This window comes from Oncorhynchus nerka, linkage group LG13, assembly GCF_034236695.1.
Source record: "Oncorhynchus nerka isolate Pitt River linkage group LG13, Oner_Uvic_2.0, whole genome shotgun sequence".
Classification (NCBI taxonomy): Eukaryota; Metazoa; Chordata; class Actinopteri; order Salmoniformes; family Salmonidae; genus Oncorhynchus; species Oncorhynchus nerka.
Window position 1 is genome coordinate 81523791 of NC_088408.1, and position 61851 is coordinate 81585641.

The 61851-nt window shown below is 44.1% G+C and overlaps 1 protein-coding gene across 1 annotated transcript; it reads right to left on the reverse strand.

Moving 5' to 3' along the window:
* Positions 1 to 691: 691 nt before the first annotated feature.
* On the reverse strand, positions 692 to 54047 carry LOC115140599 (substance-P receptor-like). The gene is made up of 5 exons (XM_029678949.2): positions 53551 to 54047; positions 36472 to 36666; positions 17193 to 17343; positions 13338 to 13534; positions 692 to 7345 (listed from the first exon to the last, which is right to left on the reverse strand). Exons 1-5 carry the CDS (start codon positions 53958 to 53960, stop codon positions 6967 to 6969), a joined length of 1332 nt encoding a protein of 443 aa, XP_029534809.1. The 5' UTR covers positions 53961 to 54047; the 3' UTR covers positions 692 to 6966.
* Positions 54048 to 61851: the final 7804 nt, after the last annotated feature.

Below are 61851 nucleotides of genomic sequence, written 5' to 3' on the forward strand. Positions count from 1 at the left end.
CACACTGATACATCGAGACGATTGAAATACTGAACATTTTCCTAGAAAACTGCCCTTTACTTCCTCATGCTAGCTAGCAGTAGCCACCGCAGCAATTTTGGAATGGCAGTGTCAGCCAACTCTTTTGTTGTTCAACGCGATGTGCCATTCCATAATGGCTCCTGTGGCTACTGCTAGCTAGCATGAGGCCGAAAGGGCCATTTTCCAGGAAAACAAGCAGTATTTCAATCTTCTCAATGGAGCAGTGTGGATAAAGGTCAAATTTGGAGTACAGTGCCATATCCCTCCCTGCATTGAGGTACGTTTTCCGAACCATATCTCATGCTGGCTCCACGGTGTGTTAATGTAACCATGATTGGTTCCGACCTCTGTGCAGCTCAGTGTAAACAACCGGAACGGTAGTATCGGTATCTTTTGGCAAGTAACAGTCATGTAGTGGAGTGAAACAAAGTCTCAGTGGAGAGCAGCTTCTCACAATCCCCTTACTGCTCTCCTACCACCTGCCACTCACACCGACACTAATCACTCCACGGCTGCTCAGGCCGCTAAAGACACACACACACTCCTTCTCTAGGGGTGATCGTTGAAGAATCTAGCTAGTGCATTCAAGTTGTCTATTGGCTATCTCTCTCTATCAGACCCCCCCTCCATCCCGCCTCTCTCTTTGAGTGAGGTGATATGCTTCTGAGAAGAAGTGAGATGAGTGAATGAAGAAAATCTGGATTTATTTACATGAGCTGCAGATCCGTCGGGAGCCACCGTGTTGGGGCCCAACGTGATAATCAATCTCAGCATGGACTCCTCTATACTCCCTCACCGTCTCCTCCCCTCTGTCAGTCTCTCTGTCTCCCTCTTCTCTTTCAATCTCTCCATGCTGTCAATATCATTTTGTATCTCATTGCCTATTCTGCTCATATCTGTCAACTTCACTTCTGTCTCCTAATGCATTCGTCACCAAGGCAATTGAAGTTTTGGGCTGCGGCTTGGTCGCTCTACAATCATGCAGGACTGCTCTTACAGGTTTATTCTTATATTTTCCTTGAAATAGGATGGAAACCTTTGTTATGGTCAGATGATTCTAAGACAAACTGCTTCCGGACAGCCAAGCCCCTGTCTGTGATTTGCACCCTATTCCCTTTATAGTGCCCTACTTTTGACCAGGGAACATTAGGCTCTCGTGAAAAGTAGTGCACTATGAAGGGACTAAGGTGCCATAAAGTACATGGCCTATGAGTCACTCCTTTTCTACAGAGATGTGGACAGCCAGACTCTGGCCAGGCCCATGCAGATAGACTGGAGTTTAATACGCACAGACTGTCCTCTACTCTCCTTTTACAGACAGACAACAAAGGTCCAGTCCAAACACAAATATGCTTCATCTGACACGAGGCGCTTCGTTCACTGCTCCCTTTCCTCCCCATCTTCTCTCCTCTCCTCTGTCTGGTGAGGGCTGATAGACCCTCTCCTTTCCTCTCCCTCTTCTCTCCTCTCCTCTGTCTGGTGAGGGCTGATAGACCCTCTCCTTTCCTCTCCCTCTTCTCTCCTCTCCTCTGTCTGGTGAGGGCTCCACTGAAGGTCAGGAATTGCAATGAGGTAGAGACCAGACTGTGCTGCTCACAGAGCTAACTTTCCTGTGATGTTTTAGTGATTCCCCAACATTATTTAGCTAAAGGCGCTGTTTCTCTCCTAAGGTCTGCAGGTTTGCTTTCGATTTATTCGTTATGAATTGATGTTTAAACTTTATCTAAACGGAAACATTGTTAGACTATTTGTGTGAAGCCATAATAAATACTACAGGGTACACTATTCCTGCCAAACTGATGGTGAACTAAAATGGTAGCTACAATAAAAGGTAACATTTATTTATAACATTAACACAATATTGAGCTGTACCTTGAAAACAACAAACAATAAACAATATAGTTACACTTTAAAAGGCAAACAAACTCCAAGAAACATCTGATAATGTAGATCAGAGATAGTGGTTGAGTGTAAAATAATACTGACTTTGTAAATACCTTCGATTGTTTACTAATGAATCCTGCTAAAAAAATGTATTGATAATACTGTAATAAGTACTGTTCACAATGCTGACATAATAACTCCCAACAAGAGTAAGATATACACATGAAACACATGTCTGAAATAACACATAATAACACATAATAACACATATGAAAGCATGAAATATCAAAGTCATACTTTAATACAGTGCAACATTTAGAATCCTCCCCCAGCCACTAAAAAATGTACTGCAAGAGGGTTCTCGATATTTGGGATATAGTTGCTGATAGTAGCCAGAGGAGGAGACTCCGCTAGAGGCTGTAATGTGAAACTGGCCTGTGATACATGTTGTGTTGTAACAGAGATCTCCCTCCATGGATGCTGCCTACTGGGCTAATAGTTCAGTCAGTGTTGGTTGTCAGACAAAGTATCAGAAATGTTCAACATTGTCTCAGAGAAGTCAACCGCCTGACAAGAGAAATCCATTTGCTAGATTAATGCAATAGAGAGATCAAAGTTGCATCGTGCCATTTCTCCCTCCGACAGCTTGTAAACCCCATCACAGCAGCTGTAATAGTTGAATATTGTCAACCGCTTTCATGGGATGTCTAGCTTGACAGTTACAATCAAAACTAAATGTACAACAGAGATCAACACAGACCTCACAAGCCAAGCCATGTATAGTAGCAAACAAGCAAGTGCTTGTAACATTACAGTAGGAAGTGAACTGGTATGATTGACAATTACATTTCAAAGAAACAACAATGTTATACTGTACATAAAGAACATCCCAAACATAACTGTACTATGTACAAAGAGGTCCACACAAGATATGAACTGCTCATTCAGCAGTGTATCAGAGAGCACTGTGTGTGCGTCCCATGTCTACCTATTCCATATGGGGAATGGGGTTCCATTTGGAATGCAACTGTAACTGTGGTATACTATAAGCTGTGTGTGAGCTGCTGTCTAGCAGTACAGCTGGGACCATCAAAGCAGTAACCACTCAGGTCACTGTAGCAGAGATAAGCACATCTCATGGTGCGCTGCAGCAGCCAGGGTCCATCATGTAGATGGTAGACTCCTACATACAGGTAAGTGAAAAACACATCACACACACATGCACACACTTACAACCATCTTCTTCTTTTTTTTACCTAACTGGGCATCACGTTTTAATGAATACAAACACTACCTCTGCAACAGACACACCATTTTAGAATGACTCTTACGACAAAAGAGATATCTTCTCTTTTTACCCTGTGTCTTTGCCTGTGTGCTTCTCTTTATGTGTGTGTGCAGTTGTTCTGTCTCTCTCTCTGTTCCGTCTCTCTCTTTTCTTGTGGGTAATTAGTGTGATTGAGGAGTGATGGCACTGATGAGGACATTCACCCAGTTGAGTAGTCAGCCTGGCGCCAGCTCTCTCAGGAACAAGGCAAACTTATTGTCTCCATCACTACAGTGATCAAAACCAACACTGCTTTCTTAAACAACCTACCATCCAACCTGGAACATTGTCAATTAACAGATGGGGTTTGAATGCGGTTGATTACGCATTCAGTTGCCTGTCTTTGACAAAATCCCCACTTGAACCTGCCATCTGAAATGGAAAAACATTCTGCAGCATTTTGAAACTGAGTGTTTGGTCTATTTTTGGTTTTAGTATTCAGTCCGTATGTTGTCTGACTAACTGTAAGAGAGCAATGCCTTTTTAGCTAGACTAGTGTCTGTGCCTGGGAGAGCTTGTTTGCAGAGAATCACAGCCTGCCTGGTTCCCCATGGTAAATTAATCAGTTGCAAGGCGTGTTTCATTTAGTTGCTGTCTACAGGAGTAATGGAATGTCTAGTGTATCCTGGCCTCTGTTTTACAGATTACTGGGCCCACTGAGACATGTAACTGTCAACACGCACACGCACACGCACACACGCACAAACTCACACGCACACGCACACACGCACAAACTCACACGCACACATGCACGCACACACACACAAATCATCCCATTAAAATGTAAATCATTGGGTGCGTAGAATATCTACTTATCCCATTATAATTAGATAACTATTCTTTCTGCACTGTCACTCCTCAGTTACTGTCTCCGGTAGATATATTAGATATAGTAGATTATATTGTAGATTATATAGTGAATACAAATATAAACGCAACATACAACAATTTGTAAGATTTTACTGAGTTACAGTTCATATATGAGAAAATCAGTCAATTGAAATAAAACCATTAGGCCCTAATCTATGGATTTCACATGACTGGAAATACAGATATGTATCTGTTGGTCACAGATACAGTACCTTAAAAACAAATGAGCCCCACAATGGGCCTCAGCATTTCGTCACAGTATTTCTGTGCATTCAAATTGCCATCGATAAAATGCAATTGTGCTTGTTGTCCGTAGCTTATGTCTGCCCATACCATAACCCCACCGCCACCATGGGGCACTCTGTTCACAATGTTGACATCAGCAAACTGCTCACCTACACAAAGCCATACACGTGGTCTGCTGTTGTGAGTCCAGTTGGATGTAATGGCAAATTCTCTAAAACAATGTTGGAGGCAGCTTATGGTAGAGAAATGAACATTCAATTCTCTGGTGGACATTCCTGTAGTCAACATGACAGTTACACGCTCCCTCAAAACTTGAGACATCTGTGGCATTGTGTTGTGTGACAAAACTGCACATTTTAGAGTGACCTTTTATTGTCCCCAGCACAAGGAGCACCTGTATAGTGATCATGCTGTTTAATCAGCTTCTTGATATGTCACACCTGTCAGGTGGATGGATTATCTTGGCACAGGAGAAATGCTCACTAACAGGGATGTCAATGCATTTGTGCACAAAGTTTGAGAGAAATAAGCTTTTTGTGAGTATGGAATATTTCTGGGATATTTTATTTCAGCTCATGAAACATGGGACCTACACTTTACATGATGTGTTTATATTTTTGTTCAGTGTATATTCCACACTACCAATAAACTCACTCTTACAAGGCCCAGAGATATGAAGTAACAGGTGTTACTTGCCCCTGTTACCCCTCCTGTCCTCTAGATCATGTTGACCCTCTGTTACCCCTCCTGTCCTCTCTGTCCTCTATTTAGTGTACTACTTTTGAACAGGGTCCATAGGACTCTGGTCAAAAGTAGCGCACTATAAAGGGAATAGGGTTCCATTTGAGACCCAGAGGTCTCATAAAGAGAGCATGGCCTCTAAGCTGCCTCCCTTCCTCTCATATCTGAATTATGCTATAAGTATCCAGGCACATCTTCCCATCGCTAGTTACAAGAACTAACATCATCCCCGAAAACACAATCCATCTAGCCTTTACTGTCAATAAGATCATGCTGTATAAGAGGAAGTCCTCACAGTGCAGTTTCCCTGCCTCTGTAATCACACCACTTTTCTCTCCTGTTGTCTTGTACACAGCTGACTATCACTGTTCAGGTTAGGGTCTGTTTGTTCAGCTCTATCCCACATTATTCCACTGAAGTCTACATACTGACAGGACACCAGCTAAACACACCTCAGCCACAATAATCTGTTTCAAAGTGTGTGTCCTATGGAGTGTGGGCTTGTTAACCCTGGGCTCCACTATAGGGGCTCAGGAGATGCTACAGGAATGGCAGGAATGGCATATGTTTCTGACAAGCTGAGAAAACCACTATACTGTGAGGACTGACTGTGCTTCCAGCACGGGGGCGGCAATCAAACATTAATGCACCATTCAGAAGTACGGGTGGTAATATGAACTCATACACCACTGTGTGTGTGTGGTGAGTGGGTCCTTAGAAGCAAATGTCAATTGCTAGATAAGTATTGGATACATTCTGATAGTTGAAGGTGTGTGGATAGTGTGAATGTTATCGGGTTCAGTTAGTGCTGTGTCCTGTATTAACCTTGTACTCTATTGACCCAATCTTATACTGTATTGACCCAGTCTTGTCCTGTATTGACCCAGTCTTATCCTATATTGACCCAGTCTTGTACTGTATTGACTCAATCGTATCCTATATTGACCCAGTCTTATCCTATATTGACCCAATCTTGTCCTGTATTGACCCAGTCTTGTCCTATATTGACCCAGTCTTGTCCTGTATTGACCCAGTCTTGTCCTGTATTGACCCAGTCTTGTCCTGTATTGACCCAGTCTTATCCTATTTTGACCCAGTCTTGTCCTGTATTGACCCAATCTTGTCCTGTATTGACACAGTCTTATCCTATATTGACCCAATCTTGTCCTGTATTGACCCAATCTTGTCCCGTATTGACCCAGTCTTATCCCATATTGACCCAATCTTGTCCTGTATTGACCCAATCTTGTCCTGTATTGACCCAGTCTTATCCTGTATTGACCCAATCTTGTCCTTTATTTACCCAGTCCTGTCTTGTATTGATCCAGTCTTGTCCTGTATTGACCCAGTCTTGTCCTGTATTGACCCAGTCTTATCCTGTATTGACCCAATCTTGTCCTGTATTGACCCAGTCCTGTCCCGTATTGACCCAGTCTTGTCCCGTATTGACCCAGTCTTGTCCCGTATTGACCCAGTCTTGTCCTGTATTGACCCAATCTTGTCCTGTATTGACCCAGTCCTGTCCCGTATTGACCCAGTCTTGTTACCCAGTCATGAACCCAGCCCTTACAGTATCTCTCTGGGCTATAGCAGGTACCAGGCAGTGTGCCCTAGATATGCCTTATTGCCTTAGTTTAAACCAAGGACCACTGGATAAGCGCACTGCCCTCTGAAGGGGAACCAACCAAGCCTCGGCCACAAGTGGTAGACTTGATGCCCAAAATTTTAAAAAAGGACATTATGTAAATGGTCAAAGACAAACATGGATGGAATATATGTGCACACGCATGCATGCACACACATACACAAACACAGCCCCCATGGGCAGGTATAGTGAGATAGAGTGTTTAGCGGTGCCTGATTCTCCTTTCCCCTCTCTACTCAGGCAGGTTGTTGCTAGAGTAGAAGCTGGAGGTCTCCGACACATTCTTGGAGACACTGCGGGACGAGGAGCCGTTAGAGGTCAGGTCCAGAGAGGAGCACCTGGGTGCCGCTACTGCACACAACCCCCCTCCCCCTCCGCTAACCCCCTGCGCCTCGGACCGACACCCGGCCACAGATAGGGCCCCAAACCTGGGAGGCTCCAGGTCGTCGGCCACATGCATCACGGAGGACACGTTGGTCTCCATGCGGCTGGCCTTGTACATGCTGGCCTGGGTCTGCAGGTAACGTGTGGACTTGAGCTCCAGACCCTCGTAGGAGCCGGTGGGGACACAGGGACAGCAGCTGAAGGCCTGCTTGAAGCCAGCTCGGAACCTAGGGAAGGACAGAGAGACATACAGACAGACAAACGGATAGATAACAGAGGACATGCAGACAGACAGACAGACAGACAGACAGACAGACAGACAGACAGACAGACAGACAGACAGACAGACAGACAGACAGACAGACAGACAGACAGACAGACAGACAGACAGACAGACAGACAGACAGACAGACAGACAGACAGACAGACAGACAGACAGGAGAGATGTTCAAAAAAAGGGAAAGTAAAATGGCTGAAGACAGACGAAGAGGCAAGAATTTGTTGGAAAATGAGTGGGGAGGCAGATGTGGTTATGAATTTTAAAACTTCAAATGGATATTGCTGTGGAGAGAAGAGCACTGTATAATGATTCATGACTTAGACCCTAACAGTTCTCTAGCAGTGCAACTAACTCTCACATTTTAATTTTGTCTTGTAACGACACTCAGAGTATGAAATAGGCATCTTTCAGAGACATATTTCAAAGACTTTTCAGACTTTTTTCAGACACCAGCTTGTTATTCTGAAAACTAATTGAAAGTTGGCTCTTCATAAAACTTTACCACCACAGTGAATTATTCTGTGTTCGTAACCAGGTCGGAAGTGGGAATTTACCACCATAAAGTTTTGGACTCTAGATGGATAAAACCCATTTTGGCACATGGACATTGCCTTTGAGGGCTTACAGAATTTTAAAGTAGTTAACTGGGTGGGCCTTCATTTGGGTGAAGGAAGGATCACATGATTCCATCTGGGTCATCAGCCAATTAATTATACTCGTGAGCAAACATTCCAAAACTGTTGTTGGTAGTACGTACATCGGCAACCTGGCTTTTAAACCTGTTCAAACAACACACTCTAGCTGGCGGTATGCATCCTTTCAGTTTGTTTGCCAACTCATATAGGTAGTACAAAAATGTAATTGACTACTTCAAAAGGAAGATGGCCTCAATGGTGCTGCATGTGCGCTCACAGATACCATAATGGGACATGTATAAAGTTGATATTGCTATCCTTCTATATGTTTACAACATACCACTGTGAAAAATCTACAGCCCTCTAACTGTCACGCCCTGATATGTTTCACCTGTCCTTGTGCTGGTCTCCACCCCCCTCCAGGTGTCGCCCATCTTCCCAATTATCCCTTGGGTATTTATACTGGTCTGTGCCAGTTCAATTTGTTTGTTCATACCTACCAGCGTTTTTCCCTTGCGCCTGTCTGTGCTTTAGTGCCTGTTTTCTAGTTTCCCGGTTTTTACAATTTCTGCCTGCCCCGAGCCTGCCTGTCATCCTGTACCTTTGCCCCACTACTCTGGATTACTGACCTCTGCCTGTCCTGACCCTGAGCCTGCCTGCTGTTCCGGTGCCTTTACCCCACTACTCTGGATTACTGACCTCTGCCTGTCCTGAGCCCGCCTGCTGTTCCGGTGCCTTTACCCCACTACTCTGGATTACTGACCTCTGCCTGTCCTGACCCTGAGCCCGCCTGCTGTTCCGGTGCCTTTACCCTACTACTCTGGATTACTGACCTCTGCCTGTCCTAACCCTGAGCCCGCCTGCTGTTCCGGTTCCTTTACCCCACTACTCTGGATTACTGACCTCTGCCTGTCCTGACCCTGAGCCCGCCTGCTGTTCCGGTGCCTTTACCCCACTACTCTGGATTACTGACCTCTGCCTGTCCTAACCCTGAGCCCGCCTGCTGTTCCGGTTCCTTTACCCCACTACTCTGGATTACTGACCTCTGCCTGTCCTGACCCTGAGCCCGCCTGCTGTTCCGGTGCCTTATACCCAATCTGGATTATATACCCCTGCCTGTCCTGACCCTGAGCCCGCCTGCTGTTCCGGTGCCTTATACCCAATCTGGATTATATACCCCTGCCTGTCCTGACCCTGAGCCCGCCTGCTGTTCCGGTGCCTTATACCCAATCTGGATTATATACCCCTGCCTGTCCTGACCCCGCCTGCTGTTCCGGTGCCTTATACCCAATCTGGATTATATACCCCTGCCTGTCCTGACCCTGAGCCCGCCTGCTGTTCCGGTGCCTTATACCCAATCTGGATTATATACCCCTGCCTGTCCTGACCCTGAGCCCGCCTGCTGTTCCGGTGCCTTATACCCAATCTGGATTATATACCCCTGCCTGTCCTGACCCTGAGCCCGCCTGCTGTTCCGGTGCCTTATACCCAATCTGGATTATATACCCCTGCCTGTCCTGACCCTGAGCCCGCCTGCTGTTCCGGTGCCTTATACCCAATCTGGATTATATACCCCTGCCTGTCCTGACCCTGAGCCCGCCTGCTGTTCCGGTGCCTTATACCCCACTACTCTGGATTACTGACCTCTGCCTGTCCTGACCCTGAGCCCGCCTGCTGTTCCGGTGCCTTATACCTAATCTGGATTATATACCCCTGCCTGTCCTGACCCTGAGCCCGCCTGCTGTTCCGGTGCCTTTACCCCACTACTCTGGATTATATACCCCTGCCTGTCCTGACCCTGAGCCCGCCTGCTGTTCCGGTGCCTTTACCCCACTACTCTGGATTATATACCCCTGCCTGTCCTGACCCTGAGCCCGCCTGCTGTTCCGGTGCCTTTACCCCACTACTCTGGATTATATACCCCTGCCTGTCCTGACCCTGAGCCCGCCTGCTGTTCCGGTGCCTTTACCCCACTACTCTGGATTATATACCCCTGCCTGTCCTGACCCTGAGCCCGCCTGCTGTTCCGGTGCCTTTACCCCACTACTCTGGATTATATACCCCTGCCTGTCCTGACCCTGAGCCCGCCTGCTGTTCCGGTGCCTTATACCCAATCTGGATTATATACCCCTGCCTGTCCTGACCCTGAGCCCGCCTGCTGTTCCGGTGCCTTATACCCAATCTGGATTATATACCCCTGCCTGTCCTGACCCCGCCTGCTGTTCCGGTGCCTTATACCCAATCTGGATTATATACCCCTGCCTGTCCTGACCCTGAGCCCGCCTGCTGTTCCGGTGCCTTATACCCAATCTGGATTATATACCCCTGCCTGTCCTGACCCTGAGCCCGCCTGCTGTTCCGGTGCCTTATACCCAATCTGGATTATATACCCCTGCCTGTCCTGACCCTGAGCCCGCCTGCTGTTCCGGTGCCTTATACCCAATCTGGATTATATACCCCTGCCTGTCCTGACCCTGAGCCCGCCTGCTGTTCCGGTGCCTTATACCCCACTACTCTGGATTACTGACCTCTGCCTGTCCTGACCCTGAGCCCGCCTGCTGTTCCGGTGCCTTATACCTAATCTGGATTATATACCCCTGCCTGTCCTGACCCTGAGCCCGCCTGCTGTTCCGGTGCCTTTACCCCACTACTCTGGATTATATACCCCTGCCTGTCCTGACCCTGAGCCCGCCTGCTGTTCCGGTGCCTTTACCCCACTACTCTGGATTATATACCCCTGCCTGTCCTGACCCTGAGCCCGCCTGCTGTTCCGGTGCCTTTACCCCACTACTCTGGATTATATACCCCTGCCTGTCCTGACCCTGAGCCCGCCTGCTGTTCCGGTGCCTTTACCCCACTACTCTGGATTATATACCCCTGCCTGTCCTGACCCTGAGCCCGCCTGCTGTTCCGGTGCCTTTACCCCACTACTCTGGATTATATACCCCTGCCAGCCTTGACCTGTCGTTTGCATGCCCCTGTTTAAAGAATAAACATGAATTTCTTCAACACTGTCTGCACTTGGGTCATACCTTAAAACATGATACTAACTGGTCATTACTAGTGAGAAACCTCTATCCTCCTTGAGCTCTGACTTGTCCCAAATGGTGACCTCTGATGTCACCTACTAAGGAAATTACCTTGATTTCAACATTTTCAGCATTTAACTATGAAACAGTATTTTTATAAAGCTATTTATTGATATGGTTTTTGAAGACCAGTTCTTTACGAGCCTGATAGCTGTACTTTTAGTTTATGGTTGACACAGCTTGTTGGCTATTAGCTAATCGGATGTTTCTCAGCAAGTGCACGTGAATGCATCCAATTGGTATCTACAACTTCACAACTGGTAAATTCCTACCTCCCGATTGGAGCTCAATGATGATAGACAAGTTTCCTGCTAGTAATTACCAGTTGGAGGGCCGTTCAATTGTATTTTTTCCAGTCATATGTGATAAACATATAGAATGATAGAGATCATCTTTATATATGTTCCATTATGGTGTCTGTGAGCGCACGGGCAGCGCCATTGAGGCCATTTTGGCCATACTCCATTTTGAAGTAGTCCATTTTCTTCTACTGCTATTAATTGGCAAACTAAAAAGGTACATACTGCCTGCCATCTAGAGTGTATTGTTTGAACATGTATAAAGCCATGGTTGGTGATTTCCTGCTACCTACAATTATGGAATGTTTGCTCACAAGTAGAATTTATTGGCGGATCCCTCCTGATGAACCGGATGGAATCATCCCACCCAGCTGACTACTTTAAAATGGTGAAGCACTCAATGACAGTGTCCATACCATCTAACTCTATGGTGGTAGATTCACACTTCCCACTTGGTTACAAATGCAATATTAGACATCTGTCTTTCCAAAACAATTTTTAAATCATTAAAAAACTAACTCATAGAGGTTTTACTATTATTATGCCCTACCCAGGATGTCAACAAGTCATATGAGAGCAAGTGGTTGTTTTTCACGCAGGAAAAATTTACAATAGTGCATCTAAATCTTTTAAGGGGGGGTGAGAAGGATTACTTTATCCTATCCAAGGAATACCTTGGATAGGATAAAGTAATCCTTCTCACCCCCCCTTAAAAGATTTAGATGCACTATTGTAAAGTGGCTGCTCCACTGGATGTCATAAGGTCAATGCACCAATTTGTAAGTCGCTCTGGATAAGAGCGTCTGCTAAATGACTTAAATGTAAAAAAAAATGTAAAAATAAGTATTTTTCATTTAGCCTTCACCACAGTGGTAAAAGTTATAAATAATACGTGCTGAACAGTCCATAACTTATAAATAATACGTGCTGAACAGTCCATAACTTATAAATAATACGTGCTGAACAGTCCATAACTTATAAATAATACGTGCTGAACAGTCCATAACTTATAAATAATACGTGCTGAACAGTCCATAACTTATAAATAATACGTGCTGAACAGTCCATAACTTATAAATAATACGTGCTGAACAGTCCATAACTTATAAATAATACGTGCTGAACAGTCCATAACTTATAAATAATACGTGCTGAACAGTCCATAACTTATAAATAATACGTGCTGAACAGTCCATAACTTATAAATAATACGTGCTGAACAGTCCATAACTTATAAATAATACGTGCTGAACAGTCCATAAGTTATAAATAATAAGTGCTGAACAGTCCATAAGTTATAAATAATACGTGCTGAACAGTCCATAAGTTATAAATAATACGTGCTGAACAGTCCATAAGTTATAAATAATACGTGCTGAACAGTCCATAACTTATAAATAATACGTGCTGAACAGTCCATAACTTATAAATAATACGTGCTGAACAGTCCATAACTTATAAATAATACGTGCTGAACAGTCCATAACTTATAAATAATACGTGCTGAACAGTCCATAAGTTATAAATAATACGTGCTGAACAGTCCATAACTTATAAATAATACGTGCTGAACAGTCCATAACTTATAAATAATACGTGCTGAACAGTCCATAAGTTATAAATAATACGTGCTGAACAGTCCATAACTTATAAATAATACGTGCTGAACAGTCCATAACTTATAAATAATACGTGCTGAACAGTCCATAACTTATAAATAATACGTGCTGAACAGTCCATAACTTATAAATAATACGTGCTGAACAGTCCATAACTTATAAATAATGCAATGAATAATCTATGTACGTAATAAAAACAGGTGTTAAAGAGAATGATAAACAATTGTGCGTGTATGTGTGTGTGTGTGTTCGTGTGTAGTGTGTGTGCTTGTGTGTAGTGTAGTATAGTATACCTACCTGTCGTTGAGACAGCAGTAGATGATAGGGTTGTACATGGTGGAGCTCATGGCCAGCCACATGACAGCCAGGTACACCTGTTGGATGTAGAGCGTCTCAAACAGGAGGGGGAAGAACAGGTGGAGCAGGAAGTACACGTGGTAGGGCAGCCAGCAGAGAGAAAACGTACACACAACCACGATCATCATCTTCACCACCTAACACAGACACAGATACCACAAAGGGTTGGGCTCAATTAATCCATTCCACAGATATTCTATTTAATTAGTTCTAAATGTAATTCTGTGTTCAATTCAGTCATTCAGAAAGGGGACAAGACAGCAGAAAGAAAGTGGAAGATGGTGTATGTTAGAGCAATAAGAAACCATCAGACATGTAGCTGTCCGTTGGGGAATGATGAGAGGAGTAGAGAGATCTTGAAGCTCAGGGTGTCATTGTGTTTATTTCATGAGTCATGGAGGAAGAAGTAAACATTGACCAACTTTCAACTCCTCCCTCTGTTTCTCTGACTTGACCTGAAGTTGATGCAGCAGAGTTGTTTAGGATGCGTTCCAAATGGAACCATGTTCCTTTTATAGTGCTATTCCAGGAATTATTCCTGGAAGCATTCCTGGAAGCAGGTATTCCTGGAAGCAAATTATTTACAAACATGACATGAGAATGTGTACATTTCTGAGGAAATCTCTAATTTAAAGTGTCTTTTAGTTTATTGATTGCCCTTCATGATTCTTCTTAAGGCTAGGCGTCCCGCTAGCGGGACACCTGTCGACAACATCCGGTGAAATTAGAGGGAGCGCAATTCAAATAAATAACCGTCATATTAAACATTTATGAACATACAAGTATCTTATATTGTTTAAAAGCTTAAATTATTGTTAATCTAACTGCATTGTCCGATTTACAATAGGCTTTACAGCGAAAGCATACCATGCGATTGTTTGAGGACGGCGCCTAACAACATATTTTTCAACCAGCACAGGCTTCATAAAATCACAAATAGCAATTAAATAAACCACTTACATTTGAAAATCTTCCTCTGTTTGCAATCCCAAGGGTCCCAGCTACAACATGAATGGTCGTTTTGTTAGATAAAATCCTTCTTTATATCCCAGAAAAGTCTGTATAGTTGGCGCCATCAATTTCAGTAATCCGCTCGTTCAAAATGCAGACAAAGGAGTCCAAATAGTTACCGCTGTCACACCCTGACCATAGTTTGCTTTGTATGTTTCTATGTTTTGGTTGGTCAGGGTGTGATCTGAGTGGGCATTCTATGTTGGATGTCTTGTTTGTCTATTTCTATGTCTGGCCTGATATGGTTCTCAATCAGAGGCAGGTGTTAGTCATTGTCTCTGATTGGGAACCATATTTAGGTAGCCTGGGTTTCACTGTGTGTTTGTGGGTGATTGTTCCTGTCTCTGTGTTTGCACCAGATAGGACTGTTTAGGTTTTCGCACATTTATTGTTTTGTTAGTTTATTCATGTATAGTTCCTTTATTAAAGAACATGAATAACCACCACGCTGCATTTTGGTCCGCCTCTACTTCACCACAAGAAAGCCGTTACAACCGCTAAACTTTGTTCAAACAAGTCAAACTATATTTCTATGTAATCCTCATGTATCCTGAACTGTAAATAAACTACAATATTTCATACAGAAAGAAGTATGTTCAATAGAAAAGTAAAATCGTCACACAGCGACAGACTGATTTTCCACTGGGACCAGGCTCGTGTTGGAAGAAACAAGCCAGAAACCTTAAACAAAGACTCATGACATCTAGTGGAAGCCTTAGGAATTGAAATCTGGGAGCTAGAATTGCATAGGACATATACCTTTCCATTATAAGAGCCTGGGACCTCAAAAAAAAAAAAATCCGGTTTGGATTTTCACCTACCATATCAATTGTGTTATAGTCTCATGCATTATTTTACATTTCTACAAACTTGTGTTTGTAGAAAGTGTTTTCTATCCAATGCTACCAATTATATGTATATCCTGGCCTCTGGGCCTGAGTAACATGCAGTTTACTTTGGGCACGTCAGTCAGGCGGAAATTCAGGAAAATAGACCCTAGCTCTTAACCAAACATATCTGCTAACTATGTGTCTATAATGAATGGCTCAGTCGGAGAGAGTTCTAGCATGCGGTACACATGCTAGACTTAGAAGTCAAAGTAAAAGTCCAAGTTAAAGTGGGAGATAAACATAGAGGCATAGAGCTAGCCCCATAAATCCAAGATACTGATACTACAAAATTCCCTAGGGTCTCATTCATGTACAGTTGCTGGCAGAGCATGTAAACTATAGGATACATGTGTTCTATGATGTAAACCCATGCAAGGTTAATCAAATCAAATCTTATTGGTCACATACACATGGTTAGCAGATGCTAATGTGAGTGTAGTGAAATGCTTATGCTTCTAGTTCCGACAGTGCAGCAATATCTAACTGCAGCCAACGTGAGTAGAACATTTAAACGTGTTAACCTCGCAAGGCTGCCGGCCCAGAAGGCATCCCAAGCCGCGTCCTCAGAGCATGCGCAGACCAGCTGGCTGGTGTGTTTACAGACAGATTCAATCAATCACTATCCCAGTCTATTGTTCGCACAAGAGGTTCACCACTGTTCCTGTTCCCAAGAAAGCTAAGGTAACTGGCTGTGATGGCTGTTTAGCAGTCTGATGGCCTTGAGATAGAAGCTGTTTTTCAGTTTCTCGGTCCCTGCTTTGTTGTACCTGTACTCATCTCACCTTCTGGATGTTAATAGGGTGAACAGGCAGTGGCTCGGGTGGTTGTTGTCCTTGATGATCTTTTTGGCCTTCATGTTACATCGGGGGCTGTAGGTGTCCTGGAGGGCAGATAGTTTGCCCCTGGTGATGCATTGTGCAGACCGCACCACCCTCTGGAGAGACTTGCGCTTGTGGGCATCAGTAAACGTTTGTGAGGGTTTTAGGTGACAAGCCAAATTTCTTCAGCCTCCTGAGGTTGAAGAGGTGCTGTTGCGCCTTCTTCACCTCACTGTGTGGATGGACCATTTCAGTTTGTCCGTGATGTGCACACAAAGGAAATTAAAACTTTCCACCTTCTCCACTGCCGTCCCATCGATGTGGATAGGGGGGATGCTCCCTCTGCTGTTTCCTGAAGTCCACGATTGTCTCCTCTGTTTTGTTGATGTTGAGTGAGGGATTATTTTCCTGACACCACACTCAGAGTGCCCTCTCCTCCTCCCTGTAGGCTGTCTCAACGTTGTTGGTAATCAAGCCCACTACTGTTGTGTCATCTGCAAACTTGATGATTGTGTTGGAGGCGTGCATGGCCATGCAGTCATGGGTGAACAGGGAGTACGGGGGGGGGGCTGAGCACGCACCCATGTGTGGCCACAGTGTTGCGGATCAGCGAAGTGGAGATGTTGTTTCCTACCTTCACCACCTGGGAATGGTCCGGGACTTCCTGACGGGCCAAATTGCACAGGACGGGGTTGAGACTCAGGCCCTCAAGCATAATGATGAGCTTAGAGGATACTATGGTGTTGAATGCTGAGCTATAGTCAATGAACAGCATTCTTACATAGGTATTCCTTTTGTCCAGATGGGATAGGGCAGTGTGCAGTGTGATGGCGATTGCATCGTCTGTGGACCTATTGGGGTGGTAAGCAAATTGAAGTGGGTCTAGGGTGACAGGTAAGGTGGAGGTGATATGATACTTTACTAGTCTCTCAAAGCACTGTACTGAATGATGTCACAGCCTGCTTCTTACCAAGCCCCGCAGTATATCTTTACCCTACAAAACTCATAATTGGAACCTTGCATTTGGCTATGAGCATGTACACACAGGCTTATAGTATCTTTATACTGTACTGTACCTTGCGTTTGGCAGTGAGCTGCTCCTTGTAGCGGTCAGAGGAGTCTCCAGGTATGTTACTGGCCCAGAGGGTGAGGCCCACCACCAGGTAGGCACAGCCCATCACCAGCAGAGGCAGGAAGTAGATCAGCACAGTCACACATACGTAGTACCTACAAGACAGGACAGGGGAGACAGGGGGAGAGGAAGGCAGACACCGAGGAAAGCCGTGAATGATGACGTACAGTCTAAAGCAGAGATCAGGCAGGTGTGTGGGTTCCGATGGGATAAAGATGGGGTAACTGTATCTTTATGTAAGGTGTAACAATAATACAATATAAATAAGGGCTTCCTTTAGGAAGCAAATACATCAAATGCAAATATTCTGTGCTCATTTTTAGATATTTAAATGGGAAAGAAACAAACCCCAGCCCATTATGCATCATACCAGCTATATTTCTATATTTTTGAAAGTTATAAATATTGAAGACTTGATTGCTGACATGCAAAACATTTTGGGACTATATCAACAATGGACTAATGAAAGAAATACTTAAAGGTTTTTGATGGTTGGAATTGTCCAATAAAATGTTAAATATGAGTGTGTGTGTGTGCTTGTTCATGTGGAGAGGGGACATCCCTCAACTCCAGTGAACTTCCATTTAATTCGCTGCACACAGCATGGCTGAGACTCACAGGCCATTTCCTTGGTAATTAACTACAATTATGATAATCAGATAGAACGCCCAGGAGGACAGGGACACATCAGCCTTCAGGCCCTCATACAGTACCTGCCTACTGAGTCAAATGCAGATCAAACATGGCCCACACAGCACACAAGGCATACGAAATGAGCTCAAAGAGAGAGAAGCTGTAATTCAACCAATTGACTATGAGGCTGAACTTTTTCATGCACCTTTTTCCTCCAAAATGTTTTTCTTTTCCAAAAACGTTTGTTGTACCTTTTTGTTCTCCAGGGATGCATGCAGTGTTTTCGTTTTTAAGGGATTGTGGAAAGCATCTGTTTGTGTTTGCTGAGTAATCCAATATTAGAGGCATTCACAGCCTATTTGGAGTGGTTACAACAGTGAAATGTTTGGGAATTGCATGAGAGTACATGCAGTACATTGGTAATGGCTGGGCTCCTGTAAAGACTTCCACTGACTTTGTTGTCTGGGATGTGTGAAATTGGTTGTCACAGTTTACCGCTTTCTGTTTGTAAATAACACACTAGGAGGGAGCAACTAATTACATTAGAAGGAGAACAGGTAGGCAGCACTTGTATTTCATTTATATTTCTCAGATAAAGACCTGTTTCATTTGTGACCACACGTCAAACAGAGAGAAAAAGACAATAACAAACAACATTGTCATATATCCCTCCCTCCCTCCCTCCCTCTCTCAACATGAAAGAATGTGCCTGTGTTCCAAAGCTCAACCTATTCCCCATATAGTGCACTACTTTTGGTAAATTGTCAAATGTAGTGCACTACATAGGGAATACGATACCACATGGGACACATTCGGACGGCCATGTAAATATGGACACGTAAATATAATGTGTATATCAGGCCAGGTTTTCTATTCTCACCCTGTCAGCATCCCGGAGTCGCCTCTTCACTATCGACGCTGAGACTGGTGTTTTGCGGGTACTATTTAATGAAGCTGCCAGTTGAGGAATTGTGAGGCATCTGTTTCTCAAACTAGACACTAATGTACTTGCCCTCTTGCTCAGTTGTGCACCGGGGCCTCCCACTCCTCTTTCTATTCTGGTTAGAGCCAGTTTGCGCTGTTCCGTGAAGGGAGTAGTACGCAGCATTGTATGATATCTTCAGTTTCTTGGCAATTTCTCTCATGGAATAGCCTCCATTTCTCAGAACAAGAATAGACTGACGAGTTTCAGAAGAAAGCACGTTGTTTCCGGCCATTTTGAGCCTGTAATCGAACCCACAAATGTTGATGCTCCAGATACTCAACTAGTCTAAAGAAGGCCAGTTGTATTGCTTCTTTAATCAGATCAACAGTTTTCAGCTGTGCTAACATAATTGCAAAAGGGTTTTCTAATGATCAATTAGCCGTTTAAAATTATAAACTTGTATTAGCTAACACAATGTGCCATTGGAACACAGAAGTGATGGTTGCTGATAATGGGCCTCTGTATGCCTATGTAGATATTCCATTAAAAATCAGTTGTTTCTAGCTACAATAGTCATTTACAACATTAACAATGTCTACACTGTATGTATGATCAATTTGATGTTATTTTAATGGACAAAATGTGTGCTTTTCTTTCAAAAACAAGGACATTTCTAAGTGACTCCAAACATTTGAACGGTAGTGTATATTCTGGTTAGAAACTAGTGTCTGTCTGAAGAACTGTCAGTACTTCCAGATGAGACTTGTGTGGATATTTGAGGCAATTTACAAAAATCATTGTGGCGTTGAGTATACACTCCCAGAATATGCAATGAGCCGGGCAGCTGCCTGCCTCCTGCTTGCCCTCTCCTCTCCTCTCCTCTCCTCTCCTCTCCTCTCACCTGCCCTGTGCCTCCTGCTCTCTGATCTGGAAGAAAACAAAAGAGAGTGTCTAGGAGCCTTCAAGAATCTAGAAAAACATCCCTCCTCTGATGGATGGGGACTTGGATGAATCAGAGGCTGTACTCTGTCACCAAACTGTCACACGACTGAAATAAATAAAAACCCTGTCAGAGGAAGTCAAACTGGGGCAGAATAATACCCAGTGCATTAAAGCCCAATAGCCCATCCAGTAATATTCACCATGTACTTACTGCTCATGACTTTTCTGGCTTCATTTCCTGCCTGAGTATCCAGCTGAGCCCTAGCCTGGATCTCAGTGTCTGTTGACTTCCTGCCTGAGTGTCCAGCCAAGCCCTAGCCTGGATCTCAGTGTCTGTTGACTTCCTGCCTGAGTGTCCAGCCAAGCCCTAGCCTGGATCTCAGTGTCTGTTGACTTCCTGCCTGAGTGTCCAGCCAAGCCCTAGCCTGGACCTCAGTGTCTGTTGACTTCCTGCCGGAGTGTCCAGCCAAGCCCTAGCCTGGGTCTCAGTGTCTATTGACTTCCTGCCTGAGTGTCCAGCCAAGCCCTAATCTGAATCTCAGTATCTGTTGACTTCCTGCCTGAGTGTCCAGCCAAGCCCTAGCCCTGGGTCTCAGTGTCTATTGACTTCCTGCCTGAGTGTCCAGCCAAGCCCTAATCTGAATCTCAGTATCTGTTGACTTCCTGCCTGAGTGTCCAGCCAAGCCCTAGCCTGGGTCTCAGTGTCTATTGACTTCCTGCCTGAGTGTCCAGCCAAGCCCTAATCTGAATCTCAGTATCTGTTGACTTCCTGCCTGAGTGTCCAGCCAAGCCCTAGCCTGGGTCTCAGTGTCTATTGACTTCCTGCCTGAGTGTCCAGCCAAGCCCTAATCTGAATCTCAGTATCTGTTGACTTCCTGCCTGAGTGTCCAGCCAAGCCCTAGCCTGAATCTCAGTGTCTGTTGACTTCCTGCCTGAGTGTCCAGCCAAGCCCTAGCCTGGATCTCAGTGTCGGTTGACTTCCTGCCTGAGTGTCCAGCCAAGCCCTAGCCTGGATCTCAGTGTCTGTTGACTTCCTGCCTGAGTGTCCAGCCAAGCCCTAGCCTGGATCTCAGTGTCTGTTGACTTCCTGCCTGAGTGTCCAGCCAGGCCCTAGCCTGGATCTCAGTGTCTGTTGACTTCCTGCCTGAGTGTCCAGCCAAGCCCTAGCCTGGATCTCAGTGTCTGTTGACTTCCTGCCTGAGTGTCCAGCCAAGCCCTAGCCTGGGTCTCAGTGTCTATTGACTTCTTGCCTGAGTGTCCAGCCAAGCCCTAGCCTGAATCTCAGTGTCGGTTGACTTCCTGCCTGAGTGTCCAGCCAAGCCCTAGCCTGAATCTCAGTGTCGGTTGACTTCCTGCCTGAGTGTCCAGCCAAGCCCTAGCCTGGATCTCAGTGTCGGTTGACTTCCTGTCTGAGTGTCCAGCCAAGCCCTAGCCTGGATCTCAGTGTCGGTTGACTTCCTGCCTGAGTGTCCAGCCAAGCCCTAGCCTGGATCTCAGTGTCTGTTGACTTCCTGCCTGAGTGTCCAGCCAAGCCCTAGCCTGGATCTCAGTGTCTGTTGACTTCCTGCCTGAGTGTCCAGCCAAGCCCTAGCCTGGATCTCAGTGTCTGTTGACTTCCTGCCTGAGTGTCCAGCCAAGCACTAGCCTGGGTCTCAGTGTCTATTGACTTTCTGCCTGAGTGTCCAGCCAAGCCCTAGCCTGGATCTCAGTGTCTGTTGACTTCCTGCCTGAGTGTCCAGCCAAGCCCTAACCTGGGTCTCAGTGTCTATTGACTTCTTGCCTGAGTGTCCAGCCAAGCCCTAGCCTGAATCTCAGTGTCGGTTGACTTCCTGCCTGAGTGTCCAGCCAAGCCCTAGCCTGGATCTCAGTGTCGGTTGACTTCCTGCCTGAGTGTCCAGCCAAGCCCTAGCCTGAATCTCAGTGTCGGTTGACTTCCTGCCTGAGTGTCCAGCCAAGCTCTAGCCTGAATCTCAGTGTCGGTTGACTTCCTGCCTGAGTGTCCAACCAAGCCTTAGCCTGAATCTCAGTGTCGGTTGACTTCCTGCCTGAGTGTCCAGCCAAGCCCTAGGCTGGATCTCAGTGTCTGTTGACTTCCTGCCTGAGTGTCCAGCCAAGCCCTAGCCTGGGTCTCAGTGTCTATTGACTTCTTGCCTGAGTGTCCAGCCAAGCCCTAGCCTGAATCTCAGTGTCGGTTGACTTCCTGCCTGAGTGTCCAGCCAAGCCCTAGCCTGGATCTCAGTGTCTGTTGACTTCCTGCCTGAGTGTCCAGCCAAGCCCTAGCCTGGATCTCAGTGTCGGTTGACTTCCTGCCTGAGTGTCCAGCCAAGCCCTAGCCTGGATCTCAGTGTCTGTTGACTTCCTGCCTGAGTGTCCAGCCAAGCCCTAGCCTGGATCTCAGTGTCTGTTGACTTCCTGCCTGAGTGTCCAGCCAAGCCCTAGCCTGGACCTCAGTGTCTGTTGACTTCCTGCCGGAGTGTCCAGCCAAGCCCTAGCCTGGGTCTCAGTGTCTATTGACTTCTTGCCTGAGTGTCCAGCCAAGCCCTAGCCTGAATCTCAGTGTCGGTTGACTTCCTGCCTGAGTGTCCAGCCAAGCCCTAGCCTGGATCTCAGTGTCGGTTGACTTCCTGCCTGAGTGTCCAGCCAAGCCCTAGCCTGAATCTCAGTGTCGGTTGACTTCCTGCCTGAGTGTCCAGCCAAGCCCTAGCCTGAATCTCAGTGTCGGTTGACTTCCTGCCTGAGTGTCCAACCAAGCCCTAGCCTGAATCTCAGTGTCGGTTGACTTCCTGCCTGAGTGTCCAGCCAAGCCCTAGGCTGGATCTCAGTGTCTGATGACTTCCTGCCTGAGTGTCCAGCCAAGCCCTAGCCTGGGTCTCAGTGTCTATTGACTTCTTGCCTGAGTGTCCAGCCAAGCCCTAGCCTGAATCTCAGTGTCGGTTGACTTCCTGCCTGAGTGTCCAGCCAAGCCCTAGCCTGAATCTCAGTGTCTGTTGACTTCCTGCCTGAGTGTCCAGCCTAGCCCTAGCCTGCATCTCAGTGTCTGGGTTCTGTTGTCTGGGCTGCTGTTGTAGTTCTTTTGACTATTCTGGGAAAAGAGAATGCGATCTGGGTGTCTGCAAAGGGAGATGAACGTAGTGGCTGAGGTAACATGACACCCTGCACAACACTGCTGGCTTACTCATCACAGACAAGCTTTTAAGGTACTCAATTTAGGGGAAGGTGGGGGGCAGAGAGTACAGGGTGTGCTTGAATGGGATGGTCTGTGTGTGCGTCAATTTGTGTGTCTCTTTTTCTCTCTCTATTAATCCCTGTCCGTAGCTTTCTATTTCCCTCTCTCTCTCTTTCACTGTGTGTGTGTTTGTGTGTGTGTGTGTGTGTGTGAGAATGTGTGTCTAAAACTCTCTCTCTTTATGTGTGAATTTACGTAGATCTGCGCGCAGCTGTTTGTGTTGGCTGTAATTGTCTGTGTGTGTGATCATACTTTCAGGAACTGAAACTGCGGTTAGTTTGTGACAACGCTAATTATACCCTCCCCTGTTGCCTTGCTCCCTAATCCCTGCTGGCTGAGCGGGGGCCTCAACGATGGTGGCAGAGAGGCAGGAACAGCACACACACACACACACACAAACAAACACAAACACACACACACACCGACTGGGACTGGAAGATCTGACCAGGGGTCAGCCATAATTAGATGTAATTTACAGCAGCAGGCATGCTGGCTGAATTACAACCACACCAAGGCTCTGATCACTTAGCCAGATGTGTCAGTGATTACAGTTTCATTAAAAAAGTAATGAGTGCCGCAGCAATTCTGACATGAACATTGTCATCGTCCTATTCATTACAAATGATTGCAATGTGGGAGGGTGGGAGCCTGGACAGCCAGGCTGAATGACAATGGTATTTGGAGACAAAGAAAGCAGGTCCTAAAACACTGGGGTGTTGATGTGCTGAGAGCGGAGGGACTGCTGTGAACAGAGCAGAGCTGGCCGATCTGTGTTTATCAGCCTGCTGGATGGCGGGAGGTAATGACTGCAAACAAACAAATACATTAAGGGCCACAGGTATGGGGAGCACTTTCCAGCTGTGAGAGTAAATGGACCTTACACGTACTAGAATCATTCCTCGTTTTCATAACCCCAGACTTAAACAGCTCCAGGAGGTTCTCTCTCCTCTCTCTGTGTGTGTCTCTCTCTCTCTGTCTCTCTCTGTCTCAATTCAATTCAAGGGCTTTATTGGCATGGGAAACATATGTTAACATTACCAAAGCAAGTGAAGTTGATAATAAACAAAAGTGTAATAAACAATCAAAATGTACAGTAAACATTACACTCACCGAAGTTCCAAAAGAAAAAAGACATTTCAAATGTCAAATCATGTATATATATACAGTGTTGTAAAGATGTGCAAATAGTGAAAGTACAAAAGGGAAAATAAATCAACATAAATATGGGTTGTATTTACAATGGTGTTTGTTCTTCACTGGTTGCCCTTTTCTTGTGTCAACAGGTCACAAATATGGCTGTTGTGATGGCACACTGTGGTATTTCACCCAGCAGATATGGGAGTTTATCAAAATTTGGATTGTTTTCAAATTCTTTGTGGATCTGTGTAATCTGAGGGAAATATGTGTCTCTAATATTGTCATACATTTGGCAGGAGGTTAGGAAGTACAGCTCAGTTCCCACCTTATTTAGTGGGCAGTGTGCACATAGCATGTCTTCTCTTGAGAGCCAGGTCTGCCTATGGCAGCCTTTCTGAATAGCAAGGCTATGCACACTGAGTCTGTACATAGTCAAAGCTTTCCTTAAATTTGGGTCAGTCACGGTGGTCAGGTATTCTGCCACTGTGTACTCTCAGTTTAGGGCCAAGAAGCATGCTAGTTTGCTCAGTTTTTTTGTTGATTCTTTCCAATGTGTCAAGTAATTACCTCTTTGTTTTTGTCATGATTTGGTTGGGTGTCACGTTCTGACCTTTATTTCCTGTGTTTTGTATTAGTTAGTATGGTCAGGGCGTGAGTTGGGTGGGCAGTCTATGTTTGTTTTTCTATGATTTGAGTATTTCTATGTTTCGGCCTAGTATGGTTCTCAATCAGAGGCAGGTGTCATTAGTTGTCTCTGATTGAGAATCATACTTAGGTAGCCTGGGTTTCACTGTGTGTTTGTGGGTGATTATTCCTGTCTCTGTGTTTGCACCAGATAGGACTGTTTTGAGTTTCACATTTCTTGTTTGTTGTAGTCAGTTGTTCATGTGTATCTTAACGTATTAAAAAAGAACCATGGACACTTACCACGCCGCATATTGGTCCTCTGATCCGTTTCGCCTCTCCTCTTCGGAAGAAGAGGAGGAAATTCATTACATTGGGTCTAATTGGGTTGCTTGTTTTCGCAGAACTCTGCATGCAGTCTCATTTTGATGTTTGTGCCATTTTGTGAATTCTTGTTTGGTGAGCAGACCCCAGACCTCACAACCATAAAGGGCAATGGGTTCTATAACTATTCCAGTATTTTTAGCCAGATCCTAATTGGTATGTCGAACTTTATGTTCCTTTTGATGGCATTGAAGGCCCTTCTTGTCTCTCAGATCGTCACAGCTCTGTGGAAGTTACCTGTGGCGCTGATGTTTAGGCCGAGGTATGTATAGTTTTTTGTCTGCTCTAGGGCAACGGTATCTAGATGGAATTTGTATTTGTGGTCCTGGCGACTGGACCTTTTTTGGAACACCATTATGTTGGTCTTACTGAGATTTACTGCCAGGGCCCAGGTCTGACAGATTCTATGCAGAAGATCTAGGTGCTGATGTTGTCCCTCCTTGGTTGGGGACAGAAGCACCAGATCATCAGAAAATAGTAGACATTTGACTTCAGATTCAAGTAGGGTGAGGCTGGGTGCTGCAGACTGCTCTAGTGCCCTCGCCAACTCGTTGATATATATGCTGAAGAGGCTGGGACTTAAACTGCATCCCTTTCTCACCCCCTGGCCTTGTGGAAAGAAACTTGAAGAGAAGACTTTGCCTTCGTTCTGGTTTGTTTGTTTGTCAATAAGGGTATGCAGGGTGAATACGTGGTTTGCCGTACGGTAATTTGGTAAAAAGCCAATTTGACATTTGCCCAGTACATTGTTTTCACTGAGGAAATGTTTCAGTCTGCTGTTAATAATAATCCAGATGATTTTCCCAAGGTTGCTGTTGACGTATATCCCACAGTAGCTATTGGGGTCAAATTTATCTCCACTTTTGTGGATTGGGGTGATCAGTCCTTGGTTCCAAATTTTGGGGAATATGCCAGAGCTGAGGATGATGTTACGGAGTTTAAGTATAGCCAATTGGAATTTGTGGTCTGTATATTTGATCATTTCATTGAGGATACCATCAACCCCACAGGCCTTTTTCGTTTGGAGGGTTTGTATTTTGTCCTGTCGTTCATTCAATGTAATTGGAGAATCCAGTGGGTTCTGGTAGTCTTTAATAGTTGATTCTAAGATTTGTATTCGATCATGTATATGTTTTTGCCATTTGTTTCTTGTTAAATAGCCAAAAAGATTGGAGCAGTGGTTTATCCATACATCTCCATTTTGGAAAGATAACTCTTTGTGTTGTTTGTTTCGAGTTCTTCCCAGTTCTTCCCAGAAGTGGTTAGATTCTATGGATTCTTCAAATTACATTGAGCTGATTTCTGTGTAGTTCCTTATTTTTCGATAGTGTATTTCTGAATTGTTTTAGCGATTCACCATAGTGAAAGCGTGGGCTCACACCATAGTGAAGGCGTGGGCTCACACCATAGTGAAGGCGTGGGCTCACACCATAGTGAAGGCGTGGGCTCACACCATAGTGAAGGCGTGGGCTCACACCATAGTGAAGGCGTGGGCTCACACCATAGTGAAGGCGTGGGCTCACACCATAGTGAAGGCGTGGGCTCACACCATAGTGAAGGCGTGGGCTCACACCATAGTGAAGGCGTAGGCTCAGGTTACCTGAGTCTCTATGTTTTAGGTTGGTGTAACGATCGTATTTGGAATGAGGTGAGGACCAAACCAAACTGATTGACATCAGGAAATTCAGCAGTCTGACCAGGCTGATCCGAGTCATTGCCTGGGTTTGGAGAGCCGCAACGAGATGGAAAGAAATGTTGACCAAGAATTCAGCCTCAGACAACTGTGTGGTGTGCAGAAAGGCCAGGGCCAGAAAGTGCCAACAGATCATGAGTGACCTTCCATCCGAGCGGATAACACCAGCCAGACCATTTGAGTACACAACAGTGGACTTATTTGGACCGTATGAAGTCAAGGATGAGGTGAAAAAGAAAACCAAGCACAAGGTGTGGGGTATTGTCTTCTGCTGCATGGTATCCAGAGCTATACACACAGATGTTGTCAGTGACCAGTCGACTGAAGGCTTCCTACTGGCTTACCAAAGATTCACGGCACTGAGAGGGCATCCAAAGAAATTGTGGTCAGATCCTGGAAAGTACTTTATGGGTGCCAGACCTGCCCTCAAAGAACTCTACCTCTTCTTGGATCAACTAAGTAAATCTGAGCTTGAAAGTGAAGCTTCCAAGCATGGGACAGAATGGAGCTGGAAAATCCACCAGCAGACTCCCCTCACAGGAATGGAGCTGCAGAAGCAGCTGTTCGTACTGTGAAGCGGGCTATGCACAACCTGGGAGGAGAAGAACTCTTCACATGGAGTGAGTTTCAAACATTTCTCTACACGGCTGCTAACCTTGCCAATGAGAGGCCCATAGATGCAAGAACTCAAAGCCGGGAGGACTGCATAGAATACATCAGCCCAAATTCCCTTCTGCTTGGATGGATTGGACCCAGAGGAGATCTTGGATGCTTTGATTTTGAAAGCTACCCATACAAAAGATTGAGAGCTATCCAAACAGAAGTTGACCGGTCCTGGAGGAAGTGGAGTCAGTTAGCTGGGCCCAATCTATTCGTGAGGAGTAAATGGCACACGACACATAGGAATGTGGCTGTTGGAGATGTTGGCTGGCTGGCTGACCAAAATGCCTGGAGGGGTCACTGCAAACTAGCCAGAGTCAGTGTCAACTTTGACAAGAAGGGCATCGTCAGAGATGTGCATGTCAGAACTTTTCCCAGTTACCCAGTCCCAACTGTGAAGCCTGCTCAAGAGAAGTCAAAGAAACTAAACTCAACTAAAATACCTGCTACAGTTCTTCATAGGGATGTCAGACGCATCATTGTTTTACTTCCTGTTGAAGAAGGAAAAAACCTGATAGCTGAAACCCAACACCGAGGTCCGTGTGACCTCCTTGGGTTCAAGAACCAGGAGGTCAAGTGGGAGGTGTTGCATCAATAAACAGAACACTCAAAACATGAGCACAATGGCAGCTCTTCCTTTAAAGAACTCCAGGCCTCAAGAGGGCAGATAACCCAAAAACACAGGTAGAACTAAAAAATTGAGCCAGGATTTCTGGAGGGACTACTTTTACATGCGCACCTGGCAGATAAGCATGGGTATAAAATGTTTGGGCTTAGCTTTGCTTGGGTCCTCAACATACAAACAGCTCATTGTTCAACCCTAAAGACGCAACTGGTATGTAATGTTTGGAATGATTTATTATGTTGCATCCAGTGCTTAGCACAATTTACATGTTTAACTCTGGTAGGATTGGTGACTTCTTTTTTGTGGATATTTTCTGACTGCAGAAGTAATTGCTTGAAGTGCTAGATTAAATTGTTTAAACGTTTACTTTATTCAAAGCCATGCTTTGTTGCTGTGTCTTGCATTGTTTATTGTGTAAAATAATGCATGTTTATTCTCTGTTTAAGGTTATCAACCTATTCCTATTCCTCTGTTATTCAACTACTCTATTCAACAAATCAACTGTTTCAACATATTCAACAAATGGCATCAAAACCATAAAACACTAAAAAGGAATTGAGTTGTGCCTTTGCATTCTTCATGTGTTGAGCAAGCCGTTTTCAAGTTTGGGCAGAGCTGAAATAATTATAACACCTAGACAACTTGACAGTTGGCTCAATTTTTTTAGTTCCACCTGTGTTTTTTGGTTATCTGCCCTCTTGAGGCCTGGAGTTCTTTAAAGGAAGAGCTGCCACTGTGCTCATGTTTTGAGTGTTCTGTTTTTTGACGCAACAATGACTAAGTGAAAACATTGTGGAAATGTATAAAAAATTAAAAACAGAAATACATTATTTACACAAGTATTCAGACCATTTGCTATTGAGCTCAGGTGCATCATGTTTCTGGCCAAACTGAGTAATCGGGGGAGAAGGGCTTTGGTCAGGGAGGTGTCCAAGAACCCGATGGTCATTCTGACAGAGCTCCAGAGTTACTCTGTGGAGATGGGAAAACCTTCTAGAAGGACAACCATCTCTGCAGCATTCTACCAATCAGGCCTTTATTGTAGAGTGGCCAGATGGAAGCACCTCCTCAGTAAAAGGCACACGACAGCCCCCAGGCACCGAAAGGACTCTCAGACCATGAGAAACAGGATTATCTGGCCTGATGAAACCAAGATTGAACTCTTCAGCCTGAATGCCAAGCGTCACGTCTGGAGGAAACCTGGCATCATCGCTACAGTGAAGCCGGTGGCAGCATCATACTCTGGGGGATGTTCTTCAGTGGCAGGGACTGGGAGACTAGTCAGGATTGAGGGGAAAATGAACGGAGAAGAATATAGAGATCCTTGATGAAAACCAGCTCCAGCGCTCTCAGGACCTCAGACTGGGGCAACGGTTCACCTTCCAATAAGACAATGACCATAAGCACACAACGAAGATAATGCAGGAGTGGCTTCGGGACAAGTCTCTGAATGCCCTTGAGTGGCCCAACTTCAACAAAGTCTTGAGTGAAGGGTCTGAATATTTTTCTAAAACTGTTTTCAGTTTTTTGTTTTTTATACATTTTCAAAAACGTCTAAAAACCTGTTTTTAATTTGTTGTTATGGGGTATTGTGTGTAGATTGAATTTGAAAAAGAAAATCAATTTTAGAGTTAGGCTGTAACATAACAATGTGGGAAAAGTCAAGGGGTCTGAGTACTTTCCAAATGCACTGTATATAGTAAGGCAATAATGTCACCTACAGTATACATTTTTGCTGTGGGGAATACAATAGGAAGGCCGTCAACAGCACTGCTCCCCAATTCTTTTTCTGGTCCCCTTCACCTGATGATGTACATCAAACCAAAGGCTGTGAAGATGTATGTGTGTGTGTGTGTGTGAGAGAGAGCCGTGAAAATGAATGGCAGCTTCAGCTGAAGGTGTAAATCCTCCTATCGCCTCACAATGTAGCTGCTGTGAGAGAAAGACAGAGAGCGAGAGAGAGAGAGAGAGAGACACACACGCAGGAGAGATAGAGAGAGAGACACGCACGCTCACCAACCAAGAATTCACAAAATGTGACAAACACCAAATTTAGAGTCTGCATGCAGAATTCTGCAAACATATCCTACGTAAAATACAACGTAAAACACCAAATAATGCTTGCAGAGCAGAGTTAGGCCGATACCTGCTAATTATCGAAATCCAGAAATCTGATAAGTTTCCCAGTCCCTGAAGGACATCCCCACAGCATGATGCTGCCACCACCATGCTTCACTGTAGGGATGTTGCCAGGTTTCCTCCAGACGTCACGTGACGCTTGGCATTCAGGCTGAAGAGTTCAATCTTGGTTTCATCAGACCAGAGAATCTTGTTTCTCATGGTCTGAGAATCCTTTCAGTGCCTGTTGGCAAACTCCATGCTGGCTGTCATGTGCCTTTTACTGAGGAGGGGCTTCCGTCTGGCCACTCTACAATAAAGGCCTGATTGGTAGAGTGCTGCACAGATGGTTTTCCTTCTGGAAGGTTCTCCCATCTCCACAGAGTAACTCTGGAGCTCGGTCAGAGTGACCATCGGGTTCTTGGACACCTCCCTGACCAAGGCCCTACTCCCCCAATTGCACTGTACAATTTAAAGTGACTGACCTTCATGTCTTAAAGTAATGATAGACTGTCGTTTCTCTTTGCTTTTTTGAGCTGTTCTTGCCATAATACGGATTTGGTCTTTTACCAAATATGGCTATCTTCTGTATGGCTCCCCGACCTTGACACAACTCAACTGAATGGCTCAAACGCATTAAAAAGGAAAGAAATTCCACAAATTAACTTTTAACAAGGCTCAGCTGTTAATTGAAATGCATTCCATGCGACTACCTCATGAAGCTGGTTGAGAGAATGCCAAGAGTGTGAAAAGCTGTCATCAAGGCAAAGGGTGGCTACTTTGAAGAATCTCAAGAAGAATCTTGTATAAAAACTTTTCTGGTTTATACATGATTCCATGTGTGTCATTTCATGGTTTTGATGTCTTCACTATCATTCTACAATGTAGGAAATAGTCAATATAAAGAAAAACACTTGAATGAGTAGGTGTGTCCAAACTTTTGACTGGTACTGTATATTATTGCCTTGCTGTATAAAGGCACTTGACTTTGTCTTGCCCATTCACCCTCTGAATGGCACACATACACAATTCATTTCTCAATTGTCTAAAGGCTTAAAAATCCTTCTTTACACTGACTGAAGTGGATTTAACAAGTGACATCAATGGGGGATCAAAGCTTTCACCTGGTCTGTCTATGTAATGGAACGAGGTGTTCTTTATATTTTGTACACTCAAGTGTATATACAGTATATACTTAGGAGAGCAGATCTAACTCGCACAACTCCAACTCAGCCATTAAGGTGCTGCACCCCGTCCTTTCACAACTCTCCAGAACAGATCATAGATTAATGTAACTCTTTCACATCATCCGTCTTCTCTGTTTCCTGGCTGGTTGAGTCGTGAATGCCCTTGACAATGTTTAAGAACGGCAGACAATGCTGGGAGATGGTGTTAATGAATGAGAGAGGCTCAGATCCAATGATCCAGCAATACAATTCATGTAAACCTCCAAAGCCCCCTATAATAAAAGGAATAACTTGTTCAACATCTAAACCGCTACAGATCTTTACAATACAAAGAATAATCTATACAATAACATCTAAAATGACATAAAGCCCCTATGGGCCCTAGTCAAAAGTACTATAAAGGGAATAGGGGGCAATTTGGGACGCACTTAGTCCCCCCCAAGGTCATTTGTTGCTTCTGTTGGTTGGCGCTAAGAGGAGAATATGGAATAACCTCGAGTTGTGAGACAATGGAATTTTCTTTAATATTTAACCAAAGTCGCTCTTGAGTGGAGACACAATTAGAAGAAACTTGGAATTGTCACGCCTTGGTCATTATATTTTGTGTTTTTGGTATATGTTTGGGTAAGCCAGGGTGTGACATGGGTTTATATGTTGTGTTTCGTATTGGGGTTTGTAGTAATTGGGATTGTGTTGATTAGGGGTGTGTCTAGTTAGGCTTGGCTGCCTGAGGCGGTTCTCAATTAGAGTCAGGTGCTTCTCGTTGTCTCGGATTGGGAACCGTATTTAGGTAGCCTGTGTTCACGTTGTATTTCGTGGGTGATTGTACCTGTCTTTGTGTATTCACCAGATAGGCTGTATAGTTTCACGTTCCGTCTGTTGTTTTGTATCTCACAGTTATTTCATGTATCGCTATTTCCTTTATTAAAGCACATGAGTAACCTACATGCTGCATTTCGGTCTGACTCTCTTCTTCCACAAACGAAGAACGCCGTTACAGGAATCAATAGTGAAGGTAAATAAGGGATTTTCAGAGTAGAATGTCTTCGTCTGTCTTTTATCTACTCTGCTGAAGACATGCATCGGTCAACCCAGGGGGTCAACCCAGGCGGTGCCTTAAGTCTCCGCTGCTCTGGAATAACTTTGATCATTTCCATTACATTTAAAACATAGTTAGACTTTGCTGCTTTAGGGTTGTTATGAATTGTATGAATAATGATGTATACATTTAACTAGAACTGGTTGAATTATACCCTGTTTTATTGTATCTGATTGGTGGTGTTCGTTCATAAGAAATAGGTTATGTAGCATGGACAAGGGGTATTTGGAAATGATAACCATTGTGGAAGAAGGAATGTATGTGTGTGTCTAAAGTAAGCAAAGTGAATCATTAACCTATGTTTGAACCGACCCGGCTATAACTCTGTGGAGATTAAATAAGACAGCGAGAGCCCCTCCAGGTTTTCCGTATCTGGGAGGGACTGGAACTGTCAGCTAAGTGGTAATAAACTGCGGTGAGACTTCAGGAGATAATCCAGATATAGTGTGTAATGTATGTGCTTTAGTGGGTTGGAATGGACTTTTGAAGATGCTTTGTCCTTGTCGGAGAGGAGGAGGGACATTTAAAAGGCTATCATGTTATATGTGATATATAAACTGATGTACATGGTTTTTTAAGGAGAGCTCTCGGGAATAAACACTATTAATTGATTTGGAGACTGATCTTTGTCTATTTTATGCAAATAAGAATCTTACAAATTCTTAGAAACGGACAAAGTGTTTTGCTTTGTTATAATTTAATTGGTTAATGAACATTAGGAATAAATTCCTCTAAAAAGGGTACATTAGCTTTAATAAATATTGAGAGAATAGTAAACTGTAGGGGAGAGTGGGGTAAACTGAGCCAAAAGCGTAAGTTGACCCAACCTTGTTTCTAGGAAACCATACATAAAAAGTAACAATTTGACAACATTTGGGAAGAGGTCATCATTTTATGGAGTATGTGAAGGAAGAAACCACGTGGAAAAAGTGGCAAGCAAAAAAGGAATTTCACCAAGTCAAATGTTAGAGGTTTCATGATGCTAGTGTCTGAACCAAAGTTGATCATTTTAAGATTGTTCTATACATCAGCTGGGGGTCTCTATAAGCTACAATATGAGGTCCTAAACTTAGCATGAAAGTGCATCCTTGTATCTGTGTTGGCTAATATAGTTACAAATGTTTGCCGTTGTGGTAATTTGAGCCAATTGCCCTGGGGTAAATTGAGCCAATGGCAAGTTGAGCAAATTGGAGTGTTTTCTTCCAAGGCATAATGCAAGGCAATATTACCATCCACCAGGTTGGCATTGTTTATAAATCAGAAACAGATACAAAGTTATTCCTCTTCGTGACTGAGATGAGGTTTTCACAACTAAAGTTTTGCTTCACTACATTTTATTTAACTAGGCAAGTCAGTTAAGAACAAATTCTTATTTACAATGACGGCCTAGGAACAGTGGGTTAACTGCCTCGTTCAGGGGCAGAATGACAGATTTTTACATTGTCAGCCCGGGGATTCAATCCAGCAACCTTTCGGTTCCTGGTCCAACGCTCGAACCACTAGGCTACCTGCCGCTCTAACCACTAGGCTACCTGCCGCTCTAACCACTAGGCTACCTGCCGCTCTAACCACTCGGCTACCTGCCGCTCTAACCACTCGGCTACCTGCCGCTCTAACCACTCGGCTACCTGCCGCTCTAACCACTCGGCTACCTGCCGCTCTAACCACTCGGCTACCTGCCGCTCTAACCACTAGGCTACCTGCCACTCTAACCACTAGGCTACCTGCCACTCTAACCACTAGGCTACCTGCCACTCTAACCACTAGGCTACCTGCCACTCTAACCACTAGGCTACCTGCCACTCTAAACACTAGGCTACCTGCCACTCTAAACACTAGGCTACCTGCCACTCTAAACACTAGTCTACCTGCCGCTCTAACCACTAGGCTACCTGCCGCTCTAACCACTAGGCTACCTGCCGCTCTAACCACTAGGCTACCTGCCGCTCTAAACACTAGGCTACCTACCGCTCTAACCACTAGGCTACCTGCCGCTCTAACCACTAGGCTACCTGCCGCTCTAACCACTAGGCTACCTGCCGCTCTAACCACTAGGCTACCTGCCGCTCTAACCACTAGGCTACCTGCCACTCTAACCACTAGGCTACCTGCCACTCTAACCACTAGGCTACCTACATGCTCCACTGTTTTGATTGGTGTAATGTTAGCTAGAACCCACAAGTGTCTATCCAGATAATGAAAAGGCTCCTGTGAAAGAGAATTCATGGAACTTATAGTTACACGCCATTTACGGCGTGCATGATCATGAGCAAAGTAATTGTAGCCTATCATTTCACTTCCCCTGTGAGAACCATGAGCACTGGCTAACTTGGCTTTGCTGTACCTCAGCCAAAGCCTGCCAGCCGCCTACCTACCTAAGGTTGCACGGTGTCCATTACAATGTAGAATAACGCATATCAGCTATCTTTCAAAAGTTATCCATTTTGCTGGAGCTTCATCTTATTCTTTCTAACTATTTCTATGGCTGATTCGCGCAATTTATGGAAGATGACAAAAGATTAAGATAACAATTGAAAACAATAGATGGCAAAGTCAAAGATGGGCCAGTGGTTTCCGTCGGAGGCAAAGTTATCCCTAAAACCAATGCATAAGACAAATCCAGCTCCGGAACCAGCCATAAAGCCAGCTGGCTAATCTTTTGAATATGGTGTGGTCAAAAAGAAAACTGCTAATAACATTACCTAACTAGATACGGTTAGCCTTCTAGCTAGCTACACTGACAGCTATCAGTGCCCTATTACTTGAGGTTTATCAACTCCATGTGGAAATTCCCAATTCGTGCATATGTATAAGTAGCCATTGTTATTCTTTGGAGGTGGAACCTAAACATGCATTTCCTCTATTGGACAGGAAATTATGTTGAAATAGAAGCAAATTCCTCTAGAGGTGTCCTTTAAGCCTATGTTAAAAGATGCTTAAAATTATTAAAAGACAAAAAAGCCATTGTGATTGTGTTGAATTGTGTTTGGGAAAGAAATATTAACATGGTTTTAAAAAGGTAGTGGTAATATTTCATTCAGTATAGAAATGTATAAGAAACTAGAGAGATTTTTTAAGACATACAATATGCCACACTCCCATTCCATGAAGTAAACTTTGACCTACCAGCACCATCACCCAGTCACAGGACCACGTCACCCACTTACCCCAAGGGGGTTCAAGTTATCGTGTCCCGCAGCTCAACTTACCCCATAAACCACTTTTTTCAGACAAGCCGTTTTCAAAACCGTAATGTTTACATTAATTCTGATTATTTCCAGGGATACACAACTTCCTGAAATATATATCTTTGTTAGAAAGAATACTAGATTTCCCTTTTTGGAGTGATGCTGAATGTAGAAAATGGCTCAACACCCTACTTTCCCCTTTCTTTTCACATAAAGAAACAAAGTATCTTTGTTCCATGTTGCTTTTATTCACTAATACACACACACTCTGTCACGTTCGTCGTAATGATGAGACCAAGGCGCAGCGTGATAAGAAAACATTCTTCTATAATAAACGAAGAACACTTAAACAAACAAAGTGACGCTATACTAAACCGAGTGCTGACATGCAAATACACAGACAATAACCCACAAAACCAAAATGGCAAATGGCAACCTAAATGGGATCCCCAATCAGAGACAATGATAAACAGCTGCCTCTGATTGAGAACCAATTCAGGCCACCATAGACCTACATTTACCTAGACAAACCAAAACCCTATAGATGTACAAAAAACCCTAGAAATGACAAAAAACACACATACCACCCTCGTCACACCCTGACCTAACCAAAATAATAAAGAAAACAAAGATAACTAAGGTCAGGGCGTGACACGCGCGCACACACACACACACACACACACACACACACACACACACACACACACACACACACACACACTCAGTTTGACTCTCTCTCTGACTTTCTCTCTCTTTCAAACACACTTATAAATGAAACTCACAGAATTTTGTAGTCACAGCCGGTGTATTCGGGCCACTCGATGTAACAAATGATTCGTCCAGGGAGCTCCTCGGTCACTGAGTAGTAGTATTGAGGGAAGGCCAGAAGCAGAGCCAGCACCCAGATCACCCCCACGATCACCTTGGTCTCTGTGGATGACATGCGTTGCTGCAGGGGGTGGATGATGGCAGTGTACCTAGGAGGAGAGGAGAGGAGAGGCAGCAGGGGTAAACACATGTTCAGTCCTGGGGGAAGATACAATGGGAATATCTACAAGCACACACACACACACACACACACACACAAAACTATGTCTTACTATACTTCTGAGTACTTTGAGGAGACAAACAATTATTTCCAATTCAAACATTTTATTTTCCCCAACCCTAAACTTAACCCTAAAACTAACCCTAACTCTTACTCTTACCCTTACTCTTACCCTTAACCTAATCCTAAAATAGCAATTTTTTTAAATGAAGACCGGTAAAATGTCCTCCCTTCTGTGTCCTCACACACATACACGCATGCACGCACGCACGCACGCACGCACACACACACATCTACACACACACTGAAGGTATTGATAAAACATTTTCTATTATTTTCCTCTGAGCTTCAGGGTCTCCAACAATGCAATGTGGATGTTACAATTTCAGTTCGACTCATAGACTACGTCTGCCTTTTGACAGAGTAAAAACGTATCGTCATCCTGTGAATACATTTTTCTGATAAGAGAAAATCATACTGTAAATTGGTCTCCTTTGAATCGTACCAACATAATAATTAATCCAGACATTATCAGACCTTTGAAATGAAAAGAGGCCCTATGGAAGTCAAAGTATTTATTTTCACCACCACTTTAGTATCATTCTCTCTTAGATTGATAATCATGCAGCACCTCATTTCAGTCGGAGCACATATTGTACTGAGTGCATGAATATGTCCCAAATGGCACCCTGTTCTCTATATCCCTCTAACTCACCTCAGGACCTGGAAGCCACTGCTTTTTTAATTGTTCCCCTCTAATCAAGGACTGATTTAGACCTGGGACACCAGGTGGGTGCAATTCATTATCAGCAGGCTTCGGACCTCATTGGGAAAGAGTTGAATACCCCTGCCTTATATCATGTACTACCTTTGAGTCCCTAGTCAAAAGTAGTGCACTATATGTACTAAAGTGCCATTTGGGATGCAAACCCACTAAGTCCCATTCCATCAATAGGCTACTGACGTGACAGTATCTCACACTTCGACAGCAGCATATCAAGCTGCACTTGAGAGGAAATGCAAATTCTTCCCCCTGGAGTCGATATTTGCCCTGAAATCTAATTGGCACAATAATTTAATCGCTGACTTTAAGCTAGAGACTTCTGGGTTTTTGCATGGGCTGCGCATCTCAATCCACTGACTGCGCCGGTGTTGGCCGTTCGGCTCTGCAATGGAAAACGACAGACTTACAACGTGTTTGAGAGACCAAGACACAGATCTACTCATGGAAACGTCCGTAAAGTCAGAACGTTTTGAGCTAGTAAATATTTGTAAAGCTGAGACTCTCATTAATACGAACGTGTCATCCATTTTGGTCCATCGGCGTACTAACTTTGTACAGGTCTTCTCATAAAAAGTCTGTAAAGTCGGAACAGTTTGAGCTAGAAACGATTTGGACACAGTTCTGAAAAGCGGAGACACAAGCTTCACAGTACTGGTCATCTGGTAACTGGAAGTGAATAGGATCTTTCAACCAAAAAAATGTCCCTGAGCTTTCCTATATTTCTAAAATACAGGAAACACACTTCAAAACAAACTTCCTTTGGATTTATTTTTAGACTATCTCAACTCAAATCAACGTTTAGTGGTCATGTAAACAGATTTGCAGATGTTATCGCAGGTGCAGCAAAATGTTTGTGTTTAATACCTGTCACGCCTGCTCCCACTCCCCCTCTCTGGCACTCGAGGATGTCAGCCTGCCCTTCATTACGCACACCTGTCACAATCATTACCTGCCGCTGCACAATATTGGACTCACCTGGACTCCATTACTTTGTTAATTACCCCTCTTTATCTGTCTGCTCCTCAGGTTATTCCCTGTGTCAGCATTGGTGTGGTTATTTTTCCCTCGTCCAGATGCTGTTCCTGTCCTGTTTCATGTCCGTTGTTCATTAAATGTTCTCCTTGTACCTGCTTCCTGTCTCCAGCATTGATCCTCACAATACCTAGCAATAATACAATAAACAATACGCACATAATCCATCAAAATAAAAAATATCAGAACGAGCAATGTCAGAGACTGGTTTTGCAATGTCTTTTTTTCCATGTATGAATGTGTTATTCAATGTGTTTCTATGGGCTAATAGCAGTAAGACCAAATTCAATGTTTCATCAAATAATAAAAACTATTTTTTTGCTGATACCTACATTGATCCTAAAATTTGAAATCAAATAGCTAGATGGTATATGGTATGACCATCTCAACAAAAACTCATCTGTTAGCTTAGTAGATATCGCTATCTAGAGGCTTAGACACTAGGGGTTATACTGGGAGATCTAATCAACATCGTAATCCAAATAATAGCCCCATTTAATCTACTAATTGGATTTCTGCCAATAACCAAATTGGGGGAGAGATGATACTTGATTTCAAAACACTCCCAGTAGTCGACACAACTATTTGTCCCATTTTGACTCTCTGTTATGCTCGGCTCGTTAGGAAGGAAACTTGTATATTGTTCCAATTGAGACTTGCAATGCTGCTTCTCCATGGTATGAGTTTAGTTTAGAGGTGTCTCTGACAACACTACTTGAAGAGCCTATATACAGTAGATGCTATAGAGTAATGGCTTTTGAGGCTAGTGTGGGTTAGATACTGGTGACTGATGTCAGTTTGTTTACTTTTCACCAATGGCATACAAATGCATAGATTTACATACTGTATGTCCACATGAACAAACAACAAACACATAACCACTGTCTTTATTTTTTATTTTCATACTCTTACTACACCATGGAATCATTGTTTTGCGAATCCTTTTCTTATTTTCTAAGGGGAAATTCGATCTGTATTCTGTAGCTACTACTTGCCCCCCGAGTGTCTGCAGCCTCGCTCTTTGTCTCAATTTCTTTCACACCTGTTTCGCACCTCACTTTCTTTCTCTGTGTTCTACCTGCCTTTGTTGTGAATGTCTTTAGGCAATAGCAGGCAACACTGGAAGATGGTATGAATGAATTAGAGAGGCACAAATCCAATGATCCGGCAATAACATCTAAACCACCAAAGCCCCCTACAATACAAGGAAAAATGCAATCAAGCAAAAGGAAGATTTTGCCGTCAGGGTGCTCTCATCTCATAGAGAGCTCGCCATGGAATAAGGTCCTTCTGCAGAGGGGCCAACACCCTTGCATAATATCCACATCAACAGATGGGAGGAGATGTGTCCCGGTGGCAGACCTGGGTTCCAATACTTATATCAAATAGTAAATATGAAACATGGCTTTGGGACAAGATACCCCCCATGGCTATCCAACTCAATGGATTCTCCATTCACCAAGCGGATAGGACATTGGATTCAGGGAAATCGAGAAGGGGAGGGGTATGCCTTTTCATCAACAGCAAATGGTGTGCTGACTCTAACGCAGTGGATGTCTCGACCCATTGTTCACCCGTCTTGGTATACCTCATGGTCAAATGCCAACCCTTCTACATCTCAACTGTGTGCTGCTCTTATCGTGACTGTTATACATTCCACGTCATAACAAAAATAACAACAAGCTGGCACTTCATGAACTGTACGAGGCTATAAACAAGCAGGAAATCATGCACACGAAGGCCTTTTCTTCTTGCCAGTGATTTGAATTCCACGTCATTAAGACGTGATGAAAACTTCCATCAACATGTCTCCTTTGCCACAAGGGGCGATAAAGTTCTCTACCCATAAGAAACCATACAGGGCACTCCCTCGTCCCCCCTTCGGCAAATCAGATTATGACTCTATTCTCCTGCTTCCTGTCTACAAGCAGTACCTCAAATAGGAAGTACCCTTGACGCACTCTGTTGAGAAATGCTCCTCCGAATCAGAGGCTATGCTACAGGACTGCTTTGCTAGCGCATCAATGAGCTAACCATCGCCGTCACCAGCTTCATTAGGAACTGCATCGCCGACGTTGTCCCCACAGTGAAGGTTCGCTGCTTCCCCAATCAAAAGCCCAGGATTAACACAGAAGTTGACACTAAGCTAAAGGAAAGGGCTACCACACACAAGGGTATTGCAGACAACCCTGAGGCTACAGCTGAGGACATGAACAAGTACAAGAAGTCCCACTACAACCTCCCCAGAGCCATCAACCAAGCAAAAGGACAATAAAGGAACAAGGTAGGATCTATTACCAACCACATGTGGCAGGGGCAACACTCTATTACAGATTACAAAGGAAGACACAGCCATGATCTGCCCAATGATGCCTCTCTACCAGGCGGGTGTGTGCTTAGTCCCCTCCTGTACTCCCTGTTCACCCAGGAATGGGTGGCCATGCACAACTCCAACACCATCATCAAGTTTGTTGACGACACAACGGTGGTAGGCCTGATCATCGGCGACAATGAGACAGCCTACAGGGAGGAGGTCAGTGATCTGTCAGTGTGGTGCCAGGACAACAACCTCTCCCTCAAATTCAGTAAGAACAAGGAGCTGACCTTGGACTACAGGAAATGGGGGAGATGAGCACGCCCCCATCCACATCACTGGGGCTGAGCTCCCTGACATCCAGGATCTCTATACAAGGTGGTGTCAGAGGGGGCCCCTAAAAATTGTGACGCCAGCTACCCAAGTCATAGACTGTTCTCTCTGCTACCGCATGGCAAGCGGTACCAATGCACAAAGTCTGGAACCAACAGGATCCTGAACAGCCATAAGACGGCTAAATAGTTATAGTTAACCAAATAGCTACCCTGACTATCTGCATTGACCCCTTTTTTGACTCATCACACACGCTGTTGCTACTGTTTACTATCTGTCACTCTATTCCTAGTTATATGTTCATATCTACCTCAATGACCTCGTACCCCTGCACATCATCTTGGTACTGGTACCACGTGTATATAAACAAGTTATCCTTACTCATTGTATATTTATTATTACTTTTATTATTTCATCCTTTACTTTTCTATTATTTTTCTATTTTTTCTTTATTTTCCGCATTGTTGGGAAGGACCTGTAAGTAAACATTTCACTGTTAGTCCAAACCTGTTGTTTACAAAGCTTGTGGCAAATAACTTTTGATATAATTTAACACGACACACACACACTGCTGCTACTCCTGATGCCTAGTCAACTTACCCCTATACCTATCAATCCCTACCACTCCAGTATTCCTGCATAATATAAATATGGTATTGGAACTGAACCTGTATATAGCTTACTTACTTCTCGTGTTCTTATTATTTATTTTTCTTGTGTTTTTGTTCTACTTTACTTTATTTTATAGTACTACATATTGATATTGATTACAGCACTGTTGTGAAAAGAGCTTCCAAGAAAAGCATTGCGCTGTACTCGTGCCCGTGACAATAAAACTTGAAACAAAACATTGGCTATAGCCTGTCTGGAGTACCAAATGGATGGGGTTTACAGTTTTGGGACAATTCTATTGGTCAATTAAGCAGCAAGGTCAGTCAAGCACATACAGTTGAAGTCAGAAGTTTACATACACTTAGGTTGGAGTCATTAAAACTAGTTTTTCAACCACTCCACAAATTTCTTGTTAACAAACTATAGTTTTGGCAAGTCGGTTAGGACATCTACTTTGTGCAAGACACAAGTAATTTTTCCAACACAAGTAATTTTTCCACTTATAATTCACTGTATTACATGCACTAAATTGACTGTGCCTTTAAACAGCTTGGAAAATTCCAGAAAAAGATGTCATGGCTTTCTGTTAGGCTAATTGACATAATTTGAGTCAATTGGAGGTGTACCTGTGGATGTATTTCAAGTCCTACCTTCAAACTCAGTGCCTCTTTGCTTGCCATCATGGAATAATCAAAAGAAATCAGCCAAGACCGCAGAAAAATCATTGTAGACCTCCATAAGTCTGGTTCATCCTTGGGAACAATTTCCAAACGCCTGAAGGTACCACGTTCATCTGTACAAACAATAGTACGCAAGTAGAAACACCATGGGACCACGCAGCTGTCATACCTCTCAGGAAGTGGACATATTCTGTCTCTTAGAGATTAACATACTTTTGTGCGAAAAGAGCAAATCATTCCCAGAACAAGAGCAAAGGACCTTGTGAAGATGCTGGAGGAAACAGGTACAAAAGTTTCTATATCTGTCACATCCTGACCTTAGTTCCTTTTTTATGTCTCTGTTTCAGTTTGGTCAGGGCGTGAGTTGGGGTGGGCATTCTATGTTTTGAGTTCTATGTTTTCTATTTCTATTTCTATGTGTTTGGCCTGTTTGGCAAAGGAATTGGAATTGTAATACAGTGAATTATAAGTGAAATAATCTCTGTAAACAATTGTTGGAAAAATGACTTGTGTCACGCACAAAGTCGATGTCCTAACTGACTTGCCAAAACTATAGTTTGTTAACAAGAAATGTGTGGAGTGGTTGAAAAACAAGTTTTAATGACTCCAACCTAAGTGTATGTAAACTTCTGACTTCAACGGTATATAGCATCTCTAAAATCTAAAACCTTCAGTAATGTACATCGTACCAGCTCCTTCCGGGCCTCCAAAGAAAAACAAGCCTGATGCCGGTAAAAAAAACTATTCTCAGCTTGAGCTTCCTTATCAAGTTCTCTACATGAACAGTGAAGCTCAGCTAGTCATCCACCCACACACCCAAATATTTTACACTTTTACTTGCTCCATAGTATGTCCAGCCAATGTAGCAATTACATGATTTTTAACATGCCTGGCATTTGAAAATACCATGCCTTTTGTTTTACCCAAATTTAGAACCAGCTTTAAATCATACAGGTTGTTGTATGATGTTAAATGCTCTTTGGGCATTTTCAAAAGCTAAAGATAAACTACTACCACTTGAATAAATAACAGTATCATCTGCATAAAAATGAACATCTGCTGTTTCAATAAGATCCCCAATGTTGTTGATATGCAAAATGAACAACAGTGGGCCCAAAATAGAACCTTGCGGAACACAATGTAACTTCTTGTCAAGAGCACAGTGGATGTCATTTAAAACCTTCAATGTTGCTGAAACAGTGCCGTGGTCAAACCTACAACCTGATTGCATTCCATTTAAGATGTTGTTTTCTTGGAAGTAGGCCTTTAGCTGCCTACTAACTAAGGACTCCGGTGCCTTTGACAATACAGACTGTCAGGATTTGGCCAGGGTTGTTCCGGTTTTTGGTCACTAGATGCCCCCATTGTGCCTTTTGACCTTTTGTTTTCCCTTGATCCCCATTATTATTTGCACCTGTGCCTCGTTTCCCCTGATTGTATTTAAACCCTTTGTTTTCCTCAGTCCTTTGCTCTGTGTTTGTATGTTAGCACCCAGCCCTAGTATTCTGTGAACTCTTGTTGATCCCGGTGGACGCTCTTGTGGAATTCTGTTTTTTGTTCTTGTTTATTTATTTTTTGAGTATCTTTTGAGGCTTTTTGTGCTATACCTACCACCTTGTGGATTTACCTTTTTTGTCTTGGAGGATTACCTTTGTTCTTGTGGAATTCCTTTTGAGGTTGTGGAGTTACATGTGTTCCTGAAGGACTTCATTTTTTACTTCATTAAATATACCGTCTCAAGTACTGCTGTGTCTGCCTCATCTTCTGGGTTCTGCCGACTATTCGTGGCTCAGTTGGTTAAGTGACTGTTTCTCACTCCGGAGACCCGGGTTCGTAACCGGGTCCTGACAGAAACACAGAGCCAAAAATGAACCCAGAGGCAGCCAGTTCCCAGGACCTTGTTGCCATGCTGTCCCACCACCAGGAGACTGTCCAACGCCACGAAGCCGCCCTGGTTCAGCAAGAGGCCTTAATGGCTAGACATTCTCATCTTCTGTCGGAGATGCTGACTTCCATAAAGCAGATATCTGATCGACTTACCTCGGCAACAGTTCCCGTCCCAGTACCTCAGATTCACGTACCCATGGCAGTTAACCCTCTGGCTGAACCTCGTCTTCCACCTCCCCAACGGTTCTCAGGTGATCCAAGTGCTTGTAAAGGGTTTCTCACCCAATGTTCTCTCTCCTTCGAGCTGCAACCCTCGTCGTTCCCCACCGACCGGTCTAAGATCGCATATATCATCACCCTGCTGTCGGAAAAAGCCCTGGCCTGGGCTACTGCTGTGTGGGATGCCCATAGTTCCTGCTGTGCCAGCTACTCTGCCTTTGCTGAGGAATTCAAACGAGTGTTTCAAGGCCCAAGCAGTGGTCCTGACTCAGCCAAACAGCTCCTGACTCTCCACCAAGGTCGGCGCAGCGTGACGGACTATGCCATCCAGTTCCGCACGGTGGCAGCAGCGAGTGGTTGGAACAACGAGGCGCTCACTGTGTGCTTTCTGAAAGGCCTTTCCGACACTATCCAAGATGAACTGGCCACTCGGGAACCACCGGACAATCTCGAGTCCCTGATCAAGTTGACCTCACGCATTGACCAGCGTCTGAGAGAGAGAGAACTCAACCGTAGACCTCTAGCCCCTATCAGTCCCAGCTCCGAGTCCCCACCTTTATCCTCGCTGGCTCCACCGGAACCCATGCAGATTGGACGCATCTCCCAGGCTGAGAGAGACCGCCGGATGAGGGAGCGACGCTGTCTATATTGCGGCAAACCGGGCCATTTCCGTTCCACGTGTCCCGGGCTCCAGGAAACGCTCTGTCCCGTACAGACCGGGGAACTGTAACGGGAAACATAACCTCCTCCCATCCGTCCAACTCCCGTCTGCTCATTCCAGTCACCCTTTCCTGGGACAACCACAAGCTTCACCTTCAAGCCTTGGTAGACTCTGGAGCCGCAGGTAACTTCATGGATGGTGTCTGAGCGAAGGAGAATGGCGTTCCCTTTGAACCTCTAAGTGACCCCATGAGGGTTACTACATTGGATGGAAGCCCTTTGGGATCTGGACTTGTCACTCATGTCACTACCTCCTTGCGACTTTCAGTTTCACAACACAAGGAATTGATGAACTTTCATTTGATCTCCTGTTCCGAGTTCCCTCTCGTCCTTGGATACCCCTGGCTTCACAGCCATAACCCTCACATCGACTGGTCTGTGGGCACTATCAAGCAGTGGGGTCCTACGTGCCAAGCTACATGTATTTTCCCGAATTCCCCGAGTTCTACTCCCGAGTCTTTAGAATCCATCGACCTGACCCGAGTTCCCGAGTGTTACCATGACCTCAAACTGGTATTTAGCAAACAGAGGGCCACCATGCTACCACCCCATAGACCTTATGATTGCCCCATCGAACTGTTTCCGGGCACTTGCCCTCCCAGGCGTCGGATCTTTTCCCTATCTCCACCCGAACGAGCTGCTATGGATACCTACATCAAGGACGCTCTGGAAGCAGGCCTCATGCGTCCATCCACCTCCCGGCGGGAGCAGGGTTTTCTTTGTGGCCAAGAAAGACGGTGGATTACGTCCTTGCATCGACTACCGGGGACTCAATGCCATAACCGTCCGTAACCGTTACCCGCTACCCCTTATGGCCACAGCCTTCGAGCTGCTCCAGGAAGCAGTTGTTTTCACTAAACTTGACCTGCGGAACGCATACCATCTTGTGCGGATCAGACCTGGTGACGAGTGGAAGACCGCGTTCAACACGCCTACTGGTCACTATGAATACTTGGTGATGCCCTTCGGCCTGACCAACGCCCCAGCGGTGTTCCAAGCGCTCATAAACGATGTGCTTAGGGATATGCTTAACATATTTGTGTTTGTTTACTTGGATGACATCCTCATCTTTTCGAGCTCTCTTCAAGAACACACAAAGCATGTCAGACAAGTACTCAAACGCCTCCTAGACAGCCATCTGTACGTTAAGCCGGAAAAATGTGAATTCCATTCATCCCGAGTACAATTCCTGGGATTTGTAGTGGAACCCGGTCGAGTCCAAATGGACCCCAGGAAGGTAGGGGCGGTAGCGGATTGGCCCACCCCCAAATCCGTTAAGGAAGTTCAGCGTTTCCTGGGCTTCACAAACTTTACCGCAAGTTCATCAAGAACTTCAGCTTTGTGGCAGCCCCTCTCTCAGCTTTAACCAAGGGTGGCAATGCAAGGTTTTTGTGGGGAAGAGAAGCTGAGACGGCCTTCCAAGGACTCAAGCAGCGCGTCCTCTCTGCTCCCATCCTGATACTACCGACTACGGATGAACCGTTTGTGGTGGAGGTAGACGCCTCAGAGGTTGGTGTTGGAGCTGTCCTGTCTCAGAGGGGTGAAGACAAGAAGCTTCATCCGTGCGCTTTCTTCTCACACCGGCTTACCCCGGCTGAGAGGAACTACGATGTGGGGGATCGTGAACTCCTAGCGGTTAAGATGGCATTGAAGGAATGGAGACACTGGCTCGAGGGGGCTTCTCACCCGTTTCAAGTGCTTACGGACCACAAAAATCTGGAGTATATCCAGCAGGCGAAGCGGTTGAACTCTAGACAAGCTAGATGGTCTCTTTTCTTCAATCGATTCCAGTTTATCCTCACCTATCGGCCCGGGTCGAAGAATCTCAAACCGGATGCCCTGTCCCGAGTCTACGCTCCTGCCATTCGAGATGACACGGACATGCCTGTCCTTCCTGCTGCTAAGATCGTGGCTCCGATTTCGTGGCAAGTTGAGGATACCGTGAGACGAGCTCAAGCTATCGAACCGGACCCGAAAGGGGGTCCTGCCAATCGGTTGTTTGTCCCCAAGGCAGTGAGGACTCAGGTCCTTCTGTGGGGGCACTCCTCTCGCCTCACCTGTCACCCGGGCGTAGGTCGCACCTTGGAGTTCATCCAGCGTAAGTTCTGGTGGCCTACCATAAGAGAAGACGTTGCCTCTTTCGTCAATGCCTGCCCCGTGTGCTGCCAGGGCAAATCTTCTCACCTCCGCCCTCAAGGACTCCTTCACCCTTTACCTATTCCCCACAGACCCTGGTCCCATATCTCGTTGGACTTTATTACTGGCCTTCCTCCATCCCATGGCAATACTACTATCCTAGTCATAATCGACAGGTTTTCAAAGGCGGCCAGGTTCGTCCCTCTGACTAAGTTACCTTCTGCCAAGGAGACGGCTGAGTTGGTAATTAATCATGTGTTCCGAGTCTTCGGCATTCCTCAAGATATGGTTTCTGACAGAGGTCCCCAGTTCGCCTCAAGGTTTTGGAAGGCCTTCTGCCAACTCATGGGTGCTTCTGCCAGTCTATCTTCAGGGTACCATCCGAGTCCAACGGCCAAACAGAGAGGATGAATCAAGAGCTGGAAGCCACCCTCCGATGTATGACTCGTAACAACCCGTCCACATGGTCGTCCTTCATTGTTTGGGCCGAATACGCGCACAACACCTTGCGCTCCTCCTCCACTGGTATGTCCCCGCACGAGTGTCAGTTTGGCTATGCCCTCCATTGTTCCCGGACCAGGAGGCAGAAGTCAGAGTGCCTTCAGCCTTGAAGTTCGTCAGACGCTGTCGGCTTATGTGGAGGAAGACCCGTCTTAATCTTATGCGTTCCTCACAGAGGTACCAACAACAAGCCAACAGACGTCGCCGTCCCGGGCCTACCCTGCGCCCGGCCAGAGAGTCTGGCTCTCCACAAGAGACTTACCACTACGGGTGGAGTCTCGCAAGCTGTCCCAAAAATACATCGGTCCCTTTAAGGTTGCCAGGAGAGTTAACCCAGTTTCTTATCGCCTACACTTACCCAGATCCCTTAAGATTAATCCCACATTTCACATTTCCTTATTAAAACCTGTTGTTTTTTCTCCCCTTGTCCCGGCAGACAGACCTCCCCCTCCGCCTCGTGTCATTGGAGGCCAGCCGGCTTATACCGTCCATCGGATACTGGATTCCCGCCGGGTGCAGCGGTCCTGGCAGTATCTGGTGGACTGGGAAGGCTACGGTCCCGAGGAGCGCTCCTGGGTTCCTGCCAAAGACATACTGGACCCTGACCTCATTCGTCAGTTCAGGGCTCTCCACCCTGAGAGAGCTGGTAGGAACGTCAGGAGCCGTTCCTAGGGGGGGGATTCTGTCAGGATTTGGCCAGGTTGTTCGGTTTTTGGTCACTAGATGCCCCCATTGTGCCTTTTGACCTTTGTTTTCCTTGATCCCCATTATTATTTGCACCTGTGCCTCGTTTCCCCTGATTGTATTTAAACCCTTTGTTTTCCTCAGTCCTTTGCTCTGTGTTTGTATGTTGCACCCAGCCCTAGTATTCTGTGAACTCTTGTTGATCCGGTGGACGCTCTTGTGGAATTGTCTTTTTTGTTCTTGTTTATTTATTTTTTGAGTATCTTTTGAGGCTTTTTGTGCTATACCTACCACCTTGTGGATTTACCTTTTTTGTCTTGGAGGATTACCTTTGTTCTTGTGGAATTCCTTTTGAGGTTGTGGAGTTACATGTGTTCCTGAAGGACTTCATTTTTTACTTCATTAAATATACCGTCTCAAGTACTGCTGTGTCTGCCTCATCTTCTGGGTTCTGCCGACTATTCGTGGCTCAGTTGGTTAAGTGACTGTTTCTCACTCCGGAGACCCGGTGTCAGGACCCGGTTACGAACCCGGGTCTCCGGAGTGAGAAACAGTCACTTAACCAACTGAGCCACGAATAGTCGGCAGAACCCAGAAGATGAGGCAGACACAGCAGTACTTGAGACGGTGTATTTAATGTAGTAAAAAGTGAAGTCCTTCAGGAACACATGTAACTCCACAACCTCAAAAGGAATTCCACAAGAACAAAGGTAATCCTCCAAGACAAAAAAGGTAAATCCACAAGGTGGTAGGTATAGCACAAAAAGCCTCAAAAGATACTCAAAAATAAATAAACAAGAACAAAAAAACAGAATTCCACAAGAGCGTCCACCGGGATCAACAAGAGTTAACAGAATACTAGGGCTGGGTGCTAACATACAAACACAGAGCAAAGGACTGAGGAAAACAAAGGGTTTAAATACAATCAGGGGAAACGAGGCACAGGTGCAAATAATAATGGGGATCAAGGGAAAACAAAAGGTCAAAAGGCACAATGGGGGCATCTAGTGACCAAAAACCGGAACAACCCTGGCCAAATCCTGACACCCGGGTTCGTAACCGGGTCCTGACAACAGACAATCTTGATGTGGGTCGATAGTTGTCAAGTAGCGAAGGATCTCCACCTTTCAGGAGAAGCAGCACAAAATTAGATTTCCATATCTTGTGGATTTCCTTAACATCAAGGATAAGGTTAAAAATACATGTTAAGGGGGAGCAATCTGCAGCTAGGTGTAGGAAGCGGGGGTCTAGTTCATCAGGGCCAGGGGATTTTTTTTCCCATAAATTTCTTTCAGGGCTCTGAAACAGAGAAGGAGGAAAAGGAGAATCTGGTGAAAGAGTGAGTGCACAGGGGTGTCAGGTAAATTTGTAGGGGGCTCAATTATACCTTTGACCTTTTCAAATAAACTCCCTGCATCTACAAAATGCTGATTCAAGGTTTTCAGAATGGAGGTTCTCCCATTTACAATCTGTGTGTCTACCAACAATTGTTTGGGAGGCTGTGTATCTTTTTTTTGCACTACAAACCTTTCACTACTTGCCAAAATGTGGATGGATTATTTAAATTATCTGAAGTAGATTTCAGGTAGTGGTCTGTTTTCAATTTACGGATCATAGCCAAGACGTTTAAAAGCCATCAAATCATCTGCCTAACCAGTCCCTCTTGCTTTAGCTCACATAGCATTTCGTTCCCTTACGATTTTTGTAAGTTCCTTAGTAAACCAAGGGTTCTCTCTGACCTTAATCCTGATTTTTTTGAAAGGGGCATGCCTATTGCATACATCCTGGAATGCGTTATGGAAGTAGGAAAAGGCTAGTTCAACATCAGGGATTAATTCCAGACTATTCCATTCAATGCTAGATACATCATGTAGAAAACCTTGAATATCAAACCGCTTCCAGTTTCCAGTTTCAACCTAGTTACACTGTTAACAAACTGAGTGAGATTATGGGTATTGCATAGAATTTAGAGATGATCAGAGCTAGATGTTAACATGTCCTGATTCAGATCACTCATCAGGACGAACTCAGAGTTGACATTCTGTGATAACAATTTGAAAATACAATCCAGAGAGCCAACAGTAGCAGATGGAGGTCTATAACAACAAGATACAACAATATTTAAAGATGAGCCAAGGTTTAGGTTCAAAGACAGATATTCAAATTGCTTAGGTTTAGTAACAGAAGTCAGAACAACCACTGAAAACTTGTCTTTTATGTATATAGCAACACCACCACCTTTAGATTTACCATCTGTACGAAAAACATTGTAACCATTTATGCCAATATTTTTGTCTGTAAAATATTTTTTGAGCCAGGTTTCAGAAAGCATAAATACATCAGGGTCGGCAGTTATTATCCATATATTCACAAAATCAAGCTTTCTGCAGAAGACTTCTTACATTCCTATGCAAAAACTGCAGGCCACTGACTACTTAATTCGGCAGGGGTACGAAGGTCAGGACCTGGGTTAGATTGCACATTTCCAGACAGTAGAAGCAGCAAGATAATGTCTAGATCGAGGGTTACAACATTTGGAGTTCCAGACAGCACTTGAACGAGAGTCCAGAGTCACCAGAGTCTTTAACACCACATATTTCAGGAGATGTGTGAAGTCCAGAGACATGGTACCAAGAGAACAGTCCTGACATTTAAGAGGAAGCCCATATTGTTTGGGAGAAATGTGCATAGTTCTCACGTGTATTTACGGTGCAAGTGTGTGGTTTCTCACAAAACTTGAGGGAAACATATATTTCCTCATTCACAGAGCAACGGGCTCTAAAAGTATCGTTAACATTGTAAAAGCCAAGGGTAGACAACAGAAAAATGAACAACAGCAACATGTTGGCTTATAGCCCTAAGAGTCACTAATCAAATAGTCCAACCGCAGATCAATAAAAAAAAGTCAGCAATCACATGGTCCACCAGGGTCTGGTCTGGAGGTGGCGCTGCCGCATTGACCCCAGACTTTATACGTTTGACCCCCAGCACTGGGGGTTCATTCCCCGCATACTCCTTACTTATCTCCATTCACTTCCCTCTAACTCTCCCTATTTCATTCCTTCAAATGAACACATAAAGAATGCTGTTGTCCTTTTCTATATAAAGCAATAAGATGAAGATGGGTGAGAGAGATGCAGATTCAGTGATTTGCCATATCACAGTGAGTCAGGATTAAATGAGTGGAAAGTGAATGAAGAATCACGGACACAGTAGTCTGACTGCCACAGCAGATGGTACAATTGGGTTAACATGCAATTTAATGTGCTTTAAAGTGCTTTGCAGTACCTACCCTATGTTCACACACACACACACACACACACACACACACACACACACACACATACATGCTCTCTCACACAAATATATATACACACAAAAAGGTGTCAGGGCTTGTCAGTGTGTTTTGGTTTGGCAGGCTGAGGATCTGACTGTGTGTACATACTTACCAGGGTGTCTTCACTGGGAGACTGAGAGTCAGACAGCATTTTTGAATTTTGCAACACTGAATGTTTTAGCACCCACCACAAGCTGCTGGGGATATTGTCCATCGTCGACACACACCCATGCAGATATACTCAGACAGGCAAACGCATGCACTGACAAACAGACACAAATACACACAAATGCATGCACGCACACACACATTGACAGACGGAGGAAGGAGGTAACAGAGACGCTACATGATAGACCTTACCAGTTACGTTTTGCATACAGGAGTGCATACATGATCACTGGCTCATTGAGTTTGTAAAGATAATGTGTTCATGAAGAGATTCATTAGGCAAGTTAATTACAGTATGTAGTTGAATAATGATGAATGGAGAGCTGACTACTAGCTTAACCCCTGTGTGTATAGTATTTCTCCGCTCACAAGCAGTGTGTGTGTGCGTGGGGGGGGTAAAATACGGACCCTGCTCAAAAGTAGCGCACTATATAGGGAATAGGGTGCCATTTTGGCCAACATTGGGGGTAAATTCAGATCAGTGTGTGTTTGGAGCGTGTCTCTCTGTGACCTTTCAGCACCTGACATGAAGCCTGCTCTCCCTTCTCCAATTCCTCTCAGGGGTCATTTAATTTTAAAACACTGCAAAGGTCAAGTACATGCAGACTCTACTGGTAGAAAAGCAGAGATATCCAGGCATTACAGACTATTACTGCTGGAGAATGAAGTCAGAGGACAAATCAGACAGCAGCATTCACATGAGAAGGGCTTATCTCACAAACAGAAATGGAGGTTAATTATAACAGCCATGTGATGGGTGAGTCTGTTTAAAAACAAAAGCCTGGAGATAAACAAAACAGTGAGGTCAAACACACATTCACACATATACATGCGCACATGCACGCACACACACGAAGCAACACATCCACACACGCACATGCATGCACACACACACAACATACCACAGCACTCTAACACCACAGCCTCTGTCACCTTTCATCAATACATAACATGAACACATCTACTATATACATTATTATTAACATCAATTATCTATAGCAGTTGCTGATTGACATACCCTAAATAACCGTTTGAATTGCAGTGCACAAATTAAATATATATTGATTGGTTGGTTTGATGAAGGATGTAGTAGCAGCGGCAGTAGCATAACTCCAGAACCAATTTTTTTGAATGAATACATTACTAGCTATATAACATGTCTATGTAACCTATGTATGAATGTTATTGTCTTAATCCTAATATGTTATAACATAGTTATTAGGCTACTAATAACTTGGTGACTGGATTCAAGTGCATTATTGTTATTATTAAAGTGCATTTTTGTTCTGTTTGATTTATTGTCACCATAAACATACATTCTAGCCTTTGGATTAAATTCACATTTGTTACATCAATGTGAAACATAAGAAGCTGCGCATTGAAACGTTTCCCCAAACAGAACTCACCTGTCCACCGCTATCGCAGTCATAGAGTATATACTAGCGAAGACAGCAGCGACGGGGAAGAAGTTGTGAAAGCGACAGTACATCAGCCCGAAGTACCACTCGTTGTGCACGGAATAGATGAAGTTGATAACGGTGTTGAAGGCAGACATAGACGCTTCAGCAAACGCAAGGTTCAACAGAAAATAGTTGGTCACAGTTCGCATTCGTTTATGCGCCATAATGATCCAAATTACAACGACGTTCCCCACCAGAGACACAGTAACCATGCAACTGTAGGCGAATGCCCATAGCACAATTCTCCAAACGGGTTGCACAAACTGGTTCCAGTCCTGATCAGTTCCATTGACCCCTGAAGAGTTAGTCCAATTGCTTGGCAATTTTAAATCAGTTGTGGTGAACAAGGGATCCATTTTTTTGGTGTTCTGCTGGTGACAATAATATAATTAGTCCATGCAACACCTATGAAATGTACACTAATCAACCAGTTACCGATTGAATAAATGGTAAGGAATCATCTTGGAGAATACTGATGTCTTTCAATTGAAACTTTCTTCTTCATTGCCATCCTGACGAATTTGGCACCCATAAATTAGACTGGTAACATGATGCAATGATCACTGAAAAGCAGCTCACACAGAGAACATTTAGAATAACCCGCAGGTATTAAAAATGTAATTTGGATAAGAAAATTAATGTGTATTTAAGTTGACTCCACTCCGCGTAAAATGTAGGTGTTCCCTGATACATGGCGTTCAAAGGAGCACCTCTTCTCCACCGCAGCAAAAAGACACAGGACGTGAAAGAAGCTGTTCCTAGACTTGACTCCTCTCCAGCGCTCTACTCCGTACCCTATACTCTTGGCTCATTGGGGTGCGCGCTCTCTCTCTCTCTCATACTTAGCACGCGTACGCAAATATCAGATATTTTCAGCAATTGTATATGGTAACGGGAAACGTTCATGGACTGGACAACTTGTTCAACGAGCCCAGCATAGTTTAGCAAATTCACAAATGTCTGAATTTAGACAATAGAGAGATATGTAGCCGACAAATACATATTGCTACTGTAGGATATGGGGATACCTATAGTGAATGGGTGAGGTATATAAACTGAATGTATTTCATTATAGGCTCTACCCCACTATTTCCAATCAGCTAACATAGGCCACATATTCTGACAACCTTGGGAAAATAAGACATGGTGCCAAAAAATTGGAAAAGGGGAAAGAGAGGTTTAGATTAGAGAGAGACTAATATGAATGTTGCTCTGCTTTCCTTTCCCCAAATTGGTGTAAAGAGTGTAGAAGATATTTATACTGAGGTTTTTATTTTAGAGGCCTCTGAAAACGTACCTGATGGGCTTCTATTGCATGCGCCATAAGGGGATAGATAGAGTACTATGTCAAGCATAACTGAAGTCAGGTCCTGAAACCTGAAAGAGCAGGGAAATTCATTTTAAGTCAGTTATCACAACTGACTGTCTGTCACATGTTCCTGCTCACTCTCCATCTGGCCTCAACCACCCAATGCTCTGTGGCGCTCTCTGCACTATAATGGTCATAGCTAAATTACTGAATGAATGTTGTACACAAGGAATTGGGGCAGATCGACAATCAGTCAATGTGCTTGAGTAACACAGAGAGTGAGAGAGACAGGGAGAGAGAGACAGCGAGAGAGAGAGAGAGAGAGAGAGAGAGAGAGAGAGAGAGAGAGAGAGAGAGAGAGAGAGAGATACATCCCTAGAGGCCCAGGGATAAATACTTCTGTGGGATTTTCTGTGTCTGAATGTCTAAGTGACTGGTTAGAGACAGTTTGCGCTGTTCTGTGAAGGGAGTAGTACACAGCGTTGTACGAGATCTTCAGTTTCTTGGCAATTTCTCACATGGAGTAGCCTTCATTTCTCAGAACAAGAATAGACTGACGAGTTTCAGAAGAAAAACTGGCCATTTTGAGCCTGTAATCGAACCCACAAATGCTGATGTTCAAGATACTCAACTAGTCTTAAGAAGGCCAGTTTTATTGCTTCTTTAATCAGATCAACAGTTTTCAGCTGTGCTAACATAGTTGCAAAAGGGTTTTCTAATGATCAGTTAGCCTTTTAAAATGATTAACTTGGATTAGCTAACACAACGTGCCATTGAAACACAGAAGGGATGGTTGCTGATAATGGACCTCTGTATGCCTATGTAGATATACCATATAAAAACAGACGTTTTCAGCTACAATAGTCTACGCTGTATTTCTGATCAATTTGATGTTATTTTAATGGACCAAAAAATGGCTTTTATTTAAAAAATAAGGACATTTCTAAGTGACCCCGAACCTTTGAACGGTAGTGTATGTAGTAATACGCTTTAACAAGGACATTGCATTTTATAAGGCCATTGCTCGCCTCTGTCACAGGCTTTCACATGACGTGAGCTCAGCCTGGGAGCCGAGGCTAGGGCATTGCAGTTCTTGGAATATCCTCTTCAGAATTGAGAAAAGACCACACAATGGTATCCTGTCATAGTACTACTAGCATCATATGCTGTAGTAATCCCATCACTGAAAATAATGGAGCTTGATTCATGTGTCTTACTTCAATCAATCAATCAAATTTATTTATAAAGACCTTCTTACATCAGCTGATAAATGACCAGCATGGTCAAATAATAATAATCACAGTAGTTGTCGGGGGTGCAGCAAGTCAGCACCTCAGGAGTAAATGTCAGTTGGCTTTTCATAGCCGATCATTCAGCGTATCTCTACCGCTCCTGCTGTCTCTAGAGAGTTGAAAACGGCAGGTCTGGGACAGGTAGCACGTTCGGTGAACAGGTCAGGGTTCCATAGCCGCAGGCAGAACAGTTGAAATTGGAGCAGCAGCACGGCCAGGTGGACTGGGGACAGCAAGGAGTCATCATGCCAGGTAGTCCTGAGGCATGGTCCTAGGGCTCAGGTCCACCGAGAGAGAGAAAGAAAGAAAGAAAGAAAGAAAGAAAGAGACGAAAAGAGAGAAAGGGAGAGAATTAGACAGAGCATACTTAAATTCACACAAGACACCGGATAAGACAGGAGAAATCCTCCAGATATAACAGACTGACCCTAGCCCCCTGACACATAAACTACTGCAGCATAAATACTGGAGGCTGAGACAGGAGGGGTCGGGAGACACTGTGACCCCATCCGACGATACCCCCGGACAAGGCCAAACAGGCAGGATATAACCCCACCCACTTTGCCAATGCATAGCCCCCACACCACTAGAGGGATAACTTCAACCACCAACTTACCATCCTGAGACAAGGCCGAGTATAGCCCACAAATATCTTCGCAACGGCACAGCCCAAGGGGGGGCGTCAACCCGGATGGATGTGTAATGTACCTATTACAATTGAGAAGAAGAATTAAAAATATTATTCCACATAGAGCAACCATTGACATGCCTGACAGCATAGTGGTAACATCATTAAGTGTGCACTTATACAGTAGGACCATCACTAAACAGCTGGAAGCCCTTGCAATGAGGACTGTCTATTGATTATCATCCATAAGATTGCTTAAAAGCTCACAAGTGCAGTGGATGCTATGGTGTAACTACTGTACAGATGTATGATCTTAAATTTGTATGAACTTAAATTGAGCCAGTTACAGTAGGAAATTATCCTGGAACAACAGGAAATTTGAATTATTATGTGGATTGTAATTCATGGAAAGTTTTGCAGGGGTCAATAGATTTTTTATAAGAGAAAATCAAGTCTAGATTTCAAAGTGGAAATTACAAACTTCAGAAGCCTGTCACACCCTGATCTGTTTAACCTGTCTTTGTGATTGTCTCCACCCCCATCCAGGTATCACCTATCTTCCCCATTATCCCCTGTGAATTTATACCTGTGGTTTCTGTTCGCCTGTTGCCAGTTCGTCTTTGTCGAGTCAACCAGCGTTTTTGCCTCAGCTCCTGTTTTTTCCAGTCTCTCTTTTTCTCGCCCTCCTGGTTTTGACCCTTGCCTGTCCTGACCCTGAGCCTGCCTGCCGACCTGTGCCTTTGCCCCACCTCTGTATCATTGACCTCTGCCTACCCTGACCCTGAGCCTGCCTGCTGTCCAGTACCGTTGCCCCATCTCTGGTTTACTGACTCCTGCCTGCCTTGACCTGTCTATTGCCCCTGTTGGATTATTAAACCATTGTTCATTCGACATTGTTTGCATCTGGGTCTTACCTTCATACCTGATGAAGCCTTTTAAAACCGCAAATACAATAAAAGTTTTAAATGTCCTGCATTGCAGAAGAGTTCTCCTGCAACAGAGTGGTCAAATGAAGATCCTACATCTGTACCGCCATACAGTACAGTATGTCATTATCTTGGATAACAGTAGGTTTCATCATATATTGAGCTCCTATTACTGTAAACGTTATCTCTAAGATCTACAGAATCATCTATTATTGGAGAGAAAATATGGTATTCATCTAACTACTAGCTATGAACTTGAGGACGAAAGGGTGGTCATGAAATGTATGGTTCAGAATATTGGGGGTTCTCTCTACCTGTCTCTCCTCTCCATGCTCCCCGCCTTGTGAGTCACACACAGCCTTTCTTTCCTGATCACTGTCCTCTATCCTCTCCCTCATCCTCTTTAATATGTCCTTCTTAAATTCCATTCTCTCTCAACTAAACCTCTATTTTTTGCATGACATCACTTATTTCCTATAGGGGGAAATAAGTCATCAGTGTTCCAAGGTAATCATCGGGACTGCTTAAAACATGTCAGCAATTCAACATTCTCACCAGTTCCCCTATAGGCAATGGGAGAGAGATGATTGAATCATATACAACATTGTTTCACATTAATTTCATGATTTTCATTTTGGCACAGCACATGCATGTTATTGTTAGCATGGCAACCTGTACAATGTTAATGGCTCACAGTATAGGTAGAGGAAAACTAGATTATCCTGTCACCTTAGAGACGAGGAAGAAAATAAATGTTTAATATAGCGATGTCCAGAAACAGAACCAAACTCCTGTTATCTGGTGTAGATATTACACAGTAATAATCAATGACGCAGTAAATGTCTTTGGACTCTAATATTGTGTCTTTGGGCTCTAATATCCTGATCTATGTCAGAGTAGTTTCAGTCCAGCACTTTCTCACAATGAAGGATGGTGGTTCAGATAAGATGCTAATTGTCTAATTCCCTTTTGGAATAATTACACCAGTGTTTAAAGGACAGATTCAATAGACAAAACATTAATAAGAATGAGCTTAGTCCTTAGCTCTCTGACCTTTGTCCTGGTGATTTACATGAGAACACCTCAGAATTCAAAGTGCTTTCTGGTCAAATGAGCTCTTCTGTTATGACATTTTTGCAACCTGCTTTGAATGCCAAAAGCTGACTTTTTTCTCCTCTTGTTTTTGACAACTCTTCATCCACAGTTTTTTGGGGGTGGGAGGGTTGGTCAACCCAGACCCATGTGTTTCGTTATTTCTAAATAGTCACTCTGAGTCACCCTATTCTGATAGAAAGGGCAGATTTTGTGAAATGTATATCTAATGGGGGATTATAAAAAGTTGAGAATTCATATAATATCCTGTTAAGCTACACTACCGGTCAAAAGTTTGAAGTGCCTTTTTTTCAGTCAGGCAATAAAATACAGTACCAGTCAAAAGTTTGGACACACCTACTCATTCAAGGGTTTTTCGTTATTTTTAAATACATAAAAACGATGAAATAACACATATGATATCATGTAGTAACCAAAAAAGTGTTAAACAAATCCAAATATATTTCATATTTGAGATTCTTCAAATAGTCAACCTTTGCCTTGATGACAGCTTTGCACGTGCTTGGTATTCTCTCAACCAGCTTCACCTGGAATGCTTTTCCAACAGTCTTAAAGGAGTTCCCACATATGCTGAGCACTTGTTGGCTGCTTTTCCTTCACTCTGACTCATCCCAAACCATCTCAATTTGGTTGAGGTCGGAGGAATGTGGAGGCCAGGTCATCTGATTCAGCACTCCATCACTCTCCTTCTTGGTAAAATAGCCATTACACCGCCTGGAGGTGTGTTGGGTCATTGTCCTGTTGAAAAACAAATGATAGTCCCACTAAGCCCAAACCAGAAGGGATGGTATATCGCTGCAGAATGTTGTGGTAGCCATGCTGGTTAAGTGTGCCTTGAATTCTGAATAAATCACAGACAGTGTCACCAGCAAAGCACCCCCACACCATAACACCTCTTCCTCTATGTTTTAAGGTGAGAAATACACATGCGGAGATCATCCATTGCCCCACACTGTGTCTCATAAAACCCCAACATCTCAAATTTGGACTCCAGACCAAATGACAAATTTCCACCAGTCTAATGTGCTTGTGTTTCTTGGCCCAAACAAGTCTCTTCTTATTGGAGTCCTTTAGTAGGGGTTTCTTTGCAGCAATTTGACCATGAAGGCCGGATTCACACAGTCTCCTCTGAACAGATGATGTTGAGATGTGTCTGTTATTTGAACTCAGATAAGCATTTATTTGTGCTGCAATTTCTGAGGCTGGTAACTTTAATTAATGTATCCTCTGCAGCAGAGGTAACTCTGGGTCTTCCATTCCTGTGGCGGTCCTCATGAGAGCCAGTTTCTTCATAGCGCTTCATGGTTTTTGCGACTGCACTTGAAGAAACTTTCAAAGTTCTTGAAATTTTCCATATTGACATCTCTTAAAGTAATGATGGACTGTCGTTTCTCTTTGCTTATTTGAGCTGTTCTTGCCATAATATGGAATTGGTCTTTTACCAAATAGGTCTATCTTCTGTATACCACCCCTACCTTGTCACAACACAATTGATTGGCTCAAACGCATTAAGAAGTTAAAGAAATGCCACAAATGAACTTTTAACAAGGCACACCTGCTAATTTAAATGCATTCCAGGTGACTATCTCATGAAGCTGGTTGAGAGAATGCCAAGAGTGTGCAAAGCTGTCATCAAGGCAAAGGGTGGATCATTTTTTTTGAAGAATCTCATATAAATAAAATATTTTGATTTGTTTAACACTTTTTTGGTTACTACATGATTCCATGTGTGTTATTTCATGTCCTCACTATTATTCTAAACTCTTGGATGAGTAGGTGTTCTAAAACTTTTGACCGGTAGTGTATATTCCCACTTTCACTCACAATGACATGACAACCACTGTGACAGTCATTCATTTCGTCAGTCCATCAGTCGGTCACTGGTTATGTGAGTTGGCATCCAATAGACTGACCCCAACGTGCATCTGGCCAGTAATTCATTCAGTGATCCCCAATGCCCTCAGCACAACCATCTATAATTCATGAAATATCCATTATTGAATATTAAGCAAGCCACCCATATTCCAGGCACGCTCTGGTGTATGTGTGAGTGGCAGCGAGGAGCAGCTTGTTATCCATTGAAATGCAAGAGGGCTTCAAATCCCCAAAACATGCATTTAGCGTTAGATGGACTTAGCTACCTTAGCTACTTAGCTACCTAAATCCTGTTCACATCAATAGTGTGTACTGACTCGTAGATCCAAAGGCATAGGCTATTGATTAGACCTTGCAAGGGCTTTAAAATCTAATACAGGTGTGGGGCTAGAGCAGGAAAATAATCCTGAAGCAACAGGAAATGTGAATTGTTATGTGGATAATAATTAATGGGCATGTCTTGATTAATTGATTGATTAATTGGACTCACTATTCTTAGAGTCTGTTTGCTAATACAGTATTCATTCAGTAAAATGTAGCCTAAATGTTAAAAGAGTCTGAAAGCAGTAGTCTTAGGCTATTGAAATACTGTTCTGTATCTTCTGTTTCCTGTAAGAAATGTTATATTGCCTATTGGTTTGCAATTCTAATGTCCAGCGAAGAAAGGAATGGGAAAAATAGCAAAAGCATGGCAGAGTCTTTCCGCAGGCCTTTCTGCAGCGCCACCATACAGATGCGTTGAATCTTCAATTCTAAAGTCCATGAAAAGAGGGAATGAGTTGCCTGGGCGCTGCGCTGTTTCGCGGCTCTGATGCTGAATCGGGTTCGCGGTGCTGTCCATGGTGCTGAATGTATGTGAGCTGTGTTAGGGCAAGGGCCGGTATTCGCACACATGCTATTTAGATGTGTTCATTGTAGGCCTACCTGCGGCTTCTAAAATGTAAGTTACAACAAAGACTACTGACCTAGTAATAGCCTAGTATCCAGTATCTACATCACATACATGTGTGCCAAAAATACACCAACAAGAGCTGATGCAATAATGAGCAATATCAGGGATTAAATGCTCTTTGTCCAGTAACAGTGACATTTTTCGGGTAGTGA

Excerpts from the sequence above, each read along its gene's own strand:
- LOC115140599 (XM_029678949.2), bottom strand. The coding sequence starts at position 53,960 with ATGGATCCCTTGTTCACCACAACTGATTTAAAATTGCCAAGCAATTGG. Across the intron at positions 36,667-53,550 it reads ACTGCGATAGCGGTGGACAG|GTACACTGCCATCATCCACC; the intron begins GTGAGTTCTGTT and ends CTCTCCTCCTAG. Across the intron at positions 7,346-13,337 it reads TACTGCTGTCTCAACGACAG|GTTCCGAGCTGGCTTCAAGC; the intron begins GTAGGTATACTA and ends GTCCTTCCCTAG.